Source organism: Xenopus laevis, chromosome 2S, assembly GCF_017654675.1.
Source record: "Xenopus laevis strain J_2021 chromosome 2S, Xenopus_laevis_v10.1, whole genome shotgun sequence".
NCBI classification, from domain to species: Eukaryota; Metazoa; Chordata; class Amphibia; order Anura; family Pipidae; genus Xenopus; species Xenopus laevis.
The window spans coordinates 48,932,998-49,005,086 of record NC_054374.1 but is presented as its reverse complement, the minus strand read 5'-3'; the positions used below and the strand labels follow the sequence as shown (position 1 = coordinate 49,005,086).

General features: G+C 39.9%; 2 protein-coding genes across 6 annotated transcripts in view; both read left to right on the top strand.

Moving 5' to 3' along the window:
* Window positions 1–7,747, top strand: part of usp9x.S (ubiquitin specific peptidase 9 X-linked S homeolog) — a 132,180-nt gene extending 124,433 nt beyond the window's left edge. For 3 of the 4 annotated variants that reach the window (XM_018249221.2, XM_018249219.2, XM_018249220.2), the window contains exons 41-45: window positions 355–443; window positions 822–978; window positions 1,097–1,309; window positions 3,100–3,195; window positions 6,083–7,747. In XM_018249221.2, the coding sequence (XP_018104710.1) occupies window positions 355–443; window positions 822–978; window positions 1,097–1,309; window positions 3,100–3,195; window positions 6,083–6,217 (690 nt within the window). In that variant the 3' untranslated portion in view covers window positions 6,218–7,747. The remainder of the gene's footprint in view (window positions 1–354; window positions 444–821; window positions 979–1,096; window positions 1,310–3,099; window positions 3,196–6,082) is intronic. The other variant, XM_041583748.1, reaches the window with a different exon arrangement.
* A 14,308-nt stretch (window positions 7,748–22,055) lies between these two features.
* rpl8.S (ribosomal protein L8 S homeolog) lies at window positions 22,056–28,486 on the top strand. 2 transcript variants are annotated; one of them, NM_001086996.1, is made up of 6 exons: window positions 22,056–22,107; window positions 23,315–23,458; window positions 23,597–23,738; window positions 24,884–25,102; window positions 27,939–28,054; window positions 28,283–28,486. In NM_001086996.1, exons 2-6 carry the CDS (start codon window positions 23,321–23,323, stop codon window positions 28,439–28,441), a joined length of 774 nt encoding a protein of 257 aa, NP_001080465.1. In that variant the 5' UTR covers window positions 22,056–22,107; window positions 23,315–23,320; the 3' UTR covers window positions 28,442–28,486. The 2 variants fall into 2 exon arrangements, with proteins under 2 accessions (NP_001080465.1, XP_018103547.1); XM_018248058.1 differs by lacking the exon at window positions 22,056–22,107 and adding an exon at window positions 22,161–22,272.
* Window positions 28,487–72,089: the final 43,603 nt, after the last annotated feature.

The following is a 72,089-nucleotide window of genomic DNA, read 5'->3' as shown; positions in this document are numbered from 1 at the left end:
TGGATTGCTTCATTATGCAAAAAAAAGATTTGTATTTGTTGGGTGGCAGTCACCTTTAATATATTGTCTTTTGTGTGTAAAGCATAAGGGATAAATGTTGGTCACTTGTAAAAACTTCATTATAGATAAACTGAACCAGATTTAATTTTGTCTTGTACTGAATAAAAAAGCATCAAGCATTTGAGGTGAATTTTGAAATTTTTTTAATGGGAATACAATCTAAGGCCATGATTTGTCTGGAATGTCCTATATTTTATATTCTGGTTTGTGTTCACTCAGGCTTACAAAAGATGCATTGCTTAAAATGCATTTGAAGGTGTATTAACTCAGTACATTATTGATTTCTATCTACAGGTGGCATATTCATACACATATGAACTTAGGCCCTACTTGGATCTCTTGCTACAGATTTTATTGATTGAGGACTCTTGGCAAACCCATAGGTTAGTACTGAACCATTTTATGCTGCTGTTCACATGATACAAGTGTACAGTTGGGCATGGAAGATACTAGATACTTCTAGCCATACAAACCAACATCTTTATAAAATATAAAAAAATCAAGGCCTTCTAAGACAAAATCCTCTTGTATAACCTTGTTTCTATACAGCACCCAAGAGGAAATATGGATTTAATTGCTTACAACATGCTATAGAAAAGCCATCAATACTCCTACACCAGTTTAGCATTTTATATATTTATAGCGCAAATTGATATGTCAGTTTTTTTAATATAGTTAATATTCTTGCCATTTATACTACTACTTTATATTACATGTACTACTACTACTTTATAATACATATGTTCTTTCTATCACTTTAGGATTCACAACGCACTTAAAGGAATACCGGATGACAGAGATGGCCTGTTTGATACCATCCAGCGCTCCAAGAACCACTATCAGAAAAGAGCTTATCAATGTATAAAGTGTATGGTAGCACTCTTTAGCAACTGTTCTGTTGCTTACCAAATACTGCAGGTAACCTTTTTTAGGATTATTTAATAATGAAGCAACCTAAAATGTTTATGTAGCTATATGGCATAATTTTGAGTTTTTCTCTTTGGCTTTTTTATATATGTTTATTTTTTATTCACAGAGTAATGGTGATTTGAAAAGGAAATGGACCTGGGCAGTAGAGTGGTTAGGGGATGAATTGGAACGAAGGCCATATACAGGCAATCCTCAGTACACTTACAACAATTGGTCTCCGCCTGTTCAAAGCAATGAAACCTCAAATGGCTACTTTTTAGAGAGATCACACAGTGCCAGAATGACTCTTGCAAAAGCTTGTGAGCTCTGCCCAGAAGAGGTAAAGGATTTTATCAGTTGAATAGAGATCCCCTAGGCTGCATTTTACTGTTGTTGCACATGGACATATTTATTATATATACTATAAAGTGCCTTACAAAAGTATATAGAAACTTGATCAATTTTCTAATTTACCTAAATGACAAATCATACCTTGACGTTTTCTGTATATAACCAGCTTTGCACATTGTCCAGGGGTGATTTTCACCTTTCTTGCCAGTCACAATACTGTAGTACATTGGCACAGTCTAATAAACAAACACTGAGGAGTTGAAGTGTCAACCTTGAGTGAAGTGTAAATCTGGTACATACCTCATAAGATGAAAAACTGCTAAAATATAGTCTTTAAGAATGCTGCATTAAAAATGTTTTTTTTATGCATTTAAGTATAAATACAAGGACAATTTATCCTTTTTTAAATAAAGGGTTTATATTTACAGCAAAACATGCTTGTTTATTGAGAGACATGATAAATCGGTATACATCAAAGTAGTAGACGGCAATGTTTAGGTGACAATGATTGTATCCACATATATGCCAGAAAACCTTTGGGTGAAAGCATGTTAGGAAGTGGTTGTTTATGTATGCCTTAGCCCAAAATTTAACTGCTGTACCTCAACATAGGGGCTGGTCATAACCTGCATCTGTTGTGTAAGTGTGAAAAATTTCAGTGTAGAATTTGTTGTTCAGTAAGTTAAGCAGACAGGTCTAAGATCTGAATATTTACACATGGCGCAATGTATAGTGACAAAAATATGTATGTGTATCTTATACGTTTTAAGAAATGACAAACACCAGCATTCCCTTGTACCCATGAATAACATAAAATGCTTTGGTTCTCAAGAGAATATATTAGTGTCTCATTCAAAATGTTTATTCTACACCTGATATGACAAAGGCACTTATGATTTCGTTAAAAAAAACAAGCTACCCAAACTTTTATTTATATACGCAAGTGTCCAAACTTTTATTCATATACGCAATGTCTGTTTAATTGCCGGGGAATTCCCTACAGCTTCAGTTGAACTGAAAAAGTCACTTGGATGAGTGGTGAAACGTTTTCAAGAAAAATTCTAAGGGGGGGGCAGATTTATCAAAGTGTGAGATTAGAACTCACCACAGAAAAGTTCCCTTTCTGTTCATTCCTATGGGATTTTTAGAATCGTATTTATCAATAGAGTTCACCACTTGATAAATATGCTTTTAAAAATTCCATAGTAATGAATAGAAAGTGTTTTTCAGTGTTGATGTCTAATCTCACACTTTGATAAATCTGCCCCTAAATGTTCAGTTGCCTTTGACTTAGGGTGTTCATGTCTTTAGTGTATTATATACATATAAGTGATTACTATTCTTCATACTGTTATTTGTAGTGCTGTTGCTGTGCCTTCTGTATGGCCCTACTAATGCTACTAATTTTCTACTAATGATATTTATGGATTTTTGCTTTTGTCTTATTAAAAAAAGCTATAATTACATATATAAAGCAAATGTTTTATAAGTATTTTATTACTACTGCTAATTGCAATAGCTACAGTTGACTACAAAGAACAAATTCAAAAAAAGAGTCTCAGACTAGAATAGACATAATAGGGGGGCCAGTTATCATTTGGCCTGATGCACTTTTTGGTAAACAAAGATATTTTTTAAGTTGTAAAGACCAGTTTTGAAAAACAATGTTGTGACTCATTTCCTGAGACATGGCCGGATTTGTTCGGGCAGAGGAATTATTATAATTATTCTGAATTGTTAAGTGCTTATGACCAAATTCAACTCTTGCAAACTTTATAGGAGGCAGATGAACAAGATGCCCCCGAGGAACATGAATCCTCTCCCCCGGAAGATGCCCCATTATATCCCCATTCTCCTGGCTCCCAGTATCAGCAGGTATAAAATGTACTTTGTATTCATATTCAAGGGTGATGAGACAAATGTTATGTAACATTCAAATCTTATATAAATAGAATGTAGAATATAACTTGGGAGTATTAATAAATTACTTAATCTATGTGCCTTTATTAGCACATTCATTGGATCTATGTAAACAGGTGAGCTATATTAGAGATTAGCATATATGTTAAAATTGTGGTGTTCATTTCAGTATTAAATATGGGTAGTTGCTTTAAAAAAGGCCAACAACTCATTCATGTGACAACTTTTGGTAATATTTATAAACAGTTAAGCCTGTTTTCTTTCTATTACTAAATCAGATTATGAACATGGTATTGCAGCACACTATGAGGGGTTTGCTGCTACTTAGCGCTACCATGTTTACACTGTTTTCAGCCAGCACCTGAGGGAGGGTTCAATGTTTTAATGGCAGATGTGACATCTAACATTATTCCCCATACAGTATACACGACAGGAATATCTAAGGGCTTTAAAATGCATGGTAAATGTTTAGCTTTTTGGTTTTGAAGTGTAGCTTTATGCATGTCTTTTTCAACTGTTTGCTTTGCATGCATTACCTTACATCAATGTTGTTTACTTATTCAGTTTAACTTTAACATCAGCATTAAAAACATCAGAGTTTCAGCACCGATTAGCCTATAAACGTGTAATAAACCGCAAATCCAAACTTAACAGTTTGCTGCTGATACATATCCAGGAACTCATGGAGTACTGTAAAACAATACCTATTTACCCTAGATGCAATTGAAGAATGATACCTGATTCTAGCAATAATTTTGCCTCCCATTTGGTGTTTTATCATGCCTAGTGTGATATAATGCATAATTATCACTGTTAAAAAAAGGATTGCAGTATCTATGGCTCCCGCTGTGCCCTTTTTTCTTTTTGTCATGAGATCATTCAGTTCAGCTTATGTAGAAAAGGTGTGTAAACACTGTCTGAACTTCCAAAAGTAAAATATAAAGTTTTCTTGCTTTTTTCCTATTATTTCTCAAATGAACTAGTTGAGGAAGGGGCTGAGTTCACTCTGTGAATCTATTTAGAGTATTGCTGCTTGTAGGTAGTATTTCCCCATAGTAACATTGCATTCTTTCAATCTAAGAAATCATGTATGTGTGAGTAACAAAAAAACATACATCACGAAGATCAGATAGTGTTTATCCATCTATTGTGTTTCATCCCAGTTAAATGAGTATATGAAGGTGGGTATATCTCGCCATTAAAGGCACAAGGTACCCCTATGTTCAGTCCTACAAGGTTAATGTTCTAAAGAAATAAGGAAAAACAATGCATTTCAAATCAGATTAAAAATAAAACAGGATAAAAACATTTGACTTGATTCAATTTAGATCAGTAGACAAGCTTTTTGCACTTAAAGGAACCGTTCCATGTAAAAATTAAAAACAGGATAAATAGGCTGTGCAAAATAAAAAATGTTTGTAATATAGTAATGTAATGTATAAAGGCTCGGGTGACTGGATGTGTAACATAACAGAACACAACGTCCTGCTTTTCAACTCTCTAACTCTGAGTTAGTCAGCGGCTTAAAGGGGGACCACATGGGACATAAATGTTCAGTGAGTTTGCAATTGAGCAGCATTCAGGTCCGATTCAAAAGCAAACCGGTATGACCCATGTGCCCCCCCCCACAAGTCTCTGATTGGTTACTGCCTGGTAACCTGTCGGTGGAAACCAAGAGAGCTGCAAAAGAGGAAGTAGTGTTCTGTTAGACATCCAGTCACTCCAGCCTTTATACCTTACATTTTTGCTTAACTAACTATATTAGAAACATTTTTTATTTTACACATCCTATCTATGTACCCAGTTTTTATTTTTATACTGAAAAATTCCTTTAACAATGAAACCACCTTCAGGGGCCTTAGCTGTGTTTGGTAAAGGGAAAATTCTAAGCTTTTTTGATATATAATAATTTAACAAGTTCAATGTTTTTAAATTACTTGTAAATGAAATTGAAAGGATTTGAAAGCCTTGTTTCTATTTATTTTTGTACTGCTTGTTCTGACTTCTCCACCCACATCTGTTAGGTAGCTTCTGCTTCCTTATTTTAGGAGTCAGAAAAGTGTAGAGAATGTAAACAGCCATATACAGCTCAATAGTAATTACATTTACAAATAATTTGAGTTATTGCAAATGTGTGATTATAATGTATATTAGAAAGTTGCTTAGAATAAAACATAATCCAATAGTGTTTTGGGCTGGAGCTCGCCACTAAATAAAAACCAGATCCAGTACAGAACCCTGTGGCAGACAGAATGAAGTATTGTACTATTTTTGTTCATGATCCTTCCCCTCACTTTATTTTTAATCCATTGTGAACAGCACCACTAAAACCAACAATCAGCAATGTATTAAGATCCTAAGCAGATCACACCTATTGCAGTGCCAGTCTTTAATTGTATAATGTAAAGTTATAATGTAATTCTCCAAACAGCCGACTTGTTTGGTCTTCAGTGCGGTTTTGAATATAAGTAAAAACCATGTTAAATCATTCTTAATCAGTGTGCTTACTCTGTTCTCAAATGTTTGTCTACACAATCTACACAAACCACATACGTGATCAAAGAAAAAAGTTGAGAAACAAAAATATCAAAACATCCAAACCACCCCATAGGGAATGTTCAGCAAGTTTTATATATATATATATATATATATATATATATATATATATATATATATATATATATATATATATATATATATATATATATATATATATATTCTCTCACTCTCTTTCTCTCTTAATTTCAAATTCCTTTTTTATGAAGATAAACCACAAATTAACAGCAAAATGCAATCTGTGTCATTGATTGTATCTCAGTATCTTGTTTTCATTTTTTTTCAGAATAACCAGTTGCATGGACAACCATATACAGGCCCAGCAGCACATCATATGAACAATCCTCAGAGGACTGGCCAACGAGCACAAGAAGACCTTGAAGGCAGTGAAGAAGTTCCCCTGATTCAAACAAAAGATTAGAATATTATACATAATCATTTTACTTTACTCTACCAAGACTGTGCACCCAGGCCTTACAGTCCAACCTTTCTTTTGTGTCTGGCTAATATTAAAACTAGAAAAAGGAAAAAAAAACTATTCCTAATTAACTTGGAGTGGAGAGTCTATTCACTGTCTTATCTGCAGAAACTTGCTGTTGATATATAACCCGCCTGCAGTGGAAAGTGTATAGTGTTTTGTAATAAACAGCCTGATGCTAATGTGTAAATGGCAAAGGTGTACATAGTATATTAATGTTTGACTGTTAATTCCTAAGCAAATTCCCCCTTTTAATTTTTTTTTTTTATTACTATTATTTTGGGACTTGACGATATTCACAGATTTTCAAAAAGAAGAAAATAGCAAAATCAAGAAAAGTCAGAAAACTTGTTTCAGCTCATCGCAAGTTTTTCTGCCAAGTGGCAGCTGGATTGAAAAAGAGAAACAGACACTTTCCACTTCAACCACAGAAATAGTTTATCTTTACCACGGAGTAGTTTTCATTTAGAGCTACTCAAAGGCTGATTTTTTTTTTTTTTGGTTGACGTGGGCAAGTGGTGATGTTACACATTGTTTCTAGACTTCCTTTCATTGCCTTCTTCATAACTGACATTAGGTTTTACATCTTGAAATTCTTGTTATGCTGTAACATATAGCATGGCTTCACACCAAGTTAGTGTAGCCAGACATAGGGGATTAGGGAGGGTTGGTGAGGATGATATGCCATGTTGTTTGACCAACAGTTGCACTGTTTAGTTTGTTCCCCACCCCTGTTGTTGTGATTTGTTTGGGTTTTTTTCCCCCCTTTGGCTTTTTCCTTTTGTTATACCTTGGCTTTGAAATGGGAGAGTGAAAAACTTTGAGTTGCACAGTTGCCCATTCCTAATATTTTAAAGAATCACTTGAGGGCTGGATACACATTGGTTTCACAAATTTAATAGGAGGTGAAAAATGATATAGCAAAACAAATATGCAAACATAAGCTATGCCAGGATCCCTTGTGCATAGTACAGAAGGTATTTAATGCGCTTGTTTTGTTTTTGTAAAGACTATTACAAAACATGTCCAGTACTTTTTCATTCTTCTTGAAATGGAGGCCTAGGACATATTTTACTTGTGAATGCCACTGCCTGGGTAAAATCAGATCCATAAAACAATTCTACTCAAAATTAGAGTTGTCTTGTAGCCCTTGCTCCATTCTGTAAGAAATATTTAACATAAGGAAGGGTCTGCATATAATAGAAACTACTGGTTAGTCCACTGCAGTTTTGAGGCATCGTGATTCCAGGATTAAAAAAAAAGTTTTACAAATTTCAGCATCAGTAAATACTGTATTTAAAAGAGAATTGGTAACTTGAATGTGTGGGTTTTTTGTTTTTTTTTTTGAAACCTGTCTAAAAACCAAATACCCCTGCAAAACAGCCCACCCTATAATATTTAAATATTTTGCTGTTTTATTTTATAGAAATTATTTTGCTGAATTCACAAATAGAATTTGATTTAAGAAGAAAATACTGTGCTTTTGTGGTTATTGTTTCTATTCAGGTGCATCTAGAATGCTATGATATATATATACTAATAAGTACTCGGCTCAGGCCAACGCCATGATTAGTGTTCCTTATGCCTGCATGTACATTAGTGTAAATAAAGTAGTGTTTATTCTTAACAGTAATTAAGCAAGGTGGGGTGGCACTACTAAGAGGGACTTCTATTTTTTTTTGATGTGTACATTTTTATGTTAAACAAAAATATATAAATTATATGTTTTCCCATTCTAACATATGAAGGGTATATTAAAGGGGCTGCTCATCTTCAAACACTTTCAGTTCAGTTGGTTTCAGATTGCTCACCAGAAATAAAGATTTTTTTACAATTACTTTCTATTTGTGACATCTTTTCTAATATTGAAGTGTAACATTTCATATTTCTAAAGCAGCTCTGGGGTCACTGACTCTTTAACGGTTCTAAATCTATACATTTAGTTGATACATTTGTTATCTTCAACCCTGCTGAGCAGAATCCCTGAGTTTAATTAAAGGAATTGTTCATTGTAAAAATAAACACTGGGTAATAGAGAGACTGTGCAAAATAAAACATGTTTTAAATATAATTAGCCAAAAATGTAATGTATAATGGCTGGAGTGACTGGTTGTCTAACATAATAGCCAGAACACTACTCCCTGCTTTGCAGCTCTCTTGGTTTCCAATGATTGGTTGCTAGGTAGTAACTAATCAGCGACTTGAGGGGAACTGTTGTGTTTGAATCTGAGCTGAATGCTGAGGATCAAATGCAAACTCACTGAACAGTTATGTTCCATGTGGCCCCCCTTAAGGTCGCAGACTAACTCAGAGTTAAAGAGCTGAAAAGCAGGAAGTTGTGTTATGTTAGATATCCAGTCACTCCAGCCTTTATAGGTTAAAATTTGCTGAACTAACTATATTAGAATCATTTTATATTTTGCACAGCCTATCTGTTTTTACCCAGTTTTTATTTTTACACTGAACTGTTCCTTTAAAGGCATCTGATAGAATTGATACAGTAGTTGCTAATATTCCATAGATACTGTTCAGAAATGTATCAACTAAATGTAAACTCTAACAGTTTAGAATGCTCCTGGATCACTGAGCTGTCACTGAAACACCAGAGACACAACCATTAAACTTTAAACTTAGATTTTGGAAAAATTGTAAAAAATAAAAGATGGAAGTGCAATCTGAAAACAACTGAACTGAAATAAGTGTTTGGAATGCGAACAACCCATTTAATAGAACTAAACAAAAATAATGGCTATATTTCCCTACTGCTACATTTTCTTCTTGCATGTTTTGGCCTATGATCTAAATCAAAATTCTGTAGCATGGGTACATAAACAAAAATGTCTAAGCCAGCTTGGAGCAGATATTTAGCTGATAGTATTCCACAAGAAAAACGGCAGTAGATGATGGTAACCTTTATCTTAACCTTCATCTAAAATTAACCCTTACACTTCCAGTATCCCATTGTACACTTGACTTTTCTACCATACAAGTTTTTCTTTCCTGCTCTTAGTTTTGTAAGCAGTAGCATAATTTATTTTAGCACAGTCTCTTTGAACTGAAAGACATTAGTTACATTTCAATTGCAAATGCAAAGAAAAACAATCTACAATTCTGACAGTTTCCCATATTATCAAGCCAAAACCCAGAATTCAGATTTGACACACTGTAAAATAATATACTCCCTGTTGTAAAAAATGTCATAAAGGAGTATATGACTGTATAAAAGCACATATAACTTTTAATATCCTCAACAGGGGGGTACATTATTATAATACGCAATCTTCAGTGGCACAGTTTATTAGATATTTCCCTACAGCGACCCTCCTGTCAGAACAGACACTGTGTTAAAGGAACAGTAACATCAAAAAAAATTTTGTTTGTTTACAATGAAAAATAAACACCAAGACAAATTAACCTTTAAAATAGCAAAGCCTTTATTAAGAAATAACTAACCGAAACTCTAGTTCCGGTCCTCTTCAAAAAAGGCGACCATCCATTATGCCGTGTTTGATTTCTCCTCCCTGGCTACTGACAGCATGTGAAGGAGGCTGTGGGGGCTGCCACTGGACATGCTGCTGCTGTCTGGACTTTCTATCTGGGCACAGCGCTGAATGTAGGAGACATAGTCTGCGGAAGAGTAGATATCCTGAATCCGAACCCCTCTTTGCTTTCCCTTACAGCCGCACTAACAGCCAACCCCTCAGTCCTCGGAAACTACAGAGCCAGAACAAATGCAAGAAGTCACCTGATTCCTCTCTACCTGCGAGAACACCTAAGTGAGGACCAGGCTTCTCGGCAGCTGCCTTGGACAGATCGTAACCTTGAATTACCAGGAATCCCCCTCCAGCTAGCAACTGCTGCACTTGCAGGTCCCTTCCAGCAATCCCGTCCAGCGATCGCCGAATTATAAAAAAAAAAGTATTGGCCATCATATCAACATTTCAGCAAGCTCGTGCAGCTCCCTTCCAGCAAACCCGCCCCCGTGCCCATGCCTTGTAAAGTGAGCCGGATGAGGGTAAGGGGCTTGTGGAGTATAGTAGCCAAGGGGTGGTGCCCGGTGTGGGCTGTGCAAGGAAAGTCGGCTCTGGGAAACTCCTGTAGGAGGTATGTGCATGTGACAGGCCATAGCAGCGGTGAGAGGGCTAGAAGCTGCAGACTTGCCTGTGTGGTTTCCGTGTTCCTAGCGCCGCCTGGAATGGACCTGCAAGTGCAGGGATTGCTGGTAATTCAAGGCTACGATCTGTCCCAGGCAGCTGCCAAGAAGCCTGGTCCTCACTTTGGTGTTCTCGCAGGTAAAGAGGAACCTGCATTTGTTCCGGGGACTGAGGGGACGGCTGTTAGTGCGGCTGTAAGTGAAAGCAAAGAGGGGTTCCGATTCAGGATATCTTCTCCTCCACAGGCTGTCGCCTACACTCAGCGCTGTGCCCAGATAGAGAGTCCAGACAGGAGCAGCATGTCCAGTGGCAGCCCCCACAGCCTCCTGCACATGCTGTCAGTAGCCTGGGAGGAGAAATCAAACACTGCAGAATGGGTGGTCGCCCTGTTGGCTTTTTTGAAGAGGACTGTAAATAGAGTTTGGTAAGTTATTTCTTAATAAAGGCTTTGCTATTTTAAAGTTTCATTCGTCTTGGTGTTGTTTTTTTCTTTGTATACTAACTAATTTTTGTAAAAAAATTTTGTAAATTTTTTTTTTTGATGCGACTGTTCCTTTAAACCTTCACCTCCAGAGGCAAGACAGAAAAATAATTCTCTCCTCCTTCACTGTATATGCTAAAGCTCCACCTCGAGGCCCCATTTTTTCCCCTTCTGTCTTGATTGTAAGTAGAGGACAATTAATTTTTAAGTAGAGGACAATTAATTTTTACTTGCCTATTACCCAGGAGTAGTCCATATAATTCAACTACATTGCACACCTCAGGTCATATTATGGGGGCACTTATTCTAATGTTAGCCACTACCACAACTTGGGGATGGTAGGCTATGGTGAGACGTAACTGACCTCTCTTGAGTTGACCGTACACTTCTATAACTGAGGTACGCGTCTCTAGGCCAAGCATGACAGTCTACATGGTTTCTTAGATGCAAGTTTACGGTGTCATGCAAGTAGAGGCGAAACTTGCAGAATCTGCTGGTTTTCAGACCGCAGCCTTCTCTTTGTAATCTTTACTCTTGGCCTCCGCTCACAACACTAATGTAGCTCTTCCGTGTAAATAAAAAAAAAAAACACGCTAACCACGCTTCCACCCTCCCAGCACTGAACATATTCACATGATGTAACTACCTGTACTATATACAGTGCTGCCTGTCTGCACTTTCACTTTCTTTTCAGGAAGGTAAGAACCCCTTTCTATAATTAGTGGCAACAGATGAAGGATCTTAGGAAGGAGATGCCTATGGAGACTCCTAAACCTAAAAAGGCTTCTGAAAGAAAGCCACTATGAAGTTCAATAAATGCAGAATATGCAAACACCACAAAGGGGAACGGGGGTATGCCATGGTTGAATTCAACCTCAGGGCATTACAACAACTACCATCACTTCAGCCTATTAATACACACTATACATTCAAATGCAGGCCCTAGCACTGAGCCAACTGTACATCAATGCACAGATGATATGCAGGGCCCATTCCTTCATGATTCACTATGCCAGCAAAATGATGACTTCCTTTACTGGTGCAAGACGGCAATGCTTCGACACTGATGGATGAGGTAAGTGCCACTGACAGTAAACCTGAATTAGGGGGGCGATATCTCATATGGAGTCTTAGGACTCGGAGTCCGATAGGGAACACCACATCACTCCATTGCAGGTCCTTGAATGGTAAAGCACTGTTTAAAGGCTAGCCTTGCCATACTTGAGATTAAGGATCAAGTAACTACAAAATCCAAAGCAGAGTTCTAGGGGTCCGGAAAAAGCCTTTCCTATCTTCACTCAATTTCTATACTGATTGACAAGAAATGTTTTTTCTCAACCTATCCAATCCCAGTTGAACAGCAAACACTGCAACAACAGCCCCAAAGCTGACTCGGCAGTGACATGGCTTGGTATGATGCCTGAAGATGCGGCATTCAAAGAGCTTGTTACCAAATAAATCAATCAGGAAGAGATATACTCACTATGCAGCAATATTTTGACAAGCAGCTGCATCAAGCCCTCCAAAACAAATTGGAGAGAATTGGTGCAGCTTTTATCTGATGTGGTAGGTCTTGCAGATAAAACTAGTACTGACACAATTGTCAGTAGACGAGCAGTGATCTGCAGTCACAACTTCCAAAATAGGCTTTATTTCATTTATTGGGCATTATCTATATGACCCTGACTTCAAATTACAGTTTGGGTTATGAGAGGCAGGGGTACTTTTCTACCATCATCCAAAGGGTCTAGATAGACAAGAACTAGAACGTAAGGAAAACAATGGCCCACTCAGACGCCCCTTTCGGAACCCCTCCGATACAATCAACCTGAAATCTGCCAACATTTTTCTTAACAAAAACCCATTCAGTAGAAATTATAGAAATTGATGAGCTTTCTTGGCTCGAAACCCACTATGAGTGCGGAAACTCGCATCTGGTTTACTTAGGGGCAGATTTATTAAGGTTCAGTTGATAAATTCGAATTTGCAAAAAAAAAAAACTCAATTTCGAATTTTGAGGTTTTTTAAGAAGTAAAAAAAAAATTCACATCAATTCAAAATTTGACTTTTGATAACCCCTTTAATGATTGCATGAGCCAAAAAGCTCAAGCAATACTAAATAGGGCCCATAGCTTTTATGTAATTTTCCACTTACACTACATTATGAGCAGAAATCAGCATGGTTTTATGAAGGGTAGGTCATGTCAGACGCATTTGATTGCTTTTTATGATGAGATAAGTCAGATGCTGGACAGCAGTAGATGCGGTTTATTTGGATTTTGCTAAAGCGTTTGATAACTTGCCCCACAAACGACTGCTTTCTAAACTAAGGTCTGTTGGGCTTAATGAAGTCGCTTGCACATAGATAGGAAACTGGCTACAGGACCGGGTACAGAGGGTAGTTGTGTTAATGGTACATTATCTACTTGGAGTAAGGTTCTTAGTGGAGTTCCTCAAGGCTTGGTATCGGTTCCACTTTTATTGAACTTGTTCATTAATGACTATGGGGAGGGTATTGTAAATAATGTATCAGTTCTTGCAGATGACATAAAACTATCCAGCCCAATTAATTTAATTCAAGATGCGGCATCCTTGCAACAGGATCTTGACAAACTGGCAATCTGGGCAGCTACTGTAAGTGGCAAATGAGATTCAATGCTGATAAATTTAAAGTCATGCACCTGGGATGTGTAGTCTTTGTAGATAATAAACTTGGCTGTAGCAAGCAATACCAGTCAGGAGCATCAAGGGCAAATAAAGGGGAAGGAAAGGTTAATACCAGGTAAGATAAGTCTATATAAATACACCAGTAAACATTCAAAGTAGTGCTGCTCTGAGTCCTCTGTCAAAAGAAACACAGCATTTCTTTCCTTCTATTGTGTACACATGGGCTTCTGTATGAGACTTCCTTCTTTCAGCTCACGAGGAAACTTCGGGCAACTTCGGAAAACGAAGCGCCATGTGTGCTTTAGAGCAGGCGACTTTTCATTATAGCAGAGACACGCGAAGGCAGTTCGGTGTTCGGTGTCTCCCCGAATCTCCTTGTGTGAACTAACCCTAAACCTCCAGGGCTTGGGCTAGAGCTTGCTCAGTTTGCTACTCTCTCCCTCCTCCTTTCCCTGCTGTAATCTGAGCTCAGTGCTATGAGTGAGTAGAGAGAGACAAGAGGCAAGAAGTGATCCTAAACAAACAGAGAGCTTCTAGAGCTGTTTACTCAGCTATAGTAAAGCATTCTAGCTTGCACTATTGTGTCTAATCTATTGGTAATAAACTGCCTCAGAAGCTTTCCTTCTCCTATAAGGTCTTGAGCTGTATGAAAAGCATCATAGATTTATGGAACGAGGGGGTCATTCTTCAACTGTACAGAGTACTTGTAAAGCCCTATCTAGAATATGCAATACAGTTTTGGTCTCCAGCGCTCAAACAGGACATTATTGAATTATTAATGAGAGGGTGCAGAGAAGGGCAACTAAGCTGGTAAAAGGTATGGAAAATCTCAGCTATTAGGAAAGACTGGCCAGGTTGGAGTTGTTCATACTGGAGAAGAGGCACTTAATGGGTGATATGGATAACTGTATACAGTAAATGTATCAGGGGATCATATAATAATATCTGATACTTTATTTACCAGTAGGTCTTTCCAGCGGATGTAAGGTCACCCATTCTGATTAGAAGAAAGGAGGTTCTGTCTAAATATTCGGAAGGGGTTTTTTTTTACACTGATGTTTCAGAGTTGAGACCTTAAAAGGAGAAGGAAAGGTTTAAACTAAGTAAGCCTTGTCAGGATGGTCCACCTAAATATACCAGTAAACCCTCAAAGTAGTGCTGCTCTGAGTCCCCTGTCAAAAGAAACCTGCATTTCTTTCCTTCTATTGTGTACACATGGGCTACTGTATCAGACTTCCTGCCTTCATATTAAACCTCTTTGCCCCTGGCGTGAGCATGCTCACTTTACTCCTCTTCCCCCCCCCTTCTCTGCTGTAATCTGAGCCCAGAGCTATGAGTGAGCAGGCAGAGACTAAGGCAGGAAGTGATTTCACATCTAGCTAATACTGCAGCTGCTACCCTAAACAAACAGAGAGCTTCTAGAACGTTTTGGTAAAACATTCTACAGAATAAATATAGCATTCTAGCTTGTTCTATTGCAGATAATCTATTGGCAATAAATGCCTCCACAGCTTTCCTTCTCCTTTAAACCATAATCCTCCATTTTGCATCTTGTGATTTTGCATGTGTATCAGATGACTCTACAGCAAGAGTGCCCATATTTTACTAATGCAAGGTCTACTTTTAGTGATGTTGTCTCATTATGATCTACACTACATCCATAAAAGCATTGTTAGCATTCTGTTCCATGGAAAATATTACTTAAATATATTGATTTATGAGAGAATTTATTTTACTACATTTAACAAACAACTATTTCTTATGTAACCTTAATATAGTAAATATTGAATGAAAAGAATAAAACAGGAGGATGATTTAGACAAGCTGTTTGTTGACAGTGTCTTGAGATCTACTGATCACCAGCTAAAGGTCTACTGGTAGATCCTGATCTACCTTTTGGGCACCCCTGCATTAAGGCAAGGTAGTGCTTCGGAAAATGCCATCCTTTCTACCTAAGGTTAACTCAGCTTCTCAACCAAGACATTCATGTGCTGTCCATGTGTCCTAAACCTACATCTCCACATGAATGCATGCAGTATACCCTAGATGTGGTAAAGACACTTAAGTTTTACCTACATAGGACAGCTGAGATTAGAAAAGCTGATTCCCTCTCTGTTCTTTACAGGATGTCTCAACAGGGAACTCTGGGTAAAAGGCCTATTTTTCTCTGCACACTTATCTTGTTGGTTAGTTAGAAACACTGAAACGGAAGCCTAGCATTCAGTGATTGAAAGCTCTTTTGGGCAGGGCCCTCTTCACCATTTATATTGGTTACCAATTGCTACATATGTAATTCTGTACAGTATGTTCTTTATATAAATTTATTTAACAGCACTATGCAATGTGTTGGTGCTCTAAAAATCCATCTTAATTATTTAATATAAACTATATGCAACTTCCACCTGCTAAGTATCTTGTCCATCCCCACACTTAGAAGTTACAGATCGCCACAGTACTATAGAGTAAAATTCCTCCACTCTCCATTCATTTCTATGGGATTTTTAAGAGTATTTATCAATGGGTACAGAACAAGATGAGCTCAGTTTCGTGCCCAGAATTACCGGCACTTCATCAGAGTGAAGTTACAGATCGCCACAGTCCTATAGAGTAAAATTCCTCCACTCTCCATTCATTTGTATGGGAATTTTAAGAGTATTTATCAATGGATGAAAGTGAAAGTACACCTTTCAAAGTCCCATAGAAATTAATGGAGAATGGCAGCATTTCACTCTAGAGGTCTGTGGCGATCTCTAACTTCACTTTTTGATAAATATAACCCTTTGTGACTTTTGTGTTTTTAGATTGTAAGCTATATTGAGATGGGTCCTCTTCACCACTTGTATCAATCAATATGAATATATTATTGCTAAGTTTGATATATACAGTATATACCCATCTATTGCACAGCGCTGTGGAATATATTGGCATTTTACAAATATGTGTTAATTGTATGTTATGGTCTGGACACTTATTTGAAGTTCTCATATTCTGTCACTACAAGTATGGTGCAATGGCTAATTCAGCAATGTTTTCACCAATATATGTGATTAATTACTCTGTCCATGGGCAACAAAATGATCATAATTGTCAAGCTATTGAAACAAGAGCTCATCTGAAATCAACTGAAATGCAAGTGTACCCAGAATACCAGTATTCCAATACTCCTAAATATATGTGAGTTCAAAACCCAATTTACACTATATACTATCACCCACTATAAACACACAAAACTGATATGCTCCCCTTTGCATATCACATAGTTACAGGTATAGGGTAATTAGTGGAACCCCTTTGCATATCACATAGTTACAGATATAGGGTAATTAGTGGAACCCCTTTCTAAATTAATTGATTGTCTCTAGTCATTACATCTTAGGTTGACTAGCTCAGTAAATCTACTCTACAAAACAGTATTTTAATTATAACACTATTAAAGGAAAACTTTACACCAGTGTTGGACAGTCCTCAGTCTCTGCAATCCTCCCGCGCTCACACCTCTCTCTCTCTCTCTAGCACACCTCTAACTCTAGCACGTGCATGCGCACCTCTTCTTTAAATCGTCAGCGTCAGGGAGGTAAGGAGAGGGAGTTGCAGGGAGCGGGTCTTGGTCGGCGGGTCCAAAAGAGCTGGGCCCACCGGGTTTTTTCCCAGCGTCCGCCGGCCCAGTCCGACCCTGCTTTACCCCCAAAATTAATACTTAAGCAACAGTTTATATCATATTAAGTGGCTATTAAAGAATCTTACCCACCTGGAATATATATATCAGTAAATAATGCTCTTTTACAGCTTTTCACTTGAGGCACAATTTTGTGTTGGTCTCTGTGCTGCCTCAGAGACCACCTGACCAGAAATACTGCAGCTGTTGCCCTTAGTTCTTAAAATGGCAATTTTCTGAGCTGGCGAAGGCAAGTCTGGCGGAACAGGTAAAGTTCAGTAAAATGTGCATCTTAGTACATTTGCGAAGTAACGCACTTTTGCCAGAGCGAAACTTCGCCAGCGTTAATCACTTCGCCCTTTAGAAAATTTGCCCCATGGAGCCATGTACTTAATACCTGCTCAAATCAAGCATTACATATAAATCATTAAAAGAGCTGAGCGTAGGCACAAGTGTTCATAGTATGGTACTCTAAGGACTGAGTTTTGGGTGTCTTAACACTCCAGAATTTGTGTCTGCCTTTATTTATATAAATATGCCTGTTGGCTTATACTTATGATTCCAAGGTATCCTTAGCTGATAAACCGTCCAGTCCATAATAGTTTTGTGGTGATTTTAGTTTTCTTGTTTTTTTAGACAGATCTAAAAAGAACAGATGTTAAACTGTCCTGAATTTCAGAGTGTGTCTTTGTGCAAAGAGTGCTATATTGATACTGTCACAATAGTCTGATTTGTGTGCACAGTGAATGAAGCTACTGTGTTGTCTTTGCAGACTTGCTGTGCTCCCACTGTCATGATGCCTTCAGTTAGATTGAAGCATCTCTTCATAAGCCTTACTTTTAGGCTATGGACACACATATGTTTAACCGTGGTGGTTTGCGCAGCAGTTTGTAAAAAAGCCGACCACTGCATAAATACGCTAGCGGAAGTGCCATAGCCTTAACTTGAAACCACTTTTTTTAAAAATCGCAGCGCGGATAGCGTCAAAAACGTATTGGTTAAACGCATATGTGTCCATAGCCTTAATGTGCCATGTTACATCTGTCTTTATTAGGGTTACCATCTGACTGCTGTTTCTATTTTCTATATTTCTAGCTACTAGGGGGTTATTTATTAAAGTCAGCTTTTTCTGGTTGGACTTTTAAAGGGGAAAACCAACGTTTTTTTCTAAGAAAAAAACCCAAATTTTTCAAGATTTATTCAACTCTGATGGTGTCCGAATAAAAAGTACTATGCCAAGTTCATGTAGAAGTCAATGACAGATGTCCTGTTGATATCCTGATTTGCACTGAGTTTTTTCAATATTTTTTGTTTCAGTCGTCAAAAAAAAGTCAGAAGTTTTGGGCGTCAAATCCGAAAAGTTCATCACTTTGCATGCTCCTTTACTGATGCTGCCTTATGACTAACTGGGATATTTGCTGATATAAAGAGATTTTGTCTAATGGACTGTTGATTCTCATCATTATTCTATGTTTGATCTGACATTGTGTAGGCCGTTGATAAGTATATTGGCCCTGACTGCCCCAAGTTTTGGGCGTGAAATCCGAAAACTTCATCACTTTGCATGCTCCTTCTTTGATGCTGCCTTATGACTAACTGGGATATTTGCTGATATCAAGAGACTTTGTCTAATGGACTGTTGATTGTCATCATTAGTCTATGTTTGATCTAACATTGTGTAGGCCGTTGATAAGTATATTGGCCCTGATTGTCCCATTTCTTTTTGAATAATTTCCTATTCCAGATAATTTAACCTTTGTATTTTGGAAAGCTCTTTTGTGCATGACATACATTGAACATTGCCATGTAAAGACATGCACAGCATACATCAAAGAACTGACTAGAAAGATAGACTCTGCAGTGCCAGTACCGTGGTGTTTTTATGCACTACATGTGGCAGGCAGCTCATGTTGTGAGATATTTGTGTACACTTTTCTTGTGTTTTGAGTTGGTATTTTCAGGTATGAGAAATGTGCTTTATTTTTGTGGCTCTGATTCTCTGTACCTGCAAACCTCCCTGGTTCTTAAATGTAATCAACTTTTATAGATGTACTTTTACAGTTTTATGGATTGAAATCAAGAGGGTCATTTGTGGAGGCATCCAGAACAGTGGTTGTGCTAAATAAGGTGCTTGCATCACTCCTTTCACTATATACAGTAGTTGCACTTAGCGCCTTGGCACCAACCTACTCTTTATGAATCATGCACACGTTTGTCTGTTGACACTAAAAAACCTTGGAGCTTTTGCCATCATGAACCATAGTAGTAATTACAGGGTTAACAGTAAGCGAAAAATTAGGAAGGAGAGGTCCAGCAGGTTACTGCCACGACTTATCAGGGCAGTGATTACACAACATATTTAGGGTCAATTCCCTGCTTCATGTAAATAAACCATTTTCATAATAATATACCTTTTAGTAGTATTTGTCATTCTGTTCCCACGCGTTGCGAAGAAACGCAGGCGTCACATCAGATGCGCCGAATCTAAGGTAAGTAATATGAATGCATCCAACACAACACAACTGTTGGATGAAGACCCAGCATGCAGTGTTCGCATTCGACAGTCGTGTCGTGTCTGATGCACTCTGCAACAACGTCCGACATTCCTATTACTTACCTTAGATTTGGCGCATCCGGCGTGACGCCTTCGCTTCCTCGTGTCGGAACAGAAGGTATCGGATGTTTAAATGCCCATGTAGTTTTATCCTTAAGGTGGCCATAGACATAACAATGAAACGATCTTTCCAAGAAAGATTGTTTGTTTCAATAAACACGTGTAGAGCTGAATCGCCAGATATACAGGTAGAAACAATAGACTTCTACCTGTATCTGACGATTTAGCACTAACAATGACCGACCTTTGGTTGCCTTCAAATGCACCCGATCAAAATTTTCCATCAAGCCCGATCGACAAGCCGACAGATATCCAAGTCTTCTGCTGACATAGGTCGGCTTGTTTCCCACCATACACACACCGAATATCGTACGAAAATTAATTTTGTATGATATTATCTGTGCGTCTATGGCCGCCATTAGAGTTAGAGCAGTTAAAGCTGCAATATTTCAGGTGATTGCTGAGGCAGCACAGAGAATATCATAAAATAGTGGCTCAAGGGAAAAGATGCAAAAGGGCAATATTTTCTTAAATATATATTTCAGTTTGCTAAGTTTCTTTAATAAGCCACTTCATAAGATAGCAACTATATGTTACTTAAGTATTCATTTTGGGGTATAGTTTTCCTTTAAGTCTGGGTGCAGCACAGAGCACCATCAAGGGAGTGAGGACATATTTTTTCAGTTTATTCATTTGTACAGCCCACCTAGGGCTGCCACCTGTCCAGTTTTGACCTGGACAGCCTGGTATTTTGAAGGGCTTCCTGGGTCAAAACTTCCTGCCCGGTTTTCCTTATAAGATACCCTTGATTGACACGATCAATCGCCGAGTCATAGCCTGTGACATCACAGACACTCCCACCTACGTCACCGACTTCGCAGTCCCACGCCCTGCCCGGTATACACCGTTGCAAAAGGTGGCAACCCTAAGCCCACCATACCATTTTAATTGTAATTACAGGGTTCCCATAGAGGGCTGCATCAATAAGCACAAGAGACATGACATAAGAATAACACATGCATGTTGGTTCCTGAGAATTATCCAAACCTGTATGTGCTCATTTTGCAAAATAAATGCACACCCGGAATCAGGGACGTTTCTGCCATGAGTAGGGTTGCCACCTGGCTGGTATTTTACTGGCCTGGCCGGTAAAGATGATTGCTGATCCCAATGTTATTAATAGGGAAAAATGACAACTATATAGAAAGGACTGTATTTTTTTCTAGAAAAGGTGGCAGCTAGGGTTACCACCTGGACGGTAAAAATTATTGTTGATCCCAATGTTATTAATGGGGGAAAAAGATAAAAATATAGGAAGGCCAGGATTTTTTTCCATAAAAGGTGGCAACCCTAGCCATGAGGCAAAGTGAGCACCTTGCCTCAGGTGGCAGTTCCCCAGAACTTACAAGTGGTAGAAAAAAAAGCTGCTCCTGATAACTTTAAGTTAAATTTCTAGTTTCTATCGCCGTTTTTCTGTTTTTGAGCACCTGCAGCCCCCTGCCGACGTTAATATAAGCGCAAGGGGTGGACGGGCTGCATTGCGAACACTGCCTGGAATACATTGGGCACTGGGCAGTGGTAAAAATTGCATTGGCATAAAATCAGATGTGGCCGAATTAAGGCTGGCATTGTGGGGGAAATGGCGCAGTGTGTGTAAACGGCGCAGTGTGTGTAAACTACACTTTGGAAATAACCAGATTTTAGTGTTTGCTCATCAGACATCAACTACAGTTTAACATTCGGATGTGTTAACGTTTCACTTCATTGCAGATCATTATTTGTGGAAGGGATGGCACATCATGCCCAGCAGCAATGTAGTTCAGGAAATGTTCACCTATTTCCCACGACTCTCATCATAAATTACCATGCTAATGGTCATATTCTATCGACCTCCCAATAAAAATGATAATCAGTTATTCATAGGGATGAGATGAGACACAGAGACACAGTCAGTGTGTGTGATATGACAAATTCTCCAGGTTTTACGTATTCAGCGCTAAACATAATGACTCCCAGTCCCAGCAGAACAGTCTCTTTTGTTTGCGCTTTTATTTATTAAAACGAACAGCGAGTTATTTTGCCGGTAGTTTAGTATGTAATACAGCCCAACTCAAATATGGCCGATTCTTAGCGAACCGTAGCGAAGTATGGGCAATACATAGATGTGACGTCACCACCCCAGGGTGCACGTCGCCTCTGTCTCCGGAAGAAATCGGCTGTCTAGGCCGAAGAACTTCCTCTTCGCGGATAGCCCCGGCCTAGGTAGGAGCTCTATTGCGGCTTTCTTCACGTTACAACCCATTCTCAATCCGAGTTTTAAATCAGCCATCCGTTTTCTCTGCCTTTGTTTCTGATTAACAACGTGTGCTGTTTAGCCTTGGTTGTACTAATGCGGGAAGATTTCCGTTCCTTTTTGAGAATATTGAGGTTCTTGTTAAGATGTAATTATCACTGTAACTGAGAGCCTTCCAGTATAGTTATCAGCTAATGGCACACCTTTCACATTGCTGTTTCTACAGATCGTGCCCTGCCTCAGGATTTGTGTGTGTAGTAGGAAGCTACCGTGTGGGGTAGCAAATGTCTATGTGCTTTGTACCAGTTGTAGCGTTATGAAATAAATATGTTGCTTCCAGGTACTTTAATTCTGTCTGTCGCCTGACCCTGTTGAAATAGGGTGAGAATGAGCCACTCTGGGCATTATGGAGACTATATAATGAACAAAACCCACAAAGCAAATGTCTGACTTGAACTCATAACCTGAGCAGCTATTCCTTCCTTAGAAGCCTGACATTGCAATTGTGGGTTTTGTTTGATATAATGTGGAACAAGCCTCTCGGTTCATTTCATTATACTGCAGCAACACACCACTTTATTGGTTCTATGTTGAAATAATTACTGTTAAGCATGGGGTACGCACAGAGCATATATGCCAGTGGGACATGTCTGTTTGTGGAAAACTACCAATTGCTGGCTTTCAGTCTGTGAATGTTTGCTATACTTGTATATGGAAGTGACTTTTTTTTTTTTTTACATTTTTTTGGGCTGCATAAATTCCCAAAAGCTGCGATATTCTCTGTCTATACCATTTGTATTTTTCAGCTGACTTCACACAAACATTCTGCCTGTCATTAACATGAATGGAATCCACTTGCCAATGTTAGTTATTAAAGTTAACTTCCATTCAAGTAAATGGCAGGTTGTGAGCACTTTGCTTCCAGCTGGAAAACGCAGTTACGTATAAAGCCCCATCTGCCATGGGGTTTAACGTTAAAAAAAAATCTCCTCTCAATAACACTGGTTTCGTTGCCCTCTGTGGTGGTTATCAGGGACTCACGATTCTGTTACATGAGAGACTCAACTCCACTTTGATTAGTAGCAATTCCATGACTTGATTAGTAGGGAATGTATGAAATGCTGTGTATCCGTTATTTTTTTCTCACTGTTAACCTATAATTTCCTTGGCTTCTAGTGCACAATGGGACGTGTGATCAGGGGACAGAGAAAAGGTGCAGGCTCTGTTTTTAAAGCCCACGTCAAACACAGAAAGGGTGCTGCTAAGCTTCGGGCTATCGACTTTGCTGAAAGAAATGGCTACATCAAGGGTATTGTGAAAGTATGTACTTGCTATTTATTTTTCATAATCAGTACTTAATAGGAACCAGACAAAACCCTTATACGTCTCTTTTAAGACATTCGTGGTGGGTAGCCCTAATAAGAATCAAAATCTCTAAAAGATGGTATTTTGTTCCAGGACATTATCCATGATCCAGGCCGTGGTGCTCCTCTTGCCAAGGTTGCATTCCGTGATCCTTACAGGTTTAAAAAGAGGACAGAGTTGTTCGTTGCAGCTGAGGGAATCCATACCGGACAGTTTGTGTACTGTGGCAAGAAAGGTGAGTTTCATGTTAAGTGAGTGTTTGTAATAGTAGCAAATGTCCATGTGTAAAGTGTGAGTTGAGGCTTATAATATATCGGCATAGATTGTATCTGCTTTTTTTTTTTTTTTTTTGAGCTTTAAGAAATTAATTGTTGTCTTTTCTTTCTTATGGATTCTACCTTGCACATGTATACTGATGGGCCCAACCTGCACAATAATTCAGTTTACCAACATAATATAGGCTGGTCAGTACTGTAGCACATTTAGGTGCAGGCTTAAGTTGAGCATAAGATAACTGTGGGCTTTACTTAACCATTAACTGCTAAAAGTTTAAAAGTTGCAAACTTAAACAATATTAACATTGAAAACTTGCCTTCAAACATTAAAATCGGCTGACTATCATTGTGTTGCATTAGCATGAAATTAATATTCTATAATATAGGGTAGCCCTTGATAATTTTTAGTCCGCGTACTTTTCCTTAACTGCTACAATGATGACTGATGGTGATTTTCTAGGCAATCAAAAAATGTATCTCTTCCTTGTCATGGAGAGACCTTGCACATAGTTTTTAGTTTTTAATTTGATTATATATTAAGGAGAGGAACCTCTCGGTACAAGCCTGATTTTCAGAGGATCCTAACGTGACTGTTTTTAATACCTTAAAAATGCAACTTGCTTCTAAAGGAGAAGGAATGGCATAACATTGTTAGGTGCCCCCAGTAACGCTAATCTCTTACATGAAAACTGCACTGGGCCAGGATTCTGTTATAAGAGCAACATGTTAATCTTTTTTTCCCCTTTTTGGATTCTGTTTGCGGCCCTGGGCTAGATGTGCATGTGCAGTAGAGTAATATGCTGGGTTTTTGCTTCTAAGTTTGCTCTCACTCTTCTGCACATCCAGACCTGACCGTAGAAAGCATCCAGGAAATAGACGGTGATGCTTCTACAGTGGTACCCAAGGCTGGCAAAGATTTTTGGAGAACTGCGAAGGGTCTCAAAGAACAATTATAATCACTTGGGGCTACCTAATAATTGGTTACCCCAGTGACTGTGCCTTTCCTTTAAATTAAGTATTGTGCTTGAACTGAGGGTAATGTGTTTTATTGTTTAATTTTCACAAGATCGCACTGTGGAGTTTTTAAATGATTTTTCTTTTATAGCTCAGCTGAACATTGGCAATGTACTCCCTGTTGGCACCATGCCTGAAGGCACCATAGTCTGTTGTGTGGAGGAGAAACCAGGTGATCGTGGCAAACTTGCACGTGCCTCTGGTAACTATGCCACAGTTATCTCCCATAATCCTGAAACAAAGAAAACTAGAGTTAAGTTGCCCTCTGGATCCAAGAAGGTCATCTCATCTGCAAACAGAGCTATTGTTGGTGAGTATTCTGTGCAACTATATTTCTAACACTGAGGGGAAGATATATTACTATTTGTGCTGAAACATTTCAATAATGTTGCTGTAAATCGTATCAAGCAATTTTTTTCATCACATCAAAAAATCACAAATTTACTTTTTTTTCCCTGCAGTTAGTTCACATTTTCCAAACAGATTTTAAAAAAACTTAAATACTGGCATCTAAAGCCAGACAAGATGCCACAGGCAAGTTGAGAATTTTTTTTTTTCCCCCCCCTGCAGTTTTGCACCATTCAATATCGACTTGCTTGAAAATGCATGGGATTGTGATTTGTGGCTTATTCATGATACTTCTCATTTCACAAAGATTATCCAATCTTTTATAAATATGCATAATATAACATGACAATTTTTTTTTAGTAAATGTTTCACTAGAAAGTCGTTTATCAATGTGAAACATAGTACATGTACAAGTAAAGGGGTTGCAGATGTGCACAGGCGCAGCTTCAGAAGGCATAAATCTGTGAGTACTGGTGGTGTCTTGTACCATGGTGTTAAAATGGTCGAAATTGTGTAAATATTTCCAAGACGTCCTGTTTTTCCAGCTGTATGCAGGTATAGGCAGTTCTGTATTGTACTGAGACTTGGGCCCAGGGTATTGCTGCAAATACTGCATGCTGTATTCTTTCTGCTGTGCTTTGTAGTTTTTTTTTTTGCAGTTGGTGGCATTTGTAGATGTTAGCTTTGTGAAATAACTTAAGTTTGTAAAATACAGACTCTCCTTTTAGGTCATATTCTAAGACAGTGCTGTCCATCTTCTGTGGTACGGAGGGCCGGAATTTTTCTGACCTACGTGGTGGAGGGCTGATAATTAATTAGTGTTGACCACACCCTCTTTAAACCATGCCCATTTTAAACCACACCCATGTTACCACATGAACTTTTAAGACCATATCCATATTAATGCTGGTAGCACCCCAAAAAACCAAATAGTTGGTGCTCATTGCAGGGATATCACTCATGTCAAAAAAGTAGGACTACTCTAAAATGAACAGTTCATACTGTGCTACATACAGTGACACAATGCTGGTGCCTCTGTGTGAGGTGTGAACAATGTGGGCAGTTTCAGTCTGGGTATGAATGGTTCAGAGCTTTAGGGGTGTGAACAATAGAGGTTTTACAAGTATAAACGATGCGGGGGGAATTACAGGTGTGAGCAATACAGTGGATTACTGAATTTGAGATTGAGCAATGCAGGGGCCAGTTAATGTCTCCACAGTTTACAGACCGCATGCAGGAACTACATAACCCACACTGCATTGCACTGTGATGTTCCGTTCCTTATTGAAATCAAGTGTGCAGGGAATTGTGAGGCTTGGAGGATGCAGGTTAAGGACAGATTGCTGCTGATACAAAATAACAGTAGTCTGCCAGCTCAGCAAAGTAGTCAGATCAGCAGGGGGCTAGGCTTAGGGAACTGTTCCAAACCATTAAAAATCATGAAAAGTCTGCATATTTTTTAATTAATATATATTGCAAAGTTGCTTGAAAATATGTTTACTTTTCAAAATGCTTATTTGTGTGGAGTTCCCCTTTAAGGTACCCCTCCTGGGGACCACAGCGATGTACCTTTCTTTATTTGACAATATTTTCTTCCTTTATTGGCATTGGATTTCTGCAGGACATTGTAGTGTTCATATTGCTTACTATGAAGTTAGACCTATTGGTGCATAAAAAAAACACATGCCGCCTGTAATTGTTTGGAAACAATTTATTAATTATTAAAAAAACCTGTCTTGTTGGATTATTATAATTATCACCCAGCTGTGTAATCACTACACAGGTTTACATGGAACAATAACAAAGAATTGGCCACACTGGGAACCAGTATCAACCTGTATAATGCACAAATGCAGCCATGCTATCCTGCCTCTAGTAACCTACAGTTAACAATGACAGACTTGTCAGGGTCACTGATCCCACCAATGAAAATGCAGAATAACCATAACGCCGTCTTTCATATTGGTAATATATTATCGCTTTCTATTCAAACTGCTCCTGGTTGCTAATGGGGTAAGTTGTATCCTAGCATCAGGATACATATTTATATTAAAAGCTGCAAAACCAAATATTCAAAAAACACAAAAAAAGTGTCTTTAAAATATAGCAGTCTTCATCATACTAAAAGTACAAATTTACAAATCAACTGCTCACTTAAATTTTGACTGTACAAGTTTTTGTGTTTGAAGTAACTACCTAGAAGGCTGTATCAACTTAATTTTTGTCTTTTGCCTCTTTGCTTCTGTGTTACTTTGCTTAGAATTTCATGGACTGCTTATGGCTTTTTATCACCATATTTCTTAGCCAAGAGGGTTGGTCCAATATTGGGGGCATGGCAGCCAAGTCAGGACCATAAATTGTACTTTCAATAGCAGGCCAACTCATGTTTGGTTATAACCTAGAGCAGTGGTGAAGTTGAACGCCAGTGAGATTTGGGAGGTGTGAACTTACTTGATGTCTTGGATACTGCTATACCCTTGGTGCGGACTAATTGATTAACAAAATGGACTTCACCCTATGAAACCTTCTTGCCACCTAGAGCTTTCCATCTTAGAAATGTCCCTTCTAAAGCAAGAGAGATTGGGTTACCACTTGACTTTGTCCCATTTTCTTTAAATAATTGAATCTGTTTGTTTTAGACCTCAGACATGGGGCAGCATTTGGATATTTAGCATATCTGAACTTTTGAAACAAGATTTATGAATACTCTTTTATATTTTATTTATTTTTTATATATAAGTTGTCTCATTCATGTTGTTCAACCAACACTTTAATGTGAACTTTATACTTGAATGCAGGGGTTGTTGCTGGAGGTGGTCGTATTGACAAACCCATCCTGAAGGCAGGTCGTGCCTACCATAAATACAAGGCAAAGAGAAACTGCTGGCCACGTGTCCGTGGTGTGGCTATGAATGTAAGTGTGTTTTACAGTGGAATATGTGAACTGTTTTTAGCAAAGGGACTGACAATACATCACTTATGCCTGTGTTGGTCTCCATGATTTATTCTAATTTACCATAAATACATTGGCACAAGGAACATTTAAACAAGGTTGGTGTTCAGCAACCACTGTACATCATACAAGTATTGTAATGTTTGTGTGTTTAAAATCTTTTTTTAAAAAATTTCTTTATTCTTACAGCCTGTTGAACATCCCTTCGGTGGTGGTAACCACCAACACATTGGTAAGCCCTCAACCATCAGGAGAGATGCCCCAGCTGGTCGCAAAGTTGGTCTTATTGCTGCTCGTCGTACTGGTCGTCTGCGCGGTACAAAGACTGTGCAGGAAAAGGAGAACTAAAACTTGTCTATCTGCTAATTACAAAATAAATTGTAAAAAAACAAACTGTATTGTCTTAAGTGCAATTAACTCCAGGATTCACTGGATGCCACTTCTTATTTTATTTTAAAAGCCACTAATCGCCATATCTTTAAATGTTTTCTAAACTTTAACTACATATTGAAGGTAAGCTAGGCCAGAAAGCCAGATGGAAATTGACACCTGATCTAGCAAAGAACAATAGGGGGCCGATTCACCAAGGATCGAATATCGAGGGTTAATTAACCCTCGATATTCGACTGGGAATTAAAATCCTTCGACTTCGAATATCGAAGTCGAAGGATTTTAGCGCAATTAGTTTGATCGAAGGATTTTAATCCAACGATCGAAGGTTTATCCTTCGACCAAAAAAAACTTAGGCAAGCCTATGGGGACCTTCCCCATAGGCTAACATTGAGTTCGGTAGGTTTTAGATGGCGAACTAGGGGGTCGAAGTTTTTCGACTATCGATTTTTAGTTTGAATGCTTCGATTCGAAGGTCGAAGTAGCCCATTCGATGGTCGAAGTAGCCCAAAAAACTTCGAAATTCGAAGTTTTTTACTTCGAATTCTTCACTCGAAGTTAGTGAATCGGCCCCTAGATGTCCTGGAGAAAATGTCAGTGATAAATACAGGATAATCATAATTACATGTCCTGTAGTGGTGCCCAGGTTGCCTCATGGCACAACTGATCGAGTGCCTGGGATCGAAAAAGTTGTGTAGCAACAGGCATAAGGCTAGTGCAAGACAATGTCTGATCTAGGCATGCATGTCTCTACAGGCTGAGAATCCGCTGCTCTGCCTGCACCCTGAAGCATTGCTTCCACTCTGGTACAGGCAGACGCGGCGGATTTCTATGCTAAAACGCCACATTTTGCATTTTGAGATGAAATCTATCCACAGTTAAATGCAAGGGGAAAAACAGGGCAGCTGATTCTCTGCCTGTGGAGAATCTGCAGTGTTATAAATCATTTGGCCCTAGCCTAACAGAGGGCCAAACACGGTTCTATGTTAATAGCACGCAAACTGTAGAGGTTTTTTGCTTTGTGAATAGGGAGCAAAACACTAGAAAACTTGCTGTATTCTAAGTAAATGGGAATTGCCCCATTTTGCTTGTGGTGCTGATGTTTACATAGGTAAAACTAGTAAGTGATTTAGTAATTGTGAATGGAAACCGAATACAAGTCAATATGTGGCATATGAATTGAATATGAAAAAGGTAAAAAAAAAATTGAAACCACCAGTGTCCAAGTGCTGACCTGTTATCCCTGGCTGATTATGGCCTAGTGTCCTTTAAAAGTGTTATCTGGATCTCCTTTGCAGCTCCCCCGGCCTATTAACACAGTACAGTTATTCCTAAAGAGCTTGTGAGGTGTGGTTGAATGATACACTGACAGTTGTTTCACTGTCAGATGTTTTTGTTGGTAGGGATAATGGTAGACTGAGATCACACTTTGCGTCTTATCGTCTTTGAACCTTATTTTCCAGTTCGCTGACCAGTTTTTCAATTTAGTCAGATTGCTCTGCAAAGTGGCAGCAGCCTACATGGAACTTTATTGCATGCATAATTTAGTATCGGCAAAATAGAAATGGTACTTTTAATTTCCATCTCGGGGTCAATCATAAACCGGTTAAAAGGGACAGAGCCCTATGGTACTCTACCAACAGTGCTGGTCCAATTAGAAAATAGTAAGAAAAAAGACACACGTCCATCAAGTTCAACCTCTTAACTCTATTTTAACCTGCCTAACTGCTAGTTTAATTTACAACCACTCTTTGTAATCTATCCTTCAGCCAATTCTCTATCAAAGGACAAATACTTTGTTCCAGGCCAATATTCTATAAATGAACCTGTAACAACCTGTTTAATACTGTATCAAAATGCTTTAGCAAACCTAAATACATCACATCTATTGCAATCCCAGAGTCAAGGTACCTGCTCACTTTATAGAAAAGTAAATTAGTCTGGCAAGATCTTGCGCATAAAACCATGATATCCCAAACGCATACCATTGTGATTTACAATATAGTTCAGTATCTTATTCCTTATTACCCCATTAAAATGCTGATGTCAGACTAACCATTCTTTAGTTTTCAGAATGAGAACGGGATCCCTTTTTGAATAGTGGCACCACATTCACAATGGCATGTGCAAGTTGGAAAAAAGGGATGGAAGAAATCTACATGTTGCACATGAAGGCTGAAACATATTGACCCTGTTGCAAAAGATGGGTGGCTAATATTGTACATAGGACAATATTTGTACTAGTGGCATTGGTTAGGAAATCCACAGTGTCCAAGCCAGAAAGCAATGGAGCCACAAGGTGTGAAATTAGGGTTAGAGATCCTGTGGTAGTTAGGGGTATAGGGTGTATTTTCAATTGCACAGTGCTGTGGAATAGGTCTTTAAAAATGTGTGGGTTAATAACACATTTAAATCACAATAAGAACGGAAACTTTTATAAAGCCAAGAAGGGAATTTTGTATAGAACACCATCATTTATCAGAGATCACCTGAACACTTTACCTTGGATGCAGGTTTCTATTGTGCTTGAAAATCACTGAATACAATCCTAGATCTATTAAAATGCCACATACTAATACATATTCACTACTGATACTATTTATACTAAACTGTAGCTGTATAAAAGGGAGCCGTGTGTGGATTGGGATTGTCCCTGGTTTATAACCACATGCAGACCTGAATTGTCCAGTTGCAGGAGGTCTGGTCTAATGCAAAAGGCAAGGGGCCTGTAAACCGCACTTTCCATAGTGTGATTTGACTGAATAATTAAAATTCAACAGCCCAAATACATACAATGCCTTGACCATTTTGCTTTTTAATGTAAATGGTTTTGTTAGAAAAAAAATCTTAAAAGAATATCCTGGAATATGGCATTTGCACAAGCATTTCATTCCCGCACATTAATATTTATTACAGCAATAATGACTTAATGGAAAGTATACACCGACTTTGTACACTGCCTGAAAAAAAATGTCCAAGATAAATTTTTGAACAGTTTTGAAATGTAAACCTTCAGTTTTTCAGCAGACTTAACACCGGTTCCCTTTTTGTTGCTTTTTGCAACTTCTATTTTTAGCCTGCAAACTTAGGGGGGAAATTCACTAAAGGGCAAATTTTCTCCTTGGAAGGCTCCGCCATGTTAATTTTTCCTAAGAAACAGCCACTTCGCCCTTTAGTAAGTTTGCCCCATGGTGTCACATCAGGCTTTGGAGTTTAAAAAAAACTACATAATGAGCTTGTGATGGGTTGCTTAGACTGCTGAATATGTATATACAGTTGTGTTCACAATAATAGTAGTCCGACATCACAATCCTGATCAATTCGGAAGAAATTATAGTTCTTCATGGCAAATGATTTACTAGTAGGTGCAGTAGAGTCAAGTCATGACATGCAGGCTGCTGATTGCTTGTGCCAAATAATAGCAGTGTTCAAAATAATAATTGCTTGTGCCAAATAATAGCAGTGTTCAATTAGTGAGGTTATTCATTCTGTCAAAAAACAGGTGTCATTTATGACCCTTATTTAAGGAAGAAAGGCAGCAAATGTTGTGCATGCTGGTTATAGTGCATTTCTCTCTGAGTGCAATGGCTTCTTCCAGACATTGTTTAGAACAGCATAATTTGATTAAAGTTGATAGGCTGCTCAGCTAAAATGATCTCAGATGCTTTCAAATGGCAACCAAAATATTAAAAATGTGGAAGAAAAAGGAAAACTACCATTCGAATGGATAGAATAGCCAAAATAACAAAGACTCAGCCAATGATCAGTTCGAGGACAATCAAAGAAGGACTAACGTTACCTGTGAATACTGTTACAATTAGAAGACCCTTATTTGAAGCCAAACTTTCGGCAAGATGCCCCCGCAAAGTCCCAATGTTGAAGAAAAGACGTGCTGAAGAGGTTCCAATTTGCCAATGAACACATTGACTGGCCTACAGAGAAAGATATACATATACAGGTATGGGACCTGGTAACTAGAATCTTTGGGACCTGGGGTTTTCTGTATAAGGAATCTTTTCCCTTATCCAGGGGATCACCATACATTGTCTACTAAAAAGTAATGTAAACATTAAATAAACCCAATAGAATTGTTTTCCCTCCAATAAGAAGTAATTATATCATAGTTGCAATTACATACAATTACAAAGTAATTACATCGCAGATTTCAAAGGGTGCCAACCAAAAGCAAAAACCAAAACCTAATTGGTCGCTGCTGGCAACTACACTAGCAATTTAGCTCCTATGTTTGTAAATCATCCCTGTCTGTGTATGTTTCACTTGTCTGTCTGCTGTAAAAAGCTTACTTTCCTAGAATTTGTACAGAACTCTTCCATTACATGTCTATAGTCATGCAGCATGTAGGTTTTATTGGAGGCCAGCCCCCTGCGCCTGCACCCCTGGTACTTCTGCCACTGGTTGTGCATTGTGAGTTCTACATCTGAGTGTACAACAGTGGTAGGTAACAAGTGACATGGACTTTGGGAAAATAATATGGTTCCGTAAATTGCAGTGTGGAAGCAATACTTAGATTGCTTCCAAAGATTTCAGGGTTTATGTAACATAAACTGCAAAATGCATACTTTCCCCTTAACTTTGCTGAGCATGGAGATGAGTCGGTTACTACTTCTTAAAACCTAACTATAATAATATTTAATATCTTAATTGGGTGACATTAACTGATTATATAAAAATACTATTTTACTTGTAAATTCTGTATAATACTGGGCCTTGCAATAACATTGCAACAACTAATAGAATTTTCTCTGACTCTCCGGGGGACACAGGAGACAGAGGTAAAGCACCATTCTTCCGGAGGCAGGACACTTGATTGACATATCAAAAAGAGGGTGTGCCAGGACTCTAGCATTACCCCTAGCACTTCCTCTTTTACCTCAGTTTTTCAAGTGTCTTGTCCACAGGAGGATGGACCCATCGGTCTCTAGCGAGACCCATCAAAGGATTCTCCGGTCAGCGATTAACGCTGACACCCGGGGCAAGACTTGGGTCAGGGGTTCCCTGTACCCTACATAGTTACCCCCCTACGCGGGATGTTGAAGAACCCGGGGCCGTACGCTCGAAACAGAGTAGCCTTCCAGATCGCAATCTGCCCCCTGAGGGGGCGCAGGGACTCTGGCCGGGAACGCACAGTGTTGCGGTAAGAGGAGCCTGTCTCCAAAAAATTTAAGTCATGATGACAGCCTGATATACTGGTTGCGTGTGTTCACTGAGATACCCAATGAATGTATATGGGCCTAATGCCGGTAAGATTTTCCTTACCCCGCTCCTATTCAGTCCGTGCAACGCGTTCCCTCCCTGAATGTGAAGGCAGAGAGAGGGAGCGGGGAGAGAGAGGGCCGGTATCCACTGGCAGAGGACGCTTGTGGCGCGGTGCGGATCCCCCGCTAGGTCGCGATTCTCTGGTGGCCATTTGGGATGGTGCAGTTGCACTGTAGCGTGATGACGTCACATACCTCACGTTTGCTCGCGAATCTGCCGGCGGCCATTTTTCTCAGCGCACAAGCTCCTCAGCATATCCCGGGCAAGTCAGGGTGCTTGCTCTGGCGATTCTCCCACCTTGACGCAGTTTTGTCTAGCGACCTCCAGCTCCACCCCTAGCACCTCTGACAATGGCAGAAGGTAGGACAGGGGGACTATTTACACGGGGAGGAGGAGAACGAGCTGCATCAGCAGCAGGTGGGGCACAGGTAACATAACTGCACTAAATGTCACTTCAAATTTCATGGGGGTCAGGCACAGCCGCTCTGCCAATCTTGTCTACCGTGGGAAGAGTCACCCCCAGCGCCCACAGAAAGTGCAAGCAACCCAGGGGACCACGTTGGGGCTCCCCATCATGAGGATGGAGCACAAGCTCATACAGCTAGGCAAATCCCAAAGATTTCAGCCCCCCTCCTGGGCTGTACAGTTATCACAGTCACTTTCTTCACTCCAAAACATTCCATCTCTGGCTGAAACTATTGCAAACTCTATATCAAATTCCTTTGAAAAATCTATGTCACAAATTCAAGAAAGTACAGGAGAGAAGCGTAAAAGGGCAAGTTCCAAACGCAGACTATCTGTTTCCTCCCCTTCCTTGCCTCTTCAATCATCAGATTCAGAATCTGAGCAAGAGGGCGAAGTATTCTCCTCCGATTCCAATTCAGAGGATGAAGAGGAGGGTGTAACAGACAAAGACACCCATCATGATGTTGAGGGTATCATAAAAGCAGTTATGGCGACCCTAAAGCTAGAGCAACCTGCTGATCAACAGACACAAACCAAAGGTCTGTTTAAAAGACTACGAAAAACCTTAACCGAGTTCCCATCACACGATCAGTTAGGGGCAATCATTCAGGATGAATGGGATACACCAGACAGGAAATTTCAAACTAACTGAAAATTTTCTAAACTCTATCCTTTCTCTAAAGACCAAGTCGACAAGTGGTCAACCGGTGGATGCTCTGGTTTCCAGGTTGTCTAGAAATACTACCCTGCCAGTGACGGATGCGGCTGCCTTTAAAGACCCTACAGACAAGAGAATGGAGAGATTCTTGAAGGCGGTGTTCTCAGCATCCGGCTCAGCACTTCGTCCAGCGCTAGCCACAGCATGGGTTAGTAGAGCCATGGAGACTTGGACGACGACCATCATTTCGGGTCTCCAAGATGGGACTTCTAGAGCCAGTCTTCTTGATACGGCTCGAGACATGGCAGAAGCCAGCGCATACCTTAGTGAGGCAGCTCTTGACTCAACTCAATTAGCAGCACGATCTTCAGCTCTGGCGGTAGCCGCCCGTCGGGCACTTTGGCTCAAGAACTGGTCAGCAGACCTCAGCTCCAAGAAGTCACTGATAGCACTCCCGTTTAAAGGCTCACGTCTATTTGGAGAACAGCTGGAAAAGATCATTTCACAGGCCACAGGGGGCAAAAGTACTTTTCTCCCTCAATCAAAGTCCCGATCAGCTAACACCTTTCGGAGGGAAAAAAATTTTCGTGGCCAAAGTAACAGACCAACAAAACGTTCTACTTCCCCACGCAGATCCAATTTCCGCAACAGGTTCTCGGACAAGAACAAGCCAAGTTGGAGATCAAACAAATGCCAGGGCAAACCCTCTCAAGACAAACCTAACTCAGCATGACGGGGCAAGCCCCTTAGGGCCGCAGAGGGCAATAGGGGGCAGACTACTTCAGTTCCAGGATGCGTGGGTCCGACACGCCTCAGAATCCTGGATAAGGGAAATCGTTACGGAAGGGTATCATCTAGATTTTTCGAAGCCCCCCCCAGAAAGTTCTTCATGTCCACGATACCCACCGATCCAGTCAAAGTGCGAGCATTTCACGAATGTATCACAACCCTTCAGAGTACAGGAGTAATCATTCCAGTACCTCCTCAGCAGAAATTCTACGGTTTCTACTCCAATTTATTTGTGGTTCCGAAAAAAGGGGGGAGGTTCAGGCCTGTTCTGGATCTCAAAGAATTGAACAAATATATCAGAACAGTGAGGTTCAAGATGGAGACATTACGGTCAGTCATCCAGGGTATGGAACCGAATCAATTGCTCATGTCCTTAGACATCAAGGACGCATATCTGCATGTTCCGATCTGGCCTGCACAACAACGCTATCTGAGGTTTGCATTCCGCAACCAAGACTACCAGTTTGTGGCACTACCCTTCAGCCTGTCATCAGCCCCAAGGGTATTCACAAAGTTAATGGCGGTCACGGCGGCAACAATGAGGCTCCAAGGAATATCAGTGACGCCCTACTTCTCATCAAGGCCAACTCAGTGGAACAAGCACAAACCGATCTGAGTCTGGCAACAGAGATAATCCAACAATTTGGATGGTGGATCAATTGGAAGAAATCGCAGATATATCCATCTCATCGGATTTTTTTTTTTTGATCGCAAAAGGTTTTTCTGCCACAGGACAAACAAGCCAAATTGCAGAAACAGATATCCAATTTCTTCCAATTTCCTCGCCCAACGATCCACCAAGCCATGAAAGTGCTAGGCTCAATGGTATCTACCATGGAAGCAGTCCCATTTGCACAAATCCACCTGCGACCCTTACAGTCAGACATTCTAAGATGCTGGAAGAGGGGATCACTGAGGCAAACTTTTCCACTGTCCAACGAGACCAAAGCTTCCCTAAGGTGGTGGCTCCGACCGAGTACTCTGAGCAAAGGTCAATCTTGGGCGACCCCAGAATGGACTATTCTGACAACAGATGCCAGCCTCTCCGGATGGGGAGCGACATGGCACAGATTCACGGCACAGGGAACGTTGTCAATGCAGGAGACCAAGATGCCTATAAATCTATTAGAAATCTATTAGAACTAGCCGTCAGAGTGTAGTTCGACAATGCCACAGCCGTGGCGTACATAAACCGACAGGGAGGCACCAGAAGCAAGGGTGCACTGAAAGAGGCCGAAACGATCATACTCTGGGCGGAGCGAAACCTTGTACAGTTGTCGGCAATCCACATTCCGGGGGTGTCCAACGTCCAAGCAGACTTCCTCAGCCGGAACCAGATGGACCCAGGGGAATGGGAGGAACTTCACCCCGAAGTATTCGAGGACAGTTTAAAAGTGGGGAGTTCCGCAGATAGATCTCATGGCTTCCAGAGCAAATCGCAAAGTCCACAGCTTCTTTGCTCGGTACAGGGATCCGATGGCAGACGGAATCGATGCCATGACCCAGTCGTGGAGGTTCAACCTGGCTTACGTGTTTCCTCCGATTCCCATGCTACCCAGAGTTCTCAAGAAGATACATCAATCGGATCTCTTCGTGATAGAGATAGCCCCCTTTTGGCGAAGAAGAACTTGGTTTCACGACCTACAAAATATGTCTGTGGAAGAGTGCATCACGCTACCTCGCTGGTGGGACCTACTAATGCAAGGTCCCATTCATCACTCCAATCCAATGCTCTTCAATTTAACAGCCTGGCTATTGAAGAGTCCATCTGGAGAAAGAAGGGTGTTTCCGAAGAAGTGATTGCCACACTCATACGGACAAGGAAGTCAAAATTTATCACGGAATCTGGAAAAGTTACTGGTCCTGGTGTCAAGAGAAGAACATCGATTTTGAGACCCTTTCCATACCAGCGATACTATCTTTTCTGCAAAAATGTCTTGATATTGGACTACAGGTAAACTCTCTCAAAGTGCAGATTTCTGCACTGTCACTACTTTTTCAACACAAGATAGCCTTGGACAATACAGTCAAAGAGTTCATTCAAGGAGTAGCTCACATAGTTCCTCCACGTCGACATCTAACACCCACGTGGGATTTAAATGTGGTGCTCACAGCTCTCATGGAGCCTCCATTTGAACCCATATCGTCTGTGGATCTTCAGTGGCTTACTTGGAAAGTAGTTTTCCTAGTAGCGATCTCATCGGCACGCAGAGTATCAGAACTAGCAGCACTCTCATGCGACCCTCAACTCCTGGTGTTCCACAAGGATAAGGAAGTTCTTCGAACCAAGTCCTCATTTCTACCCAAAGTAGTGTCTTCCTTTCACCTCAATCAGGAGATAGGGGTTCCGTCCCTCTGTCCAGATCCCAAGAATCCTAAGGAGAAAAGATTGCATGGGTTGGACGTGGTTAGAGCTCTCAGGTGTTATACTAAACGTACCAAAGAGACCAGACGTTCCGATTCAATCTTCATCATTCCATCAGGCCCACGCACCGGTCAGCCGGCATCCAAGACGACATTATCAAGATGGATAAGAGAAGCCATTGGAAGAGCCTATATAGCCAAAGGAAAGTCGCCTCCAATGAAAATTCGGGCGCACTCCACGAGGGCAATGGGGGCCTCCTGGGCCTGGCGAAACTCTGCTTCGGTGGAACAGATTTGTAGAGCAGCAACCTGGTCCACAATCCATACATTTACAAAGTTTTACCGCCTGGACACTTTTGCATCGGCGGAATCGGCGTTTGGCTGCAAAGTTCTGCATGCAGTGGTGCAAGCCTAAGGGCAAGCATTCACAGCACCTTTGCCCATCCTGCTGTTTTTGGGGCTGCTTTGGTAAGTCCCCATTTGTCTCCTGTGTCCCCCGGAGAGTCAGAGAAAATGGGATTTATGTACTCACCATTAAATCCGTTTCTCTGAGTCGACAGGGGGACACAGGACATCCCACCCGTTTAAGATGTTCATAGCGCTGAGTTACAATAGTTTTTCTGTTCTACCTTGTTTATGCCTGGTGGCCAGTTTTTGGTACCAACTGAGGTAAAAGAGGAAGTGCTAGGGGTAAAGCTAGAGTCCTGGCACACCCTCTTTTTGATATGTCAATCAAGTGTCCTGCCTCCGGAAGGATGGTGCTTTACCGTAACTATCTGTCTCCTGTGTCCCCCTGTCGACTCAGAGAAACGGATTTAACGGTGAGTACATAAATCCCATTATTTTCTACTCTACAGACTCTCCTACATGAATCATGCATCTTCATGATGATGATATTCATCATAGAAGAAGGTTCTGCTTTTATAAGAGGTACATTAACAACGAGTGGAACAAAATTAAAGTAATTTCTTCTATTCAAATAAATCCCCAGAGTGTTCTGGGCCCAAGAGTCAAAGAGAAAGTTTTGTTGCCTGATGTGAACAGTGATATTCATTTTTAAATCAACCAAAAAGCAAGTTAAGATTTTTTATTTTTTAAAAATGTTTTTCCTTTGAGGCCTTTTACTATTTAACTGCAATGATCACCTGCACTAAATATCTATCTATACAGTTAATTTCAAAGCCATTTCAAAGTAAAATACCACTTTGTATTATTATTATTATATTATTATTAAGAGTTGCAATTTTGTTTTTTTATATCATTGTATAGCTTGAGCATGAATTTTATAAACAAGTGGAGAAAAGAAGCAGAAAATCAGAAAGTAAATTTTCTTCTCTTCCCTCCTACCTCTTAAAGGGCACCTATCATACGACAATTTTTCCCCCCACTGGAGGTGTGGACTAAGAGTGCACTACTTTGCACAAAAAATGCTTGTAGTGAGTGCATTGCCACCCACATCAGGAGGGACCTCCTAGTACATGCAGCCATATTTGATGACACCTATGTGCATAATGAGCAAGTCTCCCTGCTCACTCATTATGCACATGCATGTGACGTCACATGCAGTTATAGTTTATTTATTAATTTTTTTTGAATAAACTATTTTACCAAACTCGATTGTTTGCGTATTTATTAAAAAATTTGAATCCAAAATGCTGAAGCATAATATGCTGGATGATAACCTTGGGGAGTTTTTCCTGAGCAGATATTAATTCATCATAGGACTTTGAACATAAAAAAACTTATGGAAGGTTGCTGAGAAAGCAGCAGAGTCATTAAGAGGACCACTGAATTCACAGAAAGTAGCAGTCCAAGGTTGTGCATTCCCAGTCAGTATGGTAATGATGTAGGCAATCTTAGATCTGTAACTAGTGATTTTTTTTCACATAAAAAAATGTTTCTGTCTACACAACCTTAACACAATTATCAAAGACAGACAAGAATCTGGTTGGAAGATTGGCAGCAGCTGCCCGGAAAACAATACTACAACAATGGCTAAGCAAAGATCCTCCCACCATGGTACTAGTTAAACAAAAACTACATTACCTCTTTCATATAGACTGGCTGGAAGCCACAATTAGAAAGGAACAGAATACCGAAAAAATTTTCAAGACATGGATGACATATATAGAATCCCTACCACAACAAATTAGACACCTCACAATACACACATTTACATATACAACATGGTATGATACAGCACTAGTGACGGAACAACCGGTCATGGAATCATCCCAGTACCTCAGAGATCAACTACAGAACCAACGACAATCAAGGAGCCACCTAATTAACAGGTTATTAACCTCCTACCCACAGAACCCTATATAGGGACATATTGTTGTTTATCATTTGAGCTGAAAGTTTCAATTGTTATTACTGTTATAATTAAAATACAACACTGTAGATAAATAAAGTTATTGGAAAGACACAGAAATATATTATCTTGTAATGACTGTAATAAATGTTATGTAAAAATCTTTAAATAAAAAAAAAAAACAAGTTTGATAAAAAAAATGTTACTGTCAAGTAAAACATAACAGATTCACTCATCACTATCTATAACAAATTCTCACTTATCTGGTCATCCTGGTGGCACCAGTACGTTTATAATAAGAACAGAAGGCTAAGAAGGTTGCTGAGAGACAGGTACACTTGATGCATGAAAATAAGTCAACTACTGAGACACATGTAAGCTTTCTTGACAAGCAGTTAAATGCCTGAGAGTTTTAGATGCATTTTCTGCGCCTCTTGATTCTCTATTCATTTAATCAAGGTCTCAAGAATTGTCTTCAGTGAAGTGGCTTTAAGTTGTAATATGGGTGCATAGGCAGTCATCTCAGGTCATTGTGTCTGATCCTGTGCTTTCAGAAAGAGCCAGCACTTCACAATGAAACTGCTTTCAGATAAGCTATTGTTGCTATTACGCAATGTTATCTGGAGGAGTCATGACAGGATTTTTTTCCCTATTGGGTGCTATTCTCATATTTATCAGTAGGTGAAACATTGAGCTTTTATCAGTTTAGGCAGCTGAAAACCTTCAGGAGCGGTGTCAAAGGGCTGATATTTTGTTACCTGGGTAAGTAGTGTCAGTAAATGGATTCTAAAGAAAATAAAGTGCATTAAAAAATCGAGGAATGAAAACAATATTTACCCTTTTCATAGATTTTTGGGAAGGCTTCATCTTGAGTATGCAGTGCAGATATTTATAAGCTTGGGAGAGTGTGGAGATGTGCAACTGGCAAGAGAAATGTAATAAAGTACGATGAAAGGTTGGGGTTGTTTTCTTTGAAAAAAGGTGCTCGGGCCAGCTTCAACATATTTTTAGGGTTGTGGACAGGTTTGGGTTAAGCTCTTCCTCCACGCTCCCTGCCCACGACCTTACTCTGCTTTTGGCTCCATTTATAAATGGAGGTGCCAACCAGGTTCAGGTCAGGTGCGGGTTAAGATCATGATTAGTCTTTATGAATAAATTTTAGTATATTAAAGAGGGGCACAGGCGCTTTAAAAGTAACCAATTCCTGGGGTCCAAGAGCTTGGCAAGTAACCAAGGGGTGCACTCTGGGTTTAAAGGAGAACTATCTTAGCTTAACTAAAGAAGTAGGCTTCTTTATGTTTTAGGCTTCTGTACCACAGCCCAAGGCAGCCACAGCCCTCTAGCATGGAAGATCTGTGTCTTCAATATGCCCATGTAGCCTCACTCAACCCCTTCATTCTCTTAGTCTCTAGACTAGACTTTAGGGTTAAGTGCTCCTTTAACAATGACTATTTGCCTTAAAAGTGACTGACTGGAAAGTCATTAAAATAAGTGGCAGATTTGCTGGATAAATACCCCTTTAATATAGAATCTGAAGGATAGCTGTAAACCAAAGAGCCTTCCAAAGAAGTTAGAAATAAAGTATTACATTGTATTGGGTACAAAAAGATATCCAAATGTTCCTACTGGAAACAGAAGTGTTCCTATTGGTACCCTTATCAGTAAGTGGAAGCTACAGCAAAACACCCAGCTACTGCCTATAAAATCGTCCCTCAGAACTCTCTCCACAAATAAGCAGACTTATAAAAGAAACCATTAGGGTTGTTTTTTTTACGATGGCCAAAAAGAAGATATGATGTGATTGGTGTGGCTGAAACATGGCTGAATGAGTCGCATGACTAGACAGTTAATAGCAGCTATACTTTGTTTTTGAGGGACAGAGGCAACAGAAAAGGAGTATGGTATGTCTGTTTGTAGCAAGATTTAAAAATAAAGGAGAAGGTGATGTTAGAAAATGAGGAGGCTGAAGTCTTATGGGTGGATCTCTTTTTTTTTTTTTTTTTTTTTTCAACATTTTTATTGGGTTTTCAAAAATATACAGAAATACTTTTACACAGCGTAAATTGAGTATGATTAAACTATTTGAATGCATTTAACGTGCTGTTTCTACTACAAAGGAATAATACAATTGTGAAAACATGAGGATTATACTTGCCTCAAATAAGAGTACATATGACGTATATAATAATGTTTAGTTACCAGATCTACTGTTTAAACTAACAAAAGCAACACATAACTAAAACAAACCTATACCTCGCATGGTGGAGTTACAGAAACACAAAATTTAATTGACACAGTTAATTATGTTGCCCAGACATTAGGATAGTTAAATCAATAATAGCTCTTGAATATTAGTTTTATATTTAGAGTCTATTTGATCGAAATAAAGAGACCAATCATTAGAAAACATAGTATTAATGTGTGGTTCTTCAAATTTAATTTTTATGGCCTCTTGCCAGCATAACTGGTTTAGATATACTAAAATTTCTTTTAAGGAGGGGGTAGACTCTGAAATCCAAAACAGAAATAGGGCCTTCTTGGTAGCCGCCATAAACCGTAAAATTAAGTTTGAGATCAAAACAGGATCAGATTTACAATGTTTACTCAAAGAAAAAGAAGGGGTGCCAATATTCAAAAGGGCATAAACTGGAGATATAGTTAGATTTATTTTCAACTTAGAATTAATAAAATCTCTTACTTTTTGCCAAACAAGAGTAATGTGAGGGCAGCTCCAAAGATAATGAAAAGGTTTACATTTTCTTGATTACATTTGGGACAAAACGAAACCTGACTTAAACCCTTATAAGAACGAAAAAGTTTACCATAACCAAGATGGATTAATTTGAAATGTTGAGATCTCCAATCCTCCGAGAAAAAGCATTTATTAAATTTAACCAATGAAGAAGTTAACTGAGTAGGGGTAATGTCCCTTAACAGGTAGTTTGACCATCTCAAAGCCGTGTCTGAAAGGGGGTGTTTCTGGTCAGAGGGGGGACCCCAAAAAGTGCGAGCCAAAAAGTTAATGTTTAGGAACCCTAAATTGTCACTCAGATTGGTTATCGCCTCCGCTATCCAATGTTTCTGGATGGCAAACCACTTTTTGTTAGAAACCGAAAAAAATGCACTTTTAATAATCATATATTGGAAGTGGTCAGAGATTTTCAAGTTTGCCTGATTTTTCAGGACTGCCCAAGTAAGGAGATTCCCATTTATAGGATCAACTACATCCTTAATCAGAAAGAGATGACGTTTCTTGAAATGTACAAGACAGGAAGTATAACCAGGTTTAGTTTTACCCCAAAGGAGGTGAATGGGCATAAAAGGGGTTAACGTATGATTAAAACCATGACTAGAATGTAAAAGTTTCCAAGTAAAGATTGAGTCTCTATACAGTGGATTTAGTTTACATTCAAGGGGAATGTCTTTCCATTTCAAGTGAAGAATCTCTAGTATATGAGTATGAGATGTGGGGAAAAGTTCCAGAGCCGGGTTTGTGAATTTTTCACCACCTAAGACCCATTCCATAAGGTATCTTGACATTGAGGCTAAATTAAAAGTTCTGAAGTTAGGCAGCTTTAGGCCTCCTAATACATGAGGAGCACGTAGTTTGGTTAAGGAAATTTTAGATTTCTTACCACACCAAATAAAAGAATTTAAAGCACTATCAAGAATCCTAATATCACTATGTTTGAGTAGGATCGGCAAGTTGGTCAGGGGATAAATCAGCTTTGGGAAAATCAACATCTTAAAGAGAGCGACCTTACCTTTTAGGTTCAAAGGAGAGTTCTTCCATTTGTGGCAAAGTGCTAATGTTTTTTTTATGGCTGGAACAAAGTTTAGGGAGTAAAGAGATTTCAAATCTTTAGGAATAAAAAGCCCTAGATATTTAAGCTGTGGTTTAGGAGAGTTAAGATTTAAATTTCTAGCAAGGGCTTTTGACAAAGAAACATTAATATTCATAATTTCAGTTTTATGTGAATTTATTTTAAACCCTGAGAATTTACCAAATTCCTGAAGTAGGTTAAAGATTTCTTTTAAAGAGTTGTTGGCATTTTGTACAATTAATAACAAATCATCTGCATATGCTAAAGTCTTAAGGTGGACCTTGTTTAATATAATACCTTGAAAAGCCTCTAATTTGTCTAAAGCTCTGATTAGCGGCTCAAGTGAGATGTTAAAAAGGAGTGGAGATAAAGGACAACCTTGTCTAGTCCCCTTCATAATTTTAAATGAACTGGATTTAGCTCCTGCTATTACTACTTGAGAGATAGGGTTGGAATATAGGAGCTTAATAAAGCTGTTAAAGGGACCTATGATACCAAATGAATCCAAACAGTTAAAAAGATGTCCCCAAACCACATTGTCAAATGCTTTCTCAGCATCCAAGCTAATCAATGAACAAGGAGTCTTATTTCTATTCACTGTAGCAACAACTTGAAGTAAGGTTCTAATATTTTTAATACCAGACCGATTTTTCATAAATCCATTTTGGGACTTGGAAATTATTGAAGGTAAAATCATGGCTAGTCTATCAGCTAAAATTTTTGAAAGAATTTTTATATCTTGGTTTAATAAAGAGATAGGCCGATAAGAAGCTGGGAGAGCAGGGTCTTTACCTTCCTTGGGTATAATTACAAGATTGGAAAGGGAACTGGAAGGGAGTGTTTTCCCACATAATAAGATATCATTAAATAGGTTGGTAAGAAAGGGGCTTATATTCATTTTTAAGGTCTTATAAAAAATTGGAGGGAGACCGTCTGGCCCACTAGCTTTTTTCTTTTTTAAATTATTAATAATGTTGATAACCTCTTCTATAGAAATTGGCTTGTTAAGATCTTCCAATTGCATAGTGGATAGATGGGGAAGTTTTAAATTATCTAAGAAGTCATTACTAACCCTAGGACTAGATCCATTTGAGGAGTAAAGAGATTCATAGTATTCTTTAAAAATATTTACTAGTTTTAGGGGATTATTTGTTAGGGAGCCCTGTTTATCTTTAATTTTGATCAGTGTGGATTTCCTATTCCAACATTTGGAAAGATTAACTAAAACATTGTTAGCTTTATTACTTAGGTTAGCTAGATTAGCTTTAGAATATTGAGCAAAGAGTGAATCTCTCAAGGTTATCCAAGCCTTCAAGGAGGCAGAGACTTCCTTATATTTGTTACAATTGGATTGGGAGGGAAGGTTTTTTAGATTGACATAACAATCCTTGAGCTGGATGCTTAGTTTCAAAAAGTTATCATTGACTTTACGTATAAGGCGAAATTTAAAGGCTGATATTTCCCCACGAATCACAGCCTTCCAAGTATCCCATAAGAGAGGTAAATTCTCAGAATGTTCACAATTTTCTGTCACAAACAAGTCCCATCTATCTAGTAACATTTTGATAAATTCGGGCTGCTCTGCTAGAGAAGTTGGAAAAGACCAAGGTACATAGTCTTTAACACCTTTGGTAGTGATAAATTGGGCAGAAATAGGGGCATGGTCAGAATGAACAATAGGACCTATGTCAACTGCAACTGTTTTAGCTATTACATTATTAGATACAAATATATAGTCAATTCTAGTGCCCACCATATATTGAGAAGAGAAATGAGTAAAGTCTTTCTCTGTGGGATGCAGTAACCTCCAGATGTCAGTCAGACTAGAAGATGAGAGGAACTCCTCAATCCATTTTGATTTTTTCCTTGTGCAGTTTATGTTGGTATCAGATCTATCTAAAGACCATACGTGGGTTTCGTTAAAATCACCTCCTAGAATAACATTAGACTGTGGGATTGAAGAAACTCTCTTCATTAAATCCACAAAAAAACTTTTCTTAGAATGGTTTGGTGCATAAATGGAAATAAGGTGCCACTTCTTATCATGAATTAACACTTCTACGTAAACAAATCTTCCCTGCTCATCTTTATATGTTGAAAGAATTTGGGCATTTAAGTTCCGATGGAACAGAATTGCTACTCCCCCTTTTTTATTTATGGCCGGTGAGAAGGCCATTTCACCAACCCATTCTCTAAGTAGCATACCATTATCTCCCTCATTGAGGTGAGTTTCCTGTAAGAGGGCAATATCACATTTAAGTTTTTTGAGCTGCTGTAAAATTTTTTTCCTCTTTATATAATGGTTACTACCATTTACATTCCATGAGACTAAATTCAGTGCCATTATGTCATGTAGGAAAAATTAGTATTAAGATGAGCTGACATAAGGCCTCACAAAGTATTTCACAAAACAAAAGATAGTTACTACAGACCACCATGCGAGAGAACAAACTAGCACATCTAGATTGATAAACTCTTGAAAGTATAAAGTGAAAGTTAAGTAATAATAAACAATTTCTCAAAATCTCATAAAGGATAATGAGAACTAGAATAAAAAATAACAACAACAAATTTGGCTCCATTATAGGGAACATGTAGAAGACCTCCTTTTTTCCCTAGGAGTATAGGACAGCCAACCCTCTAAATAGAGAAGTTGTCAGGAGAGATAGAACCATTAACCAGCACTAAAAAAAAAAAAAATTTAAGTTTCCAACATCGTATCCTCTTCACTAGAAATCAGTGGAGAACGTTCTTTATGGGAGATAGGAGATCTGGATCGCGACCTTTGCTTGAGGTCACGAGAAAAAGTAGGATCTTTAGTAGGTGTTTGGGTCACTTGACGAGACCTCTCAAATCTTTTTCCTTTGTGATCACTTTGCGGGAGAGAAGATGAACGATCAGATTTCCTGTTGGTTATTGGGGAAAGTGAGCAGGTATTTTTTTGTTTCCCAAGTTGATCCACAAAACGACTTGCCTCTGAGGAGTCCCCAAAGATACGTGGTCCAGAAGGCAGAAAATTTTTTAACTTTGCTGGATAAAGTAGAGCAAAATTTATGCCTAGAGATACCAAATGCTGGCATGAAGTAGAAAATTCCTTCCTCTTTTGTGATAAGACAACGGAATAGTCTTGAAAAATAAGAATTTTATTTCCCTCAAATTCAAGCCCCTTGGATTTCTTGAATGCTTGAAATAGAGCATTTTTGTCAGAGTAATCAAGGAACTTAGCAATGACAACCCTAGGTCTGGATTGATGAGAATCTTTGAGTGGCCCAATCCTATGAAGTCTTTCGACTTTTATAGGGTGTGATTCCAGCAAGATCCCTAGTTTGTGAGGGATTATTTTTGTCACAATCTTGACCAAAGACTCCATGTTATGAGATTCCGATATTCCTATAAATCTTAAATTATTACGTCTCGAACGATTCTCCAAATCATCAACTTTAAGTAAAAGTTCTTGTGTATGTTTTTCCAGAGATTCAATTTTCCTTTGTGCTCTAAACGAGTCATCATAGATGGAAGAAACTGTGGATTCCAGTTCAGAAAATTTTTTGTCATGACTACCCAATTGCTGTGAGATTTTGCTTATCTCCAACTGAAGTTTTCCTATAGCTTTATCAATGGATTGCTCAATGACTGGATTCAATAGCCTTGCCACCTCGGAAGCAATTGAAGCATGTTCTTGTTCAGCGATTGAGTCCTGAGAAAACATTCTTTGAGACTGACACGAGATGGGCTCCTTAGGGACCAATTGCTTTGTGTTCTTCTTACACTGTTTCTCATAAGTTTTACCCATAAACTTTGATGACATCATGGGGAAATGACAGAAAGCTAGTGGATAGCAGGAATTCACAAAAGCACAAGGTGAATTTACCACTCTCTTGTAGTCTTTTTTTTTTTTTTTTTTTTTTAGTTTTCTATTTTTTATTTGAACATTTACTGGATTTTATACTTTTTGTAAACTTTTTTTTTTTTTTTTTTTTTTTTTCCTAACTAAAAATTAATTTTAATTTAACTAAAATGTTCTCTTGAGGAGTGAAACTTCATCAAAAAAAAAAAAAAAAAAAAGGAAGAACTGTCACCACATGAAAGCACAAGTTCTCCACACCAAAAATGTTTAATAAGGACTTGAACACTGGAGGAGTAACTTGTTAACCCCAAGAAGCAAACCGAAATCCAGCTAGGCAGATGAAAGTAATAACTGCAGCCTTGAGCCAGTAATTACCAGGAACTGTCAGAAGATGGCGACGCTGCACTTGAAAACTGCAATACAGTCTGTTAAGTCCGTAATAACAGAAGCCCCAGACTCAGTAATAAACCACTTTGACAGCGGAGATAAAAGCTTATTCAGCCTACGGACTCATTATGAGGCGAGCCCTGAGGAAATATCCGCAGTTATGGAGCCGAGTTTATAACCCGTCATTTTCTTCACGACCATTACCTCAGGTCGCACCTCCCACGAAGAGGCCGGTCTACTGACACTCTGTATCCCAAGCAATGACACCACAACTGTTCTCCGACGGCTCCCTGTCACCTCCTACACAAGGAGAGGAAAACGACTGGTAGAAGCAGGCAAGTGAAGCAGATTTTTGTGCCGGTACGAGGAGCTCTGCTCCTATGCCTCCATACTCGTTAGGTGCCGAACCCGGAAGTCCCGGTGGATCTCTTCACCAATTGTAAAGTGTCCAGCAAATTAATTGTAGGAGTATGCTGTAGACCCCCTAATGTATGTGAGAAAGAGACTAAGCTCCTGATGCAAATAGAAAAGGCTGCTAGTTTGGGGAAAGTAATGATAATGACTTTCCCCAAACAAACGACTGCTTTCTGAACTAAGGTCTGTTTGGCTTAATGAAGTCGTTTGCACATGGATAGGAAACAGGCTACAGGATCGGGTACAGAGGGTGGATGTTCATGATACATTCTCTACTTGGAGTAAGGTTCTTAGTGGGGTCCCTCAGGGCTCGTTATTGGGTCCACTTTTGTTTAACTTGTTCAATGACTATGGGGTGAGTACTGTAAGTAATGTATCAATGTCTGCAGATGACACAAAACTATCCAGCCCAATTAATTCCATCCAGGATGCGGCATCCTTGCATATGATCTTGACAAACTGGCAATCTGAGCAGCTAAGTGGCAAATGAGGTTCAATGTTGATAAATGTAAAGTCATGCACCTGGGATGTAGAAACATCCAAGCCTAAATGGGACTGCAGTAGGCAAATCCATAATGGAAAAGGACCTTGAAGAACTTTTAGATAATAAACATGGCTGTAGCAAGCAATGCCAGTCAGCAACATCAAGGGCAAATAAGGTGTATAAAATGTATTAAAAGGGGCATTGATTCATGGCAGGAAGGGGTCATTCTTCTACTGTATAAGGTCTGGTAAGGTCCCATCTAAAATATGCTGTACAGTTTTGGTCTCCAGTGCTCAAATATGACATTATTGAATTAGAGAGGGCCAAATGGGGATGTTCATGCTGTAGAAGAGTTGCTTAAAGGGGAAGGAAACCTCCTCGGCGCTAACCCCCCACCCCCCTCCCGTGTATTGCCCCCCCTCCCTCCTCCCCGCTGGCCTACCCCTCCCGCTGGGCAAATGCCCCTAACTTGTTACTTACCCTTCTGCGCAGGTCCAGTCCAGGGAGTTCACAGGCGACATCTTCTTCCACGCGATCTTCTTCCTCCTTTGACCGGCGTTTTGGCGCATGCGCAGTAGGAGCATTTAGCCGGTATGGATCTACTGCGCATGCGCCAAAAGTCACGCGCATGCGCAGTAGAACGTACCGGCGAAACGATCCTACTGCGCATGCGCCGGTCAAAGCAGGAAGAAGATCGCGTGGAAGAAGATGTCGCCTGTGAACTCCCTGGACTGGACCTGCGCAGAAGGGTAAGTAACAAGTTAGGGGCATTTGCCCAGCGGGAGGGGTAGGCCAGGGGGGAGGAGGGAGGGGGGGCAATACACGGGAGGGGGGAGGGGGGTTAGCGCCGACGAGGTTTCCTTCCCCTTTAAGGGGTGATATGATAACTATATGATATGATAACTATGTATAAATATATAAGGGGATCGTATAATAATCTCTCTAATGCTTTATTTCTCAGTAGGTCTTTCCAACTGACACAAGGTCACCCATTCGGATTAGAAGAAAAGAGGTTCCGCCTAAATATTCAGAAGGGTTTTTACAGCTAGAGCTATGAAGATGTGGAATTTTCTCCCCGAATCAGTTGTACAAGATGATACATTAGATAAGCTTTAAGAAGGGGTTGGATTGGTTTCAAATGGGATTTTTTGCCTTCTTCTGGATCAACTAGCAGGCAGGTTAAAATAGAGTTGAACTTGATGGATGTCTTTTTTTCAACCTAATTTACTGTTACTATAATAACTTAATATTAATGTACAAATATATAAAGGGATCATATAATAAGGTGTCTAACGCTTTCTTTACCAGTAAGTCCTTCCATCCACCGAGAAGAAAGGATGTTTCATCTTAAATGAGAACTAAATCCCCGTAGGAAGAACAGTCCCCCTTAACTGCCTTCCATTGGCCCTCTCATTTCTCCCTTCTATAGCACCATCTTCTGCCAATTCACATCCTCTTTGGGTCTCTTCATCTACACTAAGCCTGCAGGAGTATGTGCAGTTGGGGCTGTTGTTCCTAGTGGGGGTTTAGTTCTTTAATATTCAAAATTGGCTTTATACAGTGAGAGCTGTGATGCTGTGGAATTCTCTCCATGAAGTGATTGTGCTTGCAGATACAATAAATAGCTTTAAGAAGGGTCTGGATGGCTTTAAAGGAGAAGGAAACATGAAAAAAAACAACCTAGCTCTATCTGTTTTCTATTACCCCCCCTCCTGAAATGCCGCATTGAAATGTGCACTATTGTTACCATTTTTGTGTATGAGTATTAGTCAATTTGACCTTAGATGAAACTTTGCCGCCGCCATTTTAAAATCCTGGGGGCACTTCCGCTACACTATGTTTTCATGCTGCTCTGCTTCCACTTCTGCTACTACAGACCTCAGTGAGACAGACCGGAACTCTGCTTATACTTGCTTGTGCCTCTGCTTCTCCACTTGCTGACAAATTGGAAAAAAAACGAGCGCAGGAACTTCAACACTGACTTCGTATCCAGGCAACCGGGAGAGATAAATCTTATTGGAGGGTGAGTCAATGCTGGCACGTGCGGAGAGGTCAGGGATCATCTGACCCGAACGCCATCTCTTCACAAGGAAGATAGAAGATTGTTGTGCGCTTGCGCAGGGCACAGCTGAGATTAATTGCACATGCCTGTGCCCTGAACAGATTTCTGGACTGCAGCAGAGATATCCTTTTCAGTGCAGCTTGCCACTTATTTTAAAAATGATTAAAGCTCTAGAATGAATGAAAAACTGAATGAAGAAATGCCTGCTGGTAGGAATATATACATTTAATGGGCAATAGTTCCAGTTTTATTTTATTTTAGCCTTTCCTTCTCCTTTAAGCAAGTGAGTAACAGGTTTACTGAAAACATCACTTGGTATTAATATGATCCACAGATTGGTCTGCCATATTGCAGTCAGGAAGGCAAATCACAGAGGCTTAAAACATTTTTGTGCGCCCTCCTCTGAATCAGCTGGCAGTTAGGCAACTTGAATTTAGACATAAAAGGATGAACTTAATTACTATTACTTTATTACTTATTATTAGTTACTTAGTATTACTAAGTATTTGTTACATAGAGGCAATAATCACTATGAAGGAGCTTCAGAAATCAGTAGTAAAGGTGCACCAATTGATCACATGGCATTGTACAAAGGCAACACTTTCAACACTGGCCTGTATGGCAGGGAGCCACAAAATAAGCTTTTACTGAAAAATAACCATGTGAAAACATGTCTTAAATTTGCAAAAAACATACAAGTCACAAGTTTTGATATGGGAAATGTGTTTGTGGTCAGATGAGAGCAAGATTTATGTCAATGCAATATATTTGTTTCAAATCTGCTTTCCATCAGCAGGCATTGAACTTCTTGTTAAAATAGAAGGGAAAATGGATGCTGCAAAATATATAGTGGATAATGTACCCCCTACCGTAATTTATAAAGCTATTACCGAGGAGGACCATATAAAAGAACGAGGTCATAGTCCGTGTGCTTTTATACAGGTCATGGAACTCCGAGGTGACTTCTAATGTCTTTATAAATAACAGTAGAGGGTACGTTATCAATTATAATCAACAAGTATGCATATATGACAACTTTATATAGAATAATGAAGACAATATATTATATTTTGTTTCAAATGTTTTAAGTTATTGGAGAGGTCTTTGTATTGGAAGTAACAGTAATGTTCAAACATATTATTTATATGTTTTATTTTCAACAATACATTTGGTTGTTTTATGTTTTTAGTAATACATTTGTAATTTTTTGTAACACATCAATATGAAGAAAGTTTGAAATCTAATAGGCTTTGAAAAGTTATGTTTAAGTAGATTCTGAGGTGTATATAATTTTTCTTGGTTTTTATGGAATTCCTTGTGGTGCGTTGTTGTATATGTGTATTGTAATATTTGATAAAGTTATAAAAACAGATGGCACACACAATAGCATTCGTGCTAAAAGGTGGGAATATATTTGAGATCTCCACAATGTTTCGGAGGCACAGCCTCTTTTCTCAAGTGCTCTCATCAGTGTAAATTGGTACACAAGTATATATAAGTGCATCGGAGGCATACTCCTCCCTTTCAATTAGTGACATCATTACAATTATTTTTAAAAAACCACAATGAACCCTCTAATATTCTGCTAAAAACAAACAATGTTATACTACCTGTGTAGAGCCGAAAAGTGATTAAACATTTGTTAAATAGTACTATCTGTGTCCGTGAATCTCAAATGTATTACGTGATATTTATCTTTTAAACTGTGAAAATATAAGCATAAAAAATACATTACTTTAATATATAAACACAGAGACACTCTAAGACACTCTTCTTCCAAATTACATAAAGAAAAACTACCACTGTATCAATAAAAGCAAGCGTAATTTAAGTACTCATTTAATCCCATAGGGGCCATAGTGTTCAGTCTATCAATCCACATTATCTCTTTCTGCAGCAGTATCCGATTAAAATCTCCTCCTCTAGGGGGTGCCTTGACGACCTGCAGTACCAGCCATCTTAATTGGTTACTATTGTGGCCTTGTAATCGAAAATGTTTGCTAACTGGGGTGACCTATTTCTGTTTTTCCAGATCACAATTAGTGATTGCTCTCTTATGTTCCCCAATTCTTGTCCTCACCTCTCGTTTAGTTTTGCCCATGTACGCCTTTCCGCAGGGGCATTTCAACATGTAAATAACCCCTGTGGTGGTGCAGGTAGCAAAATGTTGCAATTTTATGTTGTATCCTTTGGATGGATGGTGTCATGATCGCCGCCCGGAGCAGGTCCAGGAGCTCCGGGCGGCGCGTCCTTCCCTGCCGGCGTCGCTCCCAAAATGGCGGCGCCCATGGCCGCCATGTGGGTAGCGGCGCCGGCGCGATGACGTCAGCGCGTCAACGTCGACGCAAGGACGCCGATGACGTCAGAATGGTGCCAAATTCAAATATATAAGCCTTACCAAGACGCCAGAATGGCGCCCAAGTATAGGATTCATTCCTGTGAAGTTTCCTGGGTTTCCTGTCTGCTTTGCTGAAGACTTATCTTGTTCCTGTTTGTTGCTGACCTCTTGCCTGGACTTTTGGACTTTGCTAATATTCTGCCTGCCTTTGAACTCTTGCCTGGATCCCGACTACTCTTTTGATTAACCCTTTGGACACCGCGACCTTGCTCCCTCAAGAGGGCTTCCTCCTCGATCCTGACTACCTCCCTGGAGGGACCTCCCGGCTCCCTGACATTATACTTGGGCCATGGATCCCACTGAGGAAGCTCAGCCAGATTTCGGCAGGGCCTTTCGAGGTCTGCATACCCGCATGGAGGCGTACGAAGCTCGGCAAAATTACGTCGGACGCACACTGGAGGCGATCTTGGAAAAGTTATCCATGCTCACGCCAACTACTCCAACGCCGACAACGCCCACGCTAGCTGCTGCCGATATGGCTACACAATCCTCCACTTCTGGTCCGCGATTTCCTGCACCGCCTCTCTAGAGTGGCGACCCTCAAGCCTGTCGTGGTTTTGTGAACCAGTGCCAGATTCGGTTCGCCCTGCAACCTGCGGAATTTAACTCTGAACGAGCAAAGGTTGGTTTCGTAATCACTCGTCTGGCGGGGAAAGCGCTCGAGTGGGCATCTCCACACTGGGAGAAGGAGTCTCCCTTAATTGACGATTCCAAAGCCTTCCTTCATGAATTCCGGACGGTGTTCGATGCTCCCGGTCGGGTGGCGACCGCTGCTTCTCGTCTGTTCCAGATCCGCCAAGGAAATCTCAGTGTAGCGGAATATGCCATTGAATTCCGTACCCTCGCTGCAGAGACTTGCTGGAACAATGATGCCTATCATGCTGCCTTCTACAATGGTCTCTCTATCCGCCTCAAGGATGACCTGGTCTCCCGTGAATTACCCACACAGGTTGAAGACCTCATTGCTTTGTCGGTCAAGGTGGACACCCGTCAGAGAGAACATCAAGCTGATAGGGACAGAGTCAAGAAATTTCAACCCATGTTGGCTCCTCGCTTTCAAAGACCTCTATTACCTCCTACCTCCCAGCAGCCTTCTGTTATTCCTCCGGAGGAACCTATGCAAGTCGGAAGAGCTCGTCTCTCTGAACAGGAGAAACTCCGGAGACATACGGCTGGACTTTGTCTCTACTGTGGGGGTCAATCTCACTTTGCCAACTCCTGTCCTGTGAAGCCTCAGAGTTCCCCTCTTCAAGGTAACCTTGCAAAGACTCATGTAGGGGGTGTTACTCCCAAGTCACAAGAGAACTCTCATATGTTTCTTCTGCCTTTACAGATACGTCTGTCCTCTAAGACCATTGTTGGTTCTGCTTTTATTGACTCTGGAGCTGCCGGCCTAGAGGTCGCACTTATCTTCTCTCCCCAGCAGAGACCTCTGCCATGAAAGAATATATTCAAGAAAATCTACAGCGGGGGTTTATTCGCCCTTCCACTTCTCCTGCAGGGGCTGGATTCTTCTTCGTGGAGAAGAAGGATGGAGGCCTACGTCCTTGTATTGACTACCGGGGTCTAAACAAAATCACCATTAAGAACCGGTATCCCTTGCCTCTGATCGCAGAACTTTTCGACCAACTGAAGGGGTCTAAAATCTTCTCTAAGTTGGATCTCCGTGGGGCGTACAACCTTATCCGCATCCGGGAAGGTGACGAATGGAAGACAGCATTCAACACTCGTGATGGGCACTATGAGTACCTCGTAATGCCCTTTGGTCTCTGCAATGCCCCCGCTGTCTTTCAGGAATTCGTGAATGACATTTTCCGGGATCTCTTGGGGAATTTTGTGGTCGTATACCTAGACGACATCCTGATTTTCTCCAAGGACCTTGCAAGTCATCGCTCCCAGGTGAAGGAAGTACTCTCTCGTTTGAGGAAGAACTCTCTCTTTGCCAAGCTGGAGAAATGTGTATTTGAAGTGTCCAAGATTCCTTTTCTGGGCTATATCATCTCCCCAGAGGGTTTCGAGATGGATCCCGTTAAAGTGTCCGCAATCCAAGAGTGGCCCCTTCCGCTGAGCACCAAGGGGATCCAGAGATTCATTGGTTTTGCCAATTACTACCGGCAATTCATTAAGGGGTTCTCTTCTTGTATAGCTCCTATCCTGTCCCTCATCCGAAAAGGGGGTAAACCCAGTTCCTGGCCTCCATCTGCTATTGAAGCCTTTCAATCCCTGAAGGATGCCTTCACTTCCGCTTCGGTTCTCCGCCATCCTGATCCGGGGTTACCTTTCTTCATTGAGGTGGATGCTTCTGAAGTTGGAGCTGGAGCTATCTTGTCCCAAAGGCATCCCTCTGATGGAAAGCTGCACCCATGTGCATATTTCTCTAAGAAGTTCTCTCCTGCTGAACATAACTATGATGTAGGAAATCGAGAACTCCTGGCTGTCAAGCTCGCCTTAGAAGAGTGGCGTCACCTCCTTGAAGGTTCCTTGATTCCAGTCACGATCTTCACCGATCATAAGAATCTCGAATTCATTCAATCTCTCAAGAGGCTGAACCCCAGGCAGGCAAGGTGGGCTCTCTTCTTTTCCCGATTTAACTTTATCTTGACTTTTCGCCCTGGCTCCAAGAATCGGAAGGCCGATGCTCTGTCGCAAAGTTTCTCTCCGGTGGATCGTTCTCCTGAAAGACAAGAGCCAATTATTCCTCCTCTCAAGATCATCGCTTCGTTGTACCATCAGTATGCTGATCAAATCCTGGCTGGTCAATCTTCTGCCCCTCCTGATACCCCCATCGGAATGGCTTTTGTACCTCCTGAGCTTCGTCTGCCTATCCTGCAACAGACTCATAGTTCCAAACAAGCGGGACATCCTGGTCCTGTTAAAACTCTTGAACTTTTACGGCATCTAGTCTGGTGGCCAACAATCCGTAAAGATGTCAAAGACTTTGTTTCTGCCTGTACTGTTTGTGCCACTTCCAAGTCCAGCCATTCTCGCCCCAGTGGGTTACTACAGCCGTTGCCTGTTCCCTCTCGTCCTTGGACGCATTTGGCAATGGACTTCATTGTTGAACTTCCTCCCTCCAGTGGGAACACCGTGATCTGGGTTGTCATTGATCGCTTCAGCAAGATGGCCCACTTCATCCCTCTACGGAAGCTTCCATCTGCAGTGGAGTTGTCACAGTTGTTCATCCAGTTCATTTTTTGCCTGCATGGCTTCCCGACTGAGATCGTTTCTGACAGAGGGTCCCAATTCACGGCAAAGTTCTGGCGTTCCCTGTGCAAAGATCTGGGTATTAATCTTCAGTTCTCCTCATCTTATCATCCCCAGACTAATGGAGCGGCTGAGCGAGTGAACCAAGCCTTGGAACAGTTCTTGAGGAACCACGTTTCCCTTTGTCAAGATGATTGGTCTGATCTCCTCCCGTGGGCGGAATTTGCTCATAACAATGCCTGCCACACTTCCACTGGAAGGTCCCCATTTATGTCGGTGTATGGTCAACATCCTCAAGCCTTCCCACAAGACTTTGTGTTGTCTGATGTTCCGGCCGCTGATGACCATGCAGCCCACATGTCTGCTATTTGGGCTGCAACCAAGTCAAACCTGGAGAAGAGTGCTCTGGTTCATAAGACGTTTGCAGATCGTAGATGTAGACCCTCTCCTCCCTACAAGGTCGGTGATAAAGTCTGGTTGTCTTCCAGGAACATTCAGTTGAAGGTACCATCTCCTAAGTTGGGTCCGAGGTTCGTAGGTCCGTTCTCCATCTCGGAGGTGATCAACCCTGTGGCTGTCAGACTTCAGCTTCCCCCTGAGATGCGAATTCCCAACGTGTTTCATGTCTCCTTGGTGAAACCCGCTACCTCCAACCGCTTTTCCGTTGTCCAGCCTCCCCCTCCTACCATCTCTGTGGATGTCAACAAGAATATGAGGTGGAGAAGATCCTTGACTCCAGAATCTCCAGGGGCTCTCTTCAGTACCTCATTATGTGGAAAGGCTTTGGCCCTGAAGAATGCTCCTGGGAAGGACGCTCTGATGTCCATGCTCCTCGTCTGGTGTGGGAGTTCCACTCCAAATTTCTCCTCAAGCCAGGTCCTGGTGGTCCGGAGGCCCCCCGTGAGGGGGGGGTACTGTCATGATCGCCGCCCGGAGCAGGTCCAGGAGCTCCGGGCAGCGCGTCCTTCCCTGCCGGCGTCGCTCCCAAAATGGCGGCGCCCATGGCCGCCACGTGGGTAGCGGCGCCGGCGCGATGACGTCAGCGCGTCAACGTCGACGCAAGGACGCCGATGACGTCAGAATGGCGCCAAATTCAAATATAAAAGCCTTACCAAGACGCCAGAATGGCGCCCAAGTATAGGATTCATTCCTGTGAAGTTTCCTGGGTTTCCTGTCTGCTTTGCTGAAGATTTATCTTGTTCCTGTTTGTTGCTGACCTCTTGCCTGGACTTTTGGACTTTGCTAATATTCTGCCTGCCTTTGAACTCTTGCCTGGATCCCGACTACTATTTTGATTAACCCTTTGGACACCGCGACCTTGCTCCCTCAAGAGGGCTTCCTCCTCGATCCTGACTACCTCCCTGGAGGGACCTCCCGGCTCCCTGACAGATGGATGACATTCTCACCTTTAATGATACCATTGCAACATCCACATGATAAACATGGGAACGTCCCTATACTGGGATTTCCAAACAAAATGGGCTGTCTTGTTTTAGGCTGTAACAAGTCAGCTTGCATGAGCGTGTCACCTATACTCCTAGCTCGCCTGTATGACAGAAGGGGGGTCTCTTTTAATAATCTACCGAATTCCCCGTCTTTTTGGACAATCTCCCAATATTTATGAATAATAGATTTAATCTTCCTTGAATTAGAATTATATGTTGTTATAAAGGGAACCCTGCTTTTCCTATTCTTAGGTCCTTTGCCCTTAAGTAGATCCTCCCTCTTCAATTTCTGCACACTTTTTTTCTGTGTCTCCACAATGGATCTACTGTAACCCCACTCTATAAAACTCTGGGCCATTTCGTTCAACCTTACATTGCATAAATTATCATCCGACACTACATTTTACCCTAAGTAAACGGTTGTAAAAATTGATCCACGTACACACTCAGAGGTTGTAAGAGGGCATTAGTGCAAGAGACAATGGGACGTCCTGGGGGGTTATGTAAGTCCTTATGTATCTTTGGCAATAAATACAAGATAGGTGTCATGGGAAAATCATTTGTAAGGAAGTCCTTGGTATTTTTGTCAATAATTCCTTCCAAAAATGAATCATGGACATATGCATCGATCTCCTTTTTATATTCATTAGTGGGATCATAATTGAGCTGTTCATAATGATCAGTGTTAGACAATTGTTTAAATGCTTCACCCAAGTATTTATCCTTGTCCATGACCACAGTCGCGCCCCCTTTGTCCGCTTTCTTGATGATAATCTTTGGATTATTTCGCAGTTCTGTCAGGGCATCATACTCTCCCTTGGACAAGTTAAATAATCTTTTATCTTTGCCTTGCCAATTAAAGGACAACACATCTTTCATAACCAATCTTTCAAAGACATTCAGTGAATCATTATTGACATCAGGATAATAATGAGGGTTTCTTCTCCATCAATTTACTCTTACTGGTGATGGTATCTGTTTGATCTTTAAAGTGCATTTTTAATTTAACTGTCCGTATAAATCTGCTGAGATCCACTTTAAAGTCAAATAAGATACCCTTGTTGTATGCCATCCATTTTTATAAGTTTATTGATTGTGGATACCAAGGACTGCAGCAAGGTTCCCGGATAGAGCACCACCTTCTAATGAGCACAGATTCTGCAACATTGTATGTATTGTAATATTTGAATTGTTAAATACACAATTTGCCCAAAAAGGGATTCTAGTGTATTTTAAGTATTTCCTGTCTCTTGTTTTTGGAGTGAGATATTGGTAGTTAGTTCTGGTTGTTTGTTTATTGCTGATGATGTGGGTGGTTGTTCATTTTCTGTTTCCTGTGGAATAATAGCGTTAATGGTTGTTTCATTTGTTTTTTGTAGTATTTTTGAAATTTCCATCAGTTTTTTTTCATTTTGTGATGAGTAGTTATTGATGCTGCTTAAACTTTTATGTCCAGATATTTGAACTATTTCTGTTGGAGGTACATTGTTGTCTACTAGCTTCTGGATAGTGGTTTTTCTGGTAGAATGGTTTGTAATTTTTTTTAAATTCTGTTAAAGATGCGTTTAGTTTCATTGATGTCATCATCGTTCTGCTTTTGTGTACACCTATTTTCATGTTTCTAAACCACAGTGAGTAGTTTGGTTTGAAAGTAAAGTTTGGTGCTAGGTAGAAAGGGGAGCTTGCTTCATTCATGGCTTCTGGGTGGTTATCTCTGTATTTTTTATATGCAAATATTGGATCTTTGAGGGCTGTGTGATGTGCTGTACATTCGTGGTTTTATTTGTCGAATATTTTTTGGATTCTCTCCGGTTCTTGTCTTAGTTTGTCGCTCATTGTATTCAAGGAATTCTTTACCTACTGAGTCTGTTTTTAATGCTATGTCACCCCATTGTAGGTCAAATTGTTCTTGTGTTCAAAGTGCAAAATGCAAAATGTATTCCATTATTGAAGAACAATAAGTTTAGTAGGCTTGCTGGATTATCCAGGGACATTGTGCCATACAATTTGTTTATTTCTTGATCAGTTACTGCTTATGCTTTGTTAGGCTTTGTTAATTCCCTTTACCTTCTTTCTCTAGGAATTTCACTTTGCAGTTAAAGATTCTTTTGTTTTAGGGAAGTCGTGTGTTGATCCAAACAATGTTGTGTGGGTATTTTTTGTCTTTTAAATATCTGTCAATACTGTTTAGCATACAGCGCACCGTATGTGGCTCATATTCCTTGGAATCTTTTCTGCGAACAAAAATAAAAAGTTGCTAGAAGTTTGTCAAGTTCATGGTGTGGATTTTCTTCAATATTTCTAGTTTCCTTTGTCTCTTTCCTTTGTCTCTTTGAGAAATGCTTACAAAGTTGTTATGACACTGTTTTTTTTAATAGTCTGTTTTTTCAAATGGATGATGAGTAGATTCAAATAGATGTAGCCCTAGAATACAGATGGGAGCTGTAGATAGTTCTATGCAATTTCCACAGATATATGATCATAATGTACCTTTCGGTTTGGGTTATGGTTGGCAGCCAGTTTGGGTTTGGTTGGGTCGAACACATGAGGGCTCTAAAGTACATATACAGGCGAATAAACAATGTTTGTAAATCCAACGCTAATGGAGAAATCACTCAGGTGCATTGCCAAGGTTTACCTGAGATGTATTTTCAATATATTCATATCTTATACTTTGAACTTTGTAAAACTGAAAACTACTTATGTTTGAATATGTCATTGTTTATTGAACAAGAACACTGTTGTATATGCACTTGAAAAACCTTTATAACATCTATTTGGGCCACTCGGGGTTAATTCACCAGCTAGAACACTAGAGCATGGGTTACACGCGTCTTACACCCAGGGCAGGGCCTTCACTAAGTGGAAGTGTTCCCTCTATGGTGTAGTGCAACTACAGCCCCCCCATGCTACTGTGCACACAAAAACAACTTGGGCGCCAGGAGGTTCTTAACAATTAGGAACGGTTTATTTACTATGCACGAGGCAAGTGACCACAGGTTTAATACTCACACAGGAGCTTGAGGAAAACAGCATATTGAGAGTTCACACAGAACAAAGGCAGGCTCACACAGAGAGTACACAGAAAAATGCAGTACAACCTTTCTCTCCTGGAAGTTGTCAGGCAAGCAGCTTCTACCCTACAGTCCCTCTTCACTGAGGTCCCTGACTGGAGGCAACACACAGAGCCTCTGGGAAGCTACTCCCTTTCTGCAAATCCTTGTTGGAGCTTCAGCTGCTCTTTCTCTCTCACCTCTCTGCCTTTCTCTCCTAGATAGACTATGACAAGTCTGCCCTAGTGTAACTATTCCTCATTCACGGGGTTTCCTGGTCCCCGACTTGGACACATGCCTTCTTCTGGGCCTATTGCACTCAGTCCCCCTGAGCACATCCAGTTGGAATCACGTCCAGAGGGAAAAGAGGAAGTGGTCACTCCCTGCACACACTACATAGGAGTGTGTCAGAGCAGTGTCATCAAATCTCTCGGCCTATCACTTTAACCCTTTAAGTGCCACAGAACATAGAATCTACGTTACATAGTTACATAGTTAAATTGGGTTGAAAAAAGACAAAGTCCATCAAGTTCAACCCCTCCAAATGAAAACCCAGCATCCATACACACACCCCTCCCTACTTTTAATTAAATTCTATATACCCATACCTATACTAACTATAGAGCTTAGTATCACAATAGCCTTTGATATTATGTCTGTCCAAAAAATCATCCAAGCCATTCTTAAAGGCATTAACTGAATCAGCCATCACAACATCACCCGGCAGTGCATTCCACAACCTCACTGTCCTGACTGTGAAGAACCCCCTACGTTGCTTCAAATGAAAGTTCTTTTCTTCTAGTCTAAAGGGGTGGCCTCTGGTACGGTGATCCACTTTATGGGTAAAAAGGTCCCCTGCCATTTGTCTATAATGTCCTCTAATGTACTTGTAAAGTGTAATCATGTCCCCTCGCAAGCGCCTTTTTTCCAGAGAAAACAACCCCAACCTTGACAGTCTACCCTCATAATTTAAAGGAGAAGGAAAGGTTAAAACTAAGTAAGCCCTATCAGAAAGGCCCATATAAATATACCAGTAAACCCCCAAAGTAATGTTGCTCTGAGTCCCCTGTCAAAAGAAATACTGCATTTCTTTCCTTCTATTGTGTACACATGGGCTTCTGTATCAGACTTCCTGCCTTCAGCTTAAACCTAATTGCCCTGGGCAAGAGCATGCTCAGTTTGCTCCTCTCCCCCACCCCTCCCTTCTCTACTGTAATCTGAGCCCAGAGCAGGGAGAGACTCAGGCAGGAAGTGATGTCACACCACATTAATACTGCAGCTCCTATTCTAAACAAACAGGGAGTTTCTAGAGCTTTTTACTTAGGTATGGTAAAACATTCTACAGAATAAATATAGCATTCTAGCTTGTACTATTGCATCTAATCTATTGGCAATAAAATGCCTCCGTAGCTTTCCTTCTCCTTTAAGTCTTCCGTCCCTCTAACCAATTTAGTTGCACGTCTCTGCACTCTCTCCAGCTCATTTATATCCCTCTTAAGGACTGGAGTCCAAAACTGCACTGCATACTCCAGATGAGGCCTTACCAGGGACCTATAAAGAGGCATAATTATGTTTTCATCCCTTGAATTAATGCCCTTTTTTATGCAAGACAGAACTTTATTTGCTTTAGTAGCCACAGAATGACACTGCCCAGAATTAGACAACTTGTTATCTACAAAGACCCCTAGATCCTTCTCATTTAAGGAAACTCCCAACACACTACCATTTAGTATATAACTTGCATTTATATTATTTTTGCCAAAGTGCATAACCTTGCATTTATCAACATTGAACCTCATTTTCCAGTTTGCTGCCCAGTTTTCCAGTTTAGACAAATCACTCTGCAAAGTGGCAGCATCCTGCATGGAACCTATAGTTCTGCACAATTTAGCATCATCTGCAAAAATAGAAACAGTACTTTCAATGTCCACCTCCAGGTCATTAATAAACAAGTTGAAAAGCAAGGGACCTAGTACAGAGCCCTGCGGTACTCCACTAACAACACTGGTCCAATTAGAAAATGTTCCATTTACCACCACTCTTTGTAGTCTATCTTTTAGCCAGTTCTCTATCCAGGTACAAATACTATGTTCCAGGCCAACATTCCTTAATTTAACCAGTAACCTTTTGTGTGGCACTGTATCAAATGCTTTAGCAAAGTCTAAGTAAATCACATCCACTGCCATCCCAGAATCGAGGTCCCTGCTTACCTTCTCATAAAAAGAAATTAAGTTAGTCTGGCAAGATCTATTAAGCATAAAACCATGCTGGCACAAACTCATAGTATTATGATTTACTATGAAGTCCAGTATCTTATCCTTTATTAACCCTTCGAAAGCTTTCCTACCACTGACGTCAGACTAACTGGCCTATAGTTTTGAGGCTGAAAACGGGATCCTTTTTTGAATAGAGGCACCACATTAGCAATTCGCCAGTCTCTCGGCACTATGCCAGATCTCAATGAATCCTGAAAAATTAAGTAAAGAGGTTTGGCAATCACAGAGCTAAGCTCACTAATTACCCTGGGATGAATACCGTCTGGCCCTGGACCTTTGTTAATCTTAACATGTTCTAGTCTTTTTTGAATTTCTTCATGTGTGAACCATGCATCATTAGTTGTATTACTAGAATTGGGACTGTTAAGAAGGAAACCTTCACTTACTGGTTCTTCATTTGTGTAGACAGATGAAAAATACGAGTTCAGAATCTGCGCTTTTATTTTGTTTTCATCAACCAGCTGACCCCCCTCTGATAGTAAGGGTCCCTCCGCTTCCTGCTTCATTTTTTTACTATTAACATATTTAAAAAATAATTTTGTATTTTTTTTACTGCTTGCTGCAATATCCTTTTCTATAGCAATTTTAGCTTGCCTTATAGCTTCTTTGCGTGATTTATTGGCCTCCTTGTACCTTATAAATGTTTCAGCTGTACCAGCTAACTTGAAAGCCTTACAAGCACGTCTTTTCTTACCCACCTCAACACCAACGCTTCTATTGAACCAAAAAGGTTTTGCTTTGCAACGACGTTCCTTGCTTACAAGTGGAATATACTGACAAGTATATTTATCAAGCAGCATTTTAAAGACTTCCCATTTTTGTTCTGTGTTTAACCCTGTGAAAAGCATTTCCCACTTAATATATTGCAGAGATGCCCTTATACTGTCAAAGTTTGCACATCTGAAATTTAGTGTTTTAGTTACTCCCTTATAGAATTGCTTCTGCAACAGAATCTCAAAGGAGACCATGTTATGATCACTATTCCCTAAATGCTCACCCACACAAATGTTAGAGATGAGTTCTGTGGATCAAAGGATCAAAGTGCCACAGATCGTAGATTCTACGTTCTGCAGCACTTCCGGGTTTGCGAGCGGAAGAGTGGCTGTTAGAGCCGCTCGCTCCGTTCCTTCACGATCCCCTGCCCCTAGGCAACGAGCAGAGCAGGGGATCCTGCTGCTGCCTGCACTTCACTTCCGCCCAGCTCCACCCCCCCTGCCTGATGACCGTTGGAGCTGGAGATCTGCTGCGTGGGGCCCTTTCTCATCGATCTGATGCATCTACCCCAGGTAAGTGTAACATTTACACACACACAAAAACACACAAACACACCAACACACACTTATTACAGTAACATACACTTACATTCACACTTACACACACTCACACATAGATTTTTGGGGATTGGGGGGTCACACACACTCACAGCACCCATGTACGCTTGCACACGGGCACACGCGCAAATAACATGCAATTTACACGTTGTGCACACGCATATGTACATATATGGGGTTTTTTTGGGGGTTTTTCTTATCGCATCGTCTCTTTTTTGGCTAAAAATTTTTTTTATTGCCGTTCCGAATAGCGTATTCACTAACCGTACTGTGCAATAGCTTTTGTATGTTATTTCGGTGGTTATATTGCAATTTTGGTTATTTTGGTGCATTTTTAGCCATTTTATTGAATTTTTAGCCATTGTATTGCATTTTAAGCTCTGTATTTGTGTTGTTCAATTGTTTCTTTCTATATAATCGATTTGGCCCAGCTAAAATATTCAAATGGTAATTCTGACGGCCGATTACACTAGTGTGAAAAAAAAAGCATTGATTTTTGTGGTTTTATTAGATTTTAGTGATTTATTTACATTTCACACTGTTCTGTGTTATTTTGTTTTGCCTATGTAAATTTTATCTACTATATATTCATTTGTGGGTCTCTGTGCTCCACATAGTCTGGTAAAACTATGCATATTGGGCATCAAAGTGTTCAGTAGACCCCTGTCGTTCATATTTAGGATGTTTTATGCTGATACGTTACGAAATGTGGGGCATATAATGGGGTAAAATAAAGCTTTGTGACGATTTTCAGAAATTTGATAAAAACCGCTACGTTCAGCATAGCTTTGCAGTTTGGTAGTTTGCAGTAGAAAGATGTAATTACGTGTTTTAGATTCATCAGAATGTGTACTTTCTAAAAAATATATGGTTTTCTAGGGTCTCCATACTGTTAGGGGGTCTTATGGTGCAAATACACATACTGGGTGCTTATATTGCAGCAGCCAGAGCGTCAGCCATGAAAATTTATATACAATACTGTCATTTGGGTGCCTCTGTACACCACATAGTTTGGTAAATCTATGCATAGTGGGCATCAAAGTGTTCAGTAGACCCTTGACATTCATATGTGGGATGTTTTATGCTGATACGTTACGAAATGTGGGGCATATAATGGGGCAAATGCAAGCTTTGTGGCGATTTTCAGAAATTTGATAAACACCACTACGTTCAGCATAGCTTTACAGTTGGCTAGTTTACAGTAGAAAGATGTAATACACATATTGGGTGCTTATATTGCAGCAGCCAGAGCGTCAGCCATAAAAATGTATATACACTACTGTCATTTGGGTGCCTCTGTATGCCACATAGTTTGGTAAATCTATGCATATTGGGCATCAAAGTGTTCAGTAGGCCCCTGCCATTCATATTTAGGATGTTCTCTCTTGGTACCTTATTCTATGTGAGACATAAGATACCAGAAAGTGAAAGATTTGAGGCGATTTTTTAGCTATTTCATCAAAACCGACAATTTTGGGAAGGCATTGCGACTCAGTAGTTTGGAGTAGGAATACATGGTTACCCACTTTGGATTCGTCTGAATGTGTACTTAACCAAAAATATATGGTTTTGGGGGGTCAACGTATTTTTTTGTGTTTTTACCCTGCAAAAACTGTAGTAAATGTGTTGCTTTTTTTCAACTGACCTCCAGGACAATTTGTATGCGTTAACTTCATTTTGGGGCATCTAAACACCAGATACTTTGGTAATTCTATGCACAATACACATCAAACTGTTCAGTGGAGCCTTGGCATTTATATTTAGGATGTATTTTCTTGGTACCTTATGATATGAGGGAGACAAGATGGTAAAAGTGAATTCTCTAGAAGCGATTTTGAGCTATTTCACCAAAACCCACAATTTTGGGAAAGCCTTGCGACTCAATGATACATGGGTGATATGGTGCTGGGAAGTTGAAGCTTTGAGGTGATTTTCAGATATTTCACCAAAACCGACAATTTTGGGAAAGCCTTGGCGACTCAGTAGTTTTGAGCAGAAAGGCATGGGTACCCATTTTAGATTCGGTAGAATGTGTCCTTTCCAAAAATATATGGTTTTGGGGGGTAAACATATATTTCTGTGTTTTTACCCCACAAAAAATGCAGTCAATGTGTTGATTTTTCATTAGCTGAAGTTACCCACAGGACTATTTGTATGCGCTAACTTTATTTTGGGGCTTCTAAATGCCAGATACTTTGGTAAACCTTTGATCAATGGGCACCAAACTGTTTGGAGGAACCCTGGCAATAATATTTAGGGTGCTTTTTCTTGGTATGTAATGATACATGGGTGATATGGTGCTTGGAAGATGAAGCTTTGAGGTGATTTTCAGATATTTCACCAAAACCAACAATTTTGGGAAAGCCTTGCGACTCAGTAGTTTGGAGCAGAAAGGCATGGGTACCTATTTTAGATTCGGTAGAATGTGTCCTTTCCAAAAATATATGGTTTTGCGGGGTAAACATATATTTCTGTGTTTTTACCCCATAAAAAATGCAGTCAATGTGTTGATTTTTCAGTAGCTGAAGTTACCCACAGGACTATTTGTATGCGCTAACTTCAATTTGGGGCATCTAAATGCCAGATACTTTGGTAAACCTATGAACAATGGGCACCAAACTGTTTGGAGGAACCCTGGCAATAATATCTAGGGTGCTTTTTCTTGGTACGTAATGATACATGGGTGATATGGTGCTGGGAAGTTGAAGCTTTGAGGCAATTTTCAGATATTTCACCAAAACCAATAATTTTGGGAAAGCCTTGCGACTCAGTAGTTTGGAGCAGAAAGGCATGGGAACCCATTTTAGATTTGGTAGAATGTGTCCTTTCCAAAAATATATGGTTTTGCGGGGTAAACATATATTTCTGTGTTTTTACCCCATAAAAATGCAGTCAATGTGTTGATTTTTCAGTAGCTGAAGTTAACCACAGGATTATTTGTATGCGCTAACTTCATTTTGGGGCCTCTAAATGCCAGATACTTTGGTAAACCTTTGATCAATGGGCACCAAACTGTTTGGAGGAACCCTGGCAATAATATTTAGGGTGCTTTTTCTTGGTATGTAATGATACATGGGTGATATGGTGCTTGGAAGATGAAGCTTTGAGGTGATTTTCAGATATTTCACCAAAACCAACAATTTTGGGAAAGCCTTGCGACTCAGTAGTTTGGAGCAGAAAGGCATGGGTACCTATTTTAGATTCGGTAGAATGTGTCCTTTCCAAAAATATATGGTTTTGCGGGGTAAACATATATTTCTGTGTTTTTACCCCATAAAAAATGCAGTCAATGTGTTGATTTTTCAGTAGCTGAAGTTACCCACAGGACTATTTGTATGCGCTAACTTCAATTTGGGGCATCTAAATGCCAGATACTTTGGTAAACCTATGAACAATGGGCACCAAACTGTTTGGAGGAACCCTGGCAATAATATCTAGGGTGCTTTTTCTTGGTACGTAATGATACATGGGTGATATGGTGCTGGGAAGTTGAAGCTTTGAGGCAATTTTCAGATATTTCACCAAAACCAATAATTTTGGGAAAGCCTTGCGACTCAGTAGTTTGGAGCAGAAAGGCATGGGTACCCATTTTAGATTTGGTAGAATGTGTCCTTTCCAAAAATATATGGTTTTGCGGGGTAAACATATATTTCTGTGTTTTTACCCCATAAAAATGCATTCAATGTGTTGATTTTTCAGTAGCTGAAGTTAACCACAGGACTATTTGTATGCGCTAACTTCATTTTGGGGCCTCTAAATGCCAGATACTTTGGTAAACCTATGAACAATGGGCACCAAACTGTTTGGAGGAACCCTGGCAATCATATTTAGGTTGCTTTTTCTTGGTACGTAATGATACATGGGTGATATGGCGCTGGGAAGTTGAAGCTTTGAGGCAATTTTCAGATATTTCACCAAAACTGACAATTTTGGGAAAGCCTTGCGACTCAGTAGTTTGGAGCAGAAAGGCATGGGTACCCATTTTAGATTCGGTAGAATGTGTACTTTCCAAAAATATATGGTTTTGGTGGGTAAACCTATTTTTCTGTGTTTTTACCCCACAAAAAATGCAGTCAATGTGTTGATTTTTCAGTAGCTGAAGTAAAGTCCTGGACAATTTGGATGTGCTAACGTCATATTTGGGTCTCTAAATGCCAGGTGCTTTGGTAAACCTATGCACAATAGGGATCAAACTGTTCAGTGGACCCCTGGCAATCATATTCAGGGTGCTTTGTCTTGGTATCTTATATAGTGTGTTATATGCGGAGCAGCAAAATAAAACATTTGAAATGATTTTTCAATATTTTCGAGCGACATGAGGCTTTCCAAATCAGTTGGATTTACATGCATAAAATGAAAGATTTTTCTGGTATAAGTTTATATATTGTGAAAAAGAGTAATTTTTCATTATTTTTTTGTATTTAGTACTATAAATCTTTTTACAGAGGTGGAAATACATGAAAACTCAGACAGATTTAGAAAGCTCAGTTTCTCCCGAAAAAAACAATGTATAGTTTTCCTAGGTAAACTATAGGTTTCCCCTCAGAAAATGCCCCTAAAGTGAGAGAGCACAAAATGTTTCAAAAACGTCTGGCATTTCACGTAACCAAAATGGTCAATTCTTCTGGCACTTAAAGGGTTCAAGGTTATTTTGTAACAGGGATTCTACCCAATAACCCAAGGAAATGATGAAAAGATTAACTCTATAGGGCCTGTATCCCTATATGGTGCTGAAAAGGTTAGTTGACCTTTAAATAACTTTTAGTATGATGTAGACAGCAGTTTTCTGAGACAATTTGCAGATGGTCTTTTTTCTAGTTTTTGAATCAAGCTTTTTGTTTAGCAGCTCTCCTGTTTGGGATTTCAGAAGTTATCTAATTGTTAAGGTCTAATTTACATTAGTAACCAGGTAGTGAAGTCAAGTAGCAGTAACTATAAAGACCTTTTCCAATTACTTTCTATTTTCTATGTGTGAGTGGTTTTGTAATATTAAAGTGTAAAGTCTCCTTTTTAATCTTCTAAAGCAGCTCTGGGGGGGGGGGGGTCGCTGACTCTGTAAACTGTTCTACATTGAATTGATATATTTCTACTGAACAGAATCTCTGGGTTTCATTAAAGATGGCTGTTAGAATTGATACAATAGTTGCTAATAGTCCAGAGATGCTGCTTAGTTCAGTGAAGTAATTTGATGAAGTGTGTATATATACTATAATGTAATTTTGGGAGGGGGTTACTTACTTTAAGTTCAGAGAATAGTCTGTTTTTTTGTTGGTTTGAAAACACGGTCTGTGCTTAAATACATGTCCTATCAGCTAGTGTAGTGGTGTTGGTATGACAGGGAGCTGTGACAGGTGTAAATGTCCCCACTTTTGGTACTGTGAGTAGTTATTTTGGAAAAAATCAGTTTGTTGGGGAAATTGTAGCATAGCGGTCAGAACTTCGGGACGTAGAGCGGCGCCGGTTCTTTGGAATTTTAATTTTTGCGAATGCAGCGAATTGGATGTGCATAATTAATAAGTCTATGAGTGGCTATTTTGAAAGCTTTTCTGACATTTTATTTTATTTGTTTTGTGAGCGTGTTAGGCAGTGTTTTATTGCATACGTGTAGTTGTGTGTCACTTGCATATTAACAGCGTGTTCTGGCACCAGAATACGATGTTTATAAGGGTATTATTATTTAGAGTTCTATCAATGGGGAAAATGTTAACTTGTAGATTATAGGGAAATAACACTACCAAATAATTATGTATGTCACTAGGTGTTTAAATCATGCTCTCATTAAAATAGCAGCCCTCAAAGGACAAACAAGAATGTTATTTTTGTAGTATTGGGTCTAAAGAAAAAAGGGGAGAAGAATTTTTCTTTTGACTTTTTCTAAGATTGACTTTTACTTTACTGAGCATGTGCCTGCTCGGACCAGAATGAATAGAAGACAGAAGAAGATGAAGTCGTTGGCAGTGATAAATTTCTGCATCAATAGCCAGAGCCAATAGAGTTTTTAATGAACATTTTGCCACCCCTCTCCCCAATGATTTAACTTTTGTTTTCCTTAAATGACTTATTTATACACATTATAGTCTTGTTATTTTGTCTTTCCCACATTCACTGTAGAAAGTAATACTGGATGCTGTTTTAAATAAATTATGGATTCCACTATATGTTTTGATATTGTTTGATGCCTCCCCTAAAAATAAATGAATTGCATACACTCCTTTTGTTAACTGAATGGGAATGGAATTAGCTGGGTTGGAATGATAGCACAATTTGTTTTTGCATTGTATACAGAAAACCATCCCTTTACTCAAGAATTAAAAATTTTGGATTCATATTTTAAATCTATGTGTTCTTTATCATAATAACAATTAAAAATATATTAATTGCAAGTACCACCAGTATTCCATTATTTTTGCCTTCTTTTATAATTTGCCCAGATTAAGCCAGACTGCTATGAATAATATTTTTTACTTGTGGCAATCCAAATCTCAGGCAATGAGAAGGCATTTTTGGGAGATGTGTTGCTCATAGAAGCACAGAATTACAACAAATCTACTTGTCTACCACGACCCTTAAGAACTTGCATATGTAAATTAAAGAGATACTGGTGCGGGATAACATGTTTTTTCAAAGTGCATCCGTAAGAACAACACTCAATATTAAAAATACAAGTCCTACTGTAGCTCTTTCCGTTACATTAAGATGGAGAAACAATAGCCTGTCGGAAAGCAGTTCCATCATAAAGTGCTGTCTCTTTCTGAAAGCACATGACCAGGCAAAATGCCTGAGATGGCTTGTTGGTTCAGGAATGAAATTGTATATGGTAGAGTTAATTATTTGCAGTGAAATAGAAATAAAATGACACCATAAAATCATGATTAAATCAAACCGGGACAAACGGAATAGCGTGGTCACACAGGCCGGGTCCGTACAGGCAGAGTTCAAGCAAGGTCAGACAGGCAAGGATCAGGATTGGAGAGTTCAGAATAGTCAGGCAGGCAAGGTCAAAACCAGTTTACA

What these genes read in the sequence shown, in the direction of transcription:
- rpl8.S (NM_001086996.1), top strand. Translation starts at nt 23,321, where the DNA reads ATGGGACGTGTGATCAGGGGACAGAGAAAAGGTGCAGGCTCTGTTTTT. An exon ending in ACATCAAGGGTATTGTGAAA is followed by an intron (nt 23,459 to 23,596) that starts GTATGTACTTGC and finishes ATTTTGTTCCAG; the next exon opens with GACATTATCCATGATCCAGG. An exon ending in TGCAAACAGAGCTATTGTTG is followed by an intron (nt 25,103 to 27,938) that starts GTGAGTATTCTG and finishes ACTTGAATGCAG; the next exon opens with GGGTTGTTGCTGGAGGTGGT.